The 72,089-nt window shown below is 34.8% G+C and overlaps 1 protein-coding gene, 3 long non-coding RNA genes and 1 pseudogene across 4 annotated transcripts; 2 read left to right on the top strand and 3 right to left on the bottom strand.

Moving 5' to 3' along the window:
- Nucleotides 1-22,649: 22,649 nt before the first annotated feature.
- On the bottom strand, nt 22,650-24,264 carry LOC145736745 (uncharacterized; annotated as a pseudogene).
- An 8,302-nt stretch (nt 24,265-32,566) lies between these two features.
- On the top strand, nt 32,567-42,429 carry LOC145736396 (uncharacterized). The gene is made up of 3 exons (XR_014179921.1): nt 32,567-32,732; nt 32,851-33,039; nt 42,332-42,429. It is a non-coding gene; the product is annotated as an uncharacterized LOC145736396 (long non-coding RNA).
- A 1,176-nt stretch (nt 42,430-43,605) lies between these two features.
- Nucleotides 43,606-45,855, top strand: LOC145736499 (uncharacterized). Its single transcript, XR_014179983.1, has 3 exons — nt 43,606-45,446; nt 45,513-45,721; nt 45,798-45,855. It is a non-coding gene; the product is annotated as an uncharacterized LOC145736499 (long non-coding RNA).
- A 22,221-nt stretch (nt 45,856-68,076) lies between these two features.
- Nucleotides 68,077-68,951, bottom strand: LOC145736744 (uncharacterized). Its single transcript, XM_081991156.1, is given in 3 exon segments — nt 68,077-68,698; nt 68,700-68,817; nt 68,942-68,951. Coding segments are annotated over 3 exon segments (750 nt in total).
- An 11-nt stretch (nt 68,952-68,962) lies between these two features.
- Nucleotides 68,963-71,240, bottom strand: LOC145736526 (uncharacterized). Its single transcript, XR_014179991.1, has 2 exons — nt 69,309-71,240; nt 68,963-69,250 (listed from the first exon to the last, which is right to left on the bottom strand). It is a non-coding gene; the product is annotated as an uncharacterized LOC145736526 (long non-coding RNA).
- Nucleotides 71,241-72,089: the final 849 nt, after the last annotated feature.

Genomic DNA, 72,089 nt, shown 5'->3' with positions numbered 1-72,089 from the left:
CTTCAAAACCAATAATTGTATCTTTTGAAATGTCATAAAATAGGTTACATTTTAACGATATTTCATCTAAGCATACAATACAATTTTTAGCATTACTGTCAAAGTGTTCAACTCGTAATTGCATTAGTTTGAAAACAAAGTCGTTAAATCCAGGATTAATTTGCCACGGTCGTGTAAAACGATTTAGAGTTCTTACAGTTGGTAAACGGTATACTTTCGAAAATTGTTTATAAGCTGTAGGCCCCAGGAAATACACGCTCAAAGAAAATTGCTTGAAGTTGTCTGTGTATCTAGAACCTTTAGAAGTTTTATTTAAAAGAGAAAATTGACTTTTTAGAAACTTTGATGATTCCTCAGAATAATTTCATCTATAAATGTTTCTACATCACTCATAGTAATTTTCTCGTCTAATCGCCTAATATTCTCATCTGCAAGTTTTGTAATTCCTGGATGGACTTTCTTAGCTTCATTTTTCTGGGAGTTGAAGCCGATATAAAATCAGCCGTTTGACTAGCCATATCTAAAAAAAATTTTGAATGCCAAAAAATATTTTTGGTTTTATTTTTCGAGATACAGGGTGGTCAAATAAAAATTGATTTTTTAAAAATGTAATGTATTTTTTGTAACCTATTACTTTCAAATCTACTACCCAAGGGTTTTTAAGATGCGAAAGAGACCCCTGTATAGTTCGGCGATAACCTATTCTATTTGAAAAAAATTAAAAGCTAAATAAATTTCATATAAAACGTTGTTCATTACCTAATTTTGTCGTGATTTGTGTTTGGGTAGATTGATCTTCATAGAACACTATGTTGGTTTGAATTCCCAAGTCGCACATATTGTTATGTGCCCTTTGTTCACTACTTATGTTGGGAAGTAAATTAGCATCTATTGCTGCAGATTGTCCGGAAACTAATAAAGTTGGAATCGCTCTATTAAGTAAGCGATTATGTAGTGAATTCGTGAAACTTTTTGTCGAAAAATGTAAAGAACACACAATTAACCTTGTGTGACATTGTTGGTGTAAGTTTTGAAAACGGGTGATTTCCGGTAAACCCCAGTTTTATTTTCCACTGTTCGCATCTATAAAAATACATAATGTGTTACACCATTTTCAAAATATGACATTATTAATATTACCTCAATTCATCTTTGGGAAACCGGAAAAACGAAATGTTTTCCTTTCCACGATGGGAATGACAAATTGGTACTGAACAGTAGTCACCAGGCATTATTATTTATAATAAAAATCTTAGTATTAGTGGTATTTGTTAAAAGTTATGACAAACACAAAACCAAGCCACCCGATATCAATAGGTTAAATACGCTACGAAACGCAGCGGCACGTCGCCGATTCACCGTGTACTTGGCTCAGCCTGAAACTGGCCTGACATGGGCGCGGGCAAGGAATGGTCACGTTTCGATGCCGACGCAAGTGTCCCTACTCTATACTGGCTATACTGTGTCTATATTAACCGAATTACTGAGATATATACGCTTGCTCTTAAGGCTATGAACGACTCCTCTTATACAACAATTTACTGTTAGGTTTGAAGATATAGAGCAAGTTTACGATACTTTTCAAAAATTCATAATGACATTATCGGTCTTTTGTCTGAAGACTCCGAATTTGAAGTTCAGGAAAAGATTAGGCAAGACACAGATAAATTTTACTATGACTCCAAATTCATAAACAATTCAATTTGTAAGCCGTCTATCTCATCTCATAGCCAACCTAGTTGTGTCAAAGTCGAACCTAATGTGAAGCTTCCAAAGATTACCATACCTATTTTCAAGGGAGATCAGCAACTATGGCCTACATTTTATGATTTGTTCAAAAAACTAATACATGAAAATGAAGAGCTTTCGAATGTTGAAAAGCATCAATATTTACTTTATTACCTTGAGGAAGAGCCATTGAAGCTGCTCAGTGGAATTACTATTACTAATGACAACTACGACATTGCCTTTGATAAATTAGTTAGTAGATATCAAAATAAACGCCTACTTGCAGCAAATGCTTTAAATGCCATTTTGTCAGCGACATTAAAAAGTATTAATGCAAAAGATCTAAGGTCATTGCTGAATACCTTTTCTGAATCATTGGCAATGTTAAATGCACTTCAATTTCAAACAGATCATTGGGATTTCATACTTTTTCACCTACTTCTAGTAAAACTTGACATAGAAACTCGAACTAATTTTGAGATTAAGTTCAGTAACGTACAAATTCCACGTTATAGTAATTTATTTGAATTTCTCGAAAATAAATGTAAGGCTCTGGAATCAGTTCAACATTTGACTACCAACATTAAAGCAAATAAATCTGCATTTTCTAATTTAAATTTGTCAGGTCAATCAAAGGCACAAAACAAAAGTCCCTCATTTGCGTTCCATCAAAAGGTGCATTATCACTCTACCCATTCCACAGTTAAATGCTATCTATGCGGCCAGCCTCATACACTTTCAAAATGCACAAAGTTTTTGGAAAAGTCTCCAAATGATCGACTAACTTACGTCAAACAAGCTAAACTGTGTCTCAATTGCTTACATCACTCCCATACCGTTCAATCTTGTAAGTCCGCTTTCAGTTGCCGAATTTGCCACCATCGACATCATTCTGTTCTGCATATTACAAAAATTCATTCACTTCAAGTTCCGAATTTCAAAATAATTCAGAGGGTATTTCCAATCGAGGCACGTTTGATGATACTTTGAATACTGCTCCCAGTTCATCTTCCACTACTGTTGCAAATATCTTTAGTGTCCATAGTACCGTGTTGTTAGGCACAGCAGTGGTAGACATTTTCGATGGCAAAGGAAATTGCCAACCTATTCGTATTCTTATAGACTCCGGTAGTCAGTCAAACTTCATAAGCGAGCGCTGTATTCGTCGTTTGGGTTTGCCAAGACGTAGTTTTTCTAGCTCTATTTTCGGCCTTAATGAAATGACATCAGTCGCTACGAAAGGTTTGACTCATTGTACAATAAAGGCCAAACATCTCTCAGAACCTAAGTATTCTTTTGACGCAATTGTTGTTCAAAAACTTTGTTCAAACATGCCATCTTTCGATTTACAAAATCATACTTGGAACCATCTAGAGGGTTTGAAATTAGCAGACGAACGTTTTTACCTTTCCAGTTCTATCGATTTGCTAATTGGAGCCGACCTATTTACTCAAATTCTGTGTTCTGGTAAAATAGTAGGTCAACCTGGTCAACCAACGGCCCTAGAAACAACTTTTGGTTGGGTTTTGATTGGTAAGGTATCAGGTACAGTTAATAATTCAACTTCAAATACATTTTTTGCTTCTTCAGAAATCAATCTTGACTTGTTTCTTCCAAAATTCTGGGAAATAGAACATATACCTTCAAAAGGGTTTTCCTCACCTGATGAAATAAAATGCGAAAACATTTATCGCAGCACGGTTAGTCGTGATTCTACAGGAGATTCATAGTTTCTCTTCCATTCAAGAATTTGGAACCAGATCTTGGTGATACTTATTCTCAGGCACTTCGTAGATTTATGTCACTTGAATCAAGACTTATAAAAAATTCTACTTTGTATGCTTCCTATTGTGATTTTATGAAGGACTACGTTGATAGTGGTCACATGTCTCTGGTTACACCTTCAACTTCGAGGCCATCTCTTTGTGCTTACTTACCGCATCATTGCGTTTTAAAACCTGATAGTGTTAGCACTAAATTGCGTGTCGTTTGGGATGGGTCAGCCAAGAGTCCAAAAGGATTGAGTTTAAATGATACACTACTTTCAGGTCCAAAATTACAACAGGATATCTTTTCCCTGCTTCTAAATTTTCGCGTTCATCCTATTGTATTCATTGCCGACGTCAAACAAATGTTTCGCCAGATTCTTATTACTCCATCTCATAGAGATTTTCTCCGAATACTGTGGCGATTTTCTCCTGATGAGCCACTTTCTGAGTGGACATTGAATACAGTTACGTTCGGTTTGAGTTGCAGCCCTTATTTAGCTATACGCACTCTAAATGAGCTTGCTGATGTAGAAGGCCTCGTTTCCCAAACGCCAGTAAACTTCTTAAGACTCAGACTTACGTGGATGACATATTGGGTACAAGCCCTTCGGTATCTGGAGCGCTTCAGCTACAATCTGAATTAATTCAACTTCTAAGGCTAGGAGGCTTCGAGTTACGTAAATGGGCCAGCAATGCTCCTGAACTGCTCTCCACTGTTTCAGAATCCGACAGACAAATGCCCCTATCTTTCGATATAGAAGAACCCCAGTTTCTTAAAGTATTAGGTCTTCAGTGGCAACCTAAATCAGATTCATTTTCTTACCGATGCCAATTAAGTGAACGACCGTGTACTAAGCGAAATATATTATCTGACATAGGTAGAATTTTTGATCCTCTAGGATTTCTTTGCCCTGTGGTTCTACTAGCAAAATATATTATGCAATGCTTGTGGAGTTCTCAAATCGATTGGGACGAAACCCCTTCAGATAGGATAGTCTCTGCTTGGTCACGATTGAAAAAAGAAATTCCTGCAATTTCTAGTTTAAAAATTCCACGTCACATTTTTTCTAATAAATTTCGAAGATGCGAATTGCATGCTTTCTGCGACGCTTCCTCTATCGGATACGGAGGGGTTGTTTATGTTCGTGTAGAAACGGGAAATTCTATTTCGGTGTCCCTTTTATGTGCAAAAAGCAGAGTTGCACCCTTGAAATCCCTAACTATTCCTAAGTTGGAATTAGTAGCAGCGAAACTACTAGCCGACTTAATTTATTCTGTGAAAAGTACTTATCATGATCAAATTAATTTCGATTTGTGTACCGCCTGGACTGACTCTCAAGTTGTTCTTTCTTGGTTAAACGCATCGCCTAGTCGGTGGAAAACTTTCGTATCAAACCGAGTCAGTCATATTCAAGATATAGTACCACCTTCTTCATGGAGGTATATTCCCTCTGCACTTAACCCTGCAGATTACGCTTCACGAGGCATGAACCCGTCGGAATTAATTTGTAACGATGTCTGGTGGAGAGGACCATCGTTTCTTTCTGAGCCTCGTGACGAATGGCTGGAGGAGTGGTTTAAACGACCTGAGTTGAATACCTCCGAAGTTTCCAGTGAGGAGAAATCAATTTCCTTAAATGTGGTGACCGTAACTCATGCTTTCGATGATTTTTTGAAAAATATTCCTCACTGGCCAAAATTCAAAGAATACTAGCTTATTGTTTTCGTATATACTCTAATTGAAATTTCCTGAATCAAAGCGTTTTGGCATTCCTACGGAAGTTGAACTTCAACAAGTTTTAATGCGGTTGATAAAATATGTTCAGGAAACTGAATTTTCTGACCTTATCATGAAGATAAATAATAATCAACCCCTACCTAAACCCTTTCGAAAACTTTCATTATTTCTTGACTCAGATAAATTTCTTCGAACCGGGGGACGTTTGAAATACTCCGACTTAGAATATTCTGCAAAATATCCTTTGCTATTGCCGAGCTCGCATCGTTTAACGTTTTTGATTGTTGAGCAAACGCATGTAAAATTCTTACATCCAGGCTTAAGAACGTTGCATAACTTACTTCTTCAAAAATATTGGATTGTTTCAGCCCGAAAGGTTATTCAAAAAACTCTATCAAATTGCATTCGTTGTTTCAGAGCTAATCCTAAGTGTTGCTCGCCACCTCCGATGGGAAATCTACCTTATTATCGAATTTGTCAAATTAAGCCGTTTTCCCACGTGGCTATTGATTTATGTGGTCCGTTTTCCTTAACCGTTTTCCGTCATCGAGGAGCAAAGGTATTCAAATCTTACGTCTGTGTTTTCGTCTGTACCGCTACAAAAGCGATTCACTTAGAAATAACGCAAGAACTTTCCGCTGACAGTTTTCTTGCTGCCTTTAAACGTTTCATAGCTAGACGGGGAATGATAATAGCGTGTCATAGTGACAATGGCACTAATTTTACTGGTGCAAACAACAAAATCAAAGAGTTAGCAAAAACTACGTCGGAAAAGTTGTCATTTCAGTGGTATTTCAGTCCACCTTCCGGTCCCCATTTTAATGGTCTTGCCGAAGCCGGAGTGAAAAGCGTCAAATCACATATACTTCGAGTTGTGGGTGAGCAGCGTTTAAGCTTCGAGGAATTTTCGACCCTATTGTGCCAAATAGAATCAGTTCTAAATTCAAGACCATTATGTTCACAAAGTTCAGATCCCAATGACTTGATTCCTTTGACCCCAGGCCATTTTCTAACATTGGAGCCATTAAACTCGGTAATTCCCGAATCTGATTTCACTCATACTAAACTCAATCATTTATCTCGCTGGCAATTTATTCAAAGGTTACATTTTGATTTTTGGAAAAGGTACTCTACAGAATATTTGAATACTTTACAGCAAAGGCATAAGTGGTATGGTGATTCTGGAAAAATTGAATTAAACGATTTAGTTCTTCTTAAGCGCGAGAAAACTTCTCCTTTCACATGGCCACTTGGTCGCGTGGTACAATTGCACCCGGGTGAGGATGGTTACTGCCGAGTAGTAACTGTTCGAACAGCCAGCGGAATGTTTAAAAGACCGGTTGTAAAATTGTGCCCTTTACCAAAGGGTAATTAATTCGCATATTCATTACTATTGTTTCGTTCTTTTTTGTTTTATTTTGGGATTTCTTATTTAAGGGGTTGGAATTAAGATATAAATTTTTTGTCTTTATCTAAATATTATTTTAGTTATATTTCACTACTAATATTATTTTTTCGTATCAGGGTTTTTTTAGAAAACTAAGGTTTTGGTGGCCGGTTAATGTTAATGCATAACATTGGTGATATAAATTTTCCTCGAGTTTTTCATTCTATATATATTTTAATACTACCATTATCTGCACAAGGGTATTTCAATTCAAAAGGGCGCGCAGGCGCAATGAAGAATCAGTACTGCTTGAAAAGCGGTTGAACATTAGAACGAGAAGACGCGACACAAACAGACACTAATCCGGATTTACCGTTTTAATTACAATAATTTTACTTATCCTAAGAAAGCTCGTGGTTTACGTGTATGTGTGTGGGGATCCCCAGAAGAGCGGCCAGAGCAGACAACTGGTGAGTGCCCTTTTCCTTTTGGTACTTTTGTGCATTTCTCGGTGTTAGCGTCTAGATTACTTTTCATACAGTCCACTACTTTCAATTTCTATTTTCATTCACCTATGCGTTAACAACTAATGACATGCTTTTGTGTTTTTATTGAACATGTTTGTCTGCACCTCTATTCTTAGAGTTTAGTTGATTTCTTACGATTATGATAAAATACATAGTTAATATTTTACATAGCAAATAGGTGTTATCAAATAATAATATGGTCTAGGGGTTTTACCTTTAGGCATATTTTGGTCAAAGTATTAACTTGAGTTTTAAGCTGTAGGAGTAACATAGCGTATCTCATTATATCAGAACAAGTTAAAATAAAGTAATCAAGATAGACAATGTACACAAATGCCAACATTTTTTTTGTTATAACCTACTTAAAAATTAAATTTGTTCCATCGAGAATATTTTTGACCTTCTAATGAATGGAAACATACACTTCTATTTTGTTTAAAAACATGCTGTTTAGTATACTAAAGGAACTTGTGTTGACAATCTACAGTATAATGTAAAACCCACCATGTTTATAACATAGAAGAGGAGAATCAAAGGGCAGTTTTATAAAAATAAATGTTACTTAATATTTTTCTTAATTTCCTTCTATTGATGTTACTGATGTAAGAAAGTTATGGAATGCTACTAAATATTTAATTTAACATTATTGAACTGTCTTTAAGTAAAAATCTGTTCTTTTAAATAGTATGTATGTAAATAAATGTATTAAAATTGTTTGTAAAAGTGTTGGTTTTTTAAAAAAAGTCACAAAATTTTAAATTTTATTTTGTAGCAGGATTCTCTCAAAATTTCAAAAATCTAGACTAGGCTAGTTTGGTACAATTAATTGAATTATTAATACATTATCATTTAGACCACTTATCTTAATAGTATTCTATTAGTTCTTTAGTACGCAAACTCGAAATCCTAGTCATTATAAAACAATTACGGATAATCAAAATTCTGAACGCAGCCTGCCAAAAGTATTCGGCCCAACTCAAAAATCAACGCGGGCTTATTTTCAAATGACATGTCGGTTATCCTTTGTTTTTCAATAAACATTTTGTATTTGCTAATTGAAGTTTTCTTGTTCTGTTTTATTACGTCCTTATACACTACCTATTACACTATTATTATACATATTACATTACTGAATATTTATTAATTAGATAAGTGAAATAAATTACCTAATTAACGGTTTGCGCCCCAGATAAAGGTAAGGCTTAAAATGCTTTTAAAATAACATTTTTGGCAACATTTTTTGTTTCAAGATGTTTTCCGTCGAATAAAGAGTACAAATTATTAAATGGTACTATTCTGGTTGTACAGTGGAGGAAATTATCGGAAGATTCATATTTATGTTTGAAAATCGACCTCTGCCAGCGAGTACGACAATTAAAGATATGGTCCATAGATTTGAAAATACTGGGTGTACGCAAACTGTACCAAATGTAGCGATCACGATTTTCCGCAGCCTCCCGAGGGTATCCGTCATCCTCGAAATGAAAATCAAGAGCAGCGCGAAACGGCAGTTTGCAGTTTGGCAGAAGTCAACTTCCCATGTAATAGTACTGCTATTGCTGCGGAGGTTGACATTGCACCAACTACTGTGCGAAATATTTTAAAACGGAACAAGTACCGGTGCTATAAGTTACGCACAACACAAGAAATATTTCCGGAAGACTGCGAAAAACGAATGTTGTTTTGCGAAGACATGATTGAAAGGTCTAACCAAGACAATACTTTCATAGCTAATATTTTATTTACCGATGAGTCTTCTTTTTCCTTGCATGGTCGTCACAATCCGTCCGTTACTGTGGCTTATTCAGGGAAATAGGCATATAAGCGTACCTATTCGGACTCAATATCCGCAAAAGGTCAATGTTTGGGCTGGCATTTTAAACAATCATATTATAGGACCTTTTTTTATTGATGGAAACTTAAATGACAATAAGTATTTAAACCTTTTAAGAGAGAACGTGCTACCAGCTGTACATAATCTGAACATTAATGCAGGAAATCTGGTTCCACCAAGACGGTTGTCCAGCGCATAATGCCAGAGACGTACAAGCATTTTTGCACCAAACATTTCCAAATCGTCTGATTTGCAGAAATGGTACTGTCAATTGGCCTCCTCGATCGCCCCAAATGACTTCTTTCTTTGGGGGCATGTAACCCAAAAATTTTACGGTCATCGTCACATGAGGGCTGAAGATTTAGGCCAATTGCGACTGAAAATAGTTGAAATACTAGGTTCTATTTCTAATCAAACTTTCATTACGTGCGTCAGGAATTTTATGACAGGTTAGGCTACTGCTTGGCTAAAGCAGGAGATTTATTTGAGAACGAAATCAAATAAATGTTACGTTATTATTATTCTCTTAATTATCATTTCTTTCGAGTTTTCTGCTGTTCTTGTCACTTCTGCATAAACATTTGTTTATAAGCGTCCCTAAAGAAAGAAATCTGGTGGTCAAATCTGGCATACTGGCCAGTTAACAGTACCATCACGCCAATCCACCGTAAGAAAAAAAGAATGAGCTGGACAGCCGGCATGTTAATACCAACACATGGTCATTCATCGATTTAAATTTATTTCTTTATTTTCTTCGTTCTCTCTTAAGAAGTAGCGTATTTTGTCGCGTTAATATTTCCATCAATAAAAAAAGACCAATATTATCGCCCACAATGTCACACCAAACATTAACCATTCAAGGTAGGGACCTTTCTTTTTCAAAAAAGAAAAAAAAATAAAATGTTCTTGCGTAGCGAAGCAACAACAATTTAAGTTTTTTTTTGAAAAACGTACATTTATCATACACACACAGGACATTCGTCATTTTAAACTAAAACTTGAATGTAACTACTTTAATATTTTTGTACTACTACAACAGCTGACATTTTCGCTCACTTTTGACAACATAAAGTACGCACACCTTTTCGCGGATAAAGTAGATTTCAATAAGTTGTTACACTATTATTGAATTGATGTTTCTCTACAGATATTACCAGTAACATTTGAGACAGGCATCAATTGAAGAACAAATTGGGCACTATATTGACACCATCAAACTCTTGAACCAATGCTCTTGGTCAGTTACTACAATCACAATGCCCTCTGTGTTCAATTGTTGATTATACAGGGTGTTTTATTAAAAATCAGTCATTCCAAATCATTGGCATCTATTTGGTTCATCCCTTACAATTCAAATAAGCTGTGGTCAAGTTGTGAGGGAAGTTATAGTTTATAAACGGCTACCTAATAATATACGAGTAGTTACAGTACAGATACAATTTTTTTTAAGAATTTAGGCTAAGTGCGTAGGGATTAAGTAAGTAAGTATAATGATTTTGAAGTGTTTTCCAAACTTTGAAGCTGTGATCTAGAAAGATTACTTTCTGATGTTTTTTCCACATCTGAGACAGACATCACAATGGCTAAGATGCAAACAAAATACCAGAAAGTAATTTCATTAGATTAAACAAGAGTTTACACATGCATAGATTTATTTGCGCCAATAAAACAAGTAAACTAAAATTTTCACGTGTAACAAAGATTTGATGCAAGTTGTATCTTTGCATACATACAACTTGCATGTAAGTCGATGTTTATACGTGCAAATTTAATTTACTTGGACACAAGTTTTTATTGGCGCAAGTAAATCTATGCATGTGTAAACTCTCCTTTAAGCAAAAATAGGATAACTAAAAACTAAACTTAAATTAAAAACAATTATAAGTAGGTACCTACATTTACATACACATAAGAAGAATTTTGGTGTGTTTAGAGTGTCTATCTCATTTTACCCGAGATTTGACCTCATTCTGACAAAACAAGATAGTTTAGATAGTCTATGTTAATACAGTTCAAAACTCAGATCAATACTATCGCCAAACCAAAACCACCAAAATATGCTATTTGTTAAGTGTAAACTATAATACTATGTAACTATTTATTATTATACATAATCAAAAAAAAAAAACTGTCTCAAATAGTATGTAATTAACTTAAAATTTGTTACTATCCAGTTATTAGTGTTCCTATTATTGATTAACAACATTGTTGTTTTATTGGCTATAATAAAGCACATTATAAAAATTACATCATTTATACCTATGTTATGTTGCTTTACCCTAGAGGTATAATAATGTACCGTCGTACTCCTTAATGACACACTTTTTGTACAACACTGTATATTGTTTACCAACAATAAACTGACACTGACACTTAACCTCGTAATCTGACAACTTCGACTTCACTACAACCATCAACTCAACAACTCCCTAACCAGGCCTGGTTCAGCTGCTTATATAGGCTTCCATGGTTTCTAGAAAGTTCCCAAATATTCATGAAATAGACTTTCTCTCTCACACTCATTAAGCTATAACATAAATCTCTCTCTATATAAGCAACGGAGCCAGGATTTTCTAGAACACAGACAAAATAATGTAGAACGTAAACAAAGCAACATAACATACAGGGGTAACAACAAATAACTAAAGAAATCCTAACTAATAATCAAAAGTTCGCTTCGCAACACTGCCCCCCTCCTAGAGTTGATCGTCCCGATCATCAACTCCACCAGCTTTAGGTGGTCGGTAAGGTGCAAGTCGATCCAGGTGAACTATTTTCATTTTCGCCCGATGTCCTCGCTGTATTCTGTAGACGACGTCGTTCAGACGCTTTATAACGTCGTAGGGTCCCTCCCATGACCTCTGTAGCTTCGGTGACTTTCCTTTCTTTCGAGCAGGATTGTATAACCAGACCTGATCACCGGCTTGGAATCCGCTGCTGTTGGCCCTTTTGTCATATCTTGTCTTTAGTCGGTCGCTTGCAAATTTCAACTTCTGCCGGACTTCCTCATGGATCACATGCAAGCGTTGCGCCAATTTTTCTGAATAGCTATCACAAGAGGCTGGGGGTTCTTCCGGTCGTCCAAAAAGAAGATCCATTGGCAAACGAAGCTCCCTTCCAAAGACAACACTAGCTGGTGTTTTGCCAGTGGAATCATGTACTGCCGATCGATAAGCCATCAGGAACAACGGAATGTGCTGATCCCAATCTGTCTGATTGTTATCGACGACTGTCCTTAGGTAGTTGTCTAGTGTCCGGTTGAAACGTTCCACCATTCCGTCTGACTGTGGGTGTAATGGAGTAGTTCTGGTTTTCTTAATTCCCAATCGGTCACACACTTCCGTGAATACTGCCGATTCGAAATTACGCCCTTGATCCGAATGCAGCTCCCTCGGTACTCCAAATCTGCAGAAGAAGTTGTCAACCAGAACTTCTGCTACAGTAGCGGCTTCCTGGTTTGGTATTGCGTACACTTCTGGCCATTTACTGAAGTAGTCCATTGCGACCAAGACATAGCGATTTCCGGAATTAGTTTTGGGAAAAGGTCCAGCTACATCAACGGCAATCCTCTCAAACGGAGCTCCGACATATATGCTGCTTCATACATCCTCGGCTCCGAGTTTTGGGACCCTTGCTACTGAAACAGTCTGCGCAACGCCGACACCAATCTTCTACATCTGAGCGGCTTTGTAGCCAATAGAACCTTTCCCTAACTTTATTTAACGTTTTGTTGATGCCAAAGTGCCCTCCACCAATTCCACTATGGGCTTCTTTCAGTACCTCACTAACTCGGTTTCTTGGCAGAACTACCTGTAGTCGTTCTTCTTTCCCATCCGGAGTTTCCCATTTTCTTTTTAGTAAATCTCCATCAATAATAAGGGACTCCCATAATGCCCAATATCCCTTAATGTTGGAGACTTAGCGGAAATCTCCTCCCAATTTGGTCTTTCTCCACGCTCTTTCCAGTTAATTATCTGTCCTAAATCGGGGTCTTCTCGTTGATCGGCAGCCAAGTTTTCCCGATCCCATGCGATGTCATTTTTCAGAGCGATCCTTCGACAAGGCTTTCGAAATTCAGCTATCTCCAGGCGTTTACAGTGATTGCAACCTTCCACACGAGGTCTTCGTGACACTGCGTCCGCGTTTCCGTGCAAACGTCCCTTTCTGTGTTCAATCTGGAAGTCATATTCTTGAAGTCTTTGCATTCTTCTAGGTTTGCGGCACTGCGATTGAATGTGCCCCTTTTCTCCACAGTTCCAGCATTCCAATGACCGAGTAAACGTGGTGGTTTGAGCGTTTCGGTTGTTCTGACTTCTTCTATTTAACGCTCCCATTAGTTCTTTTCGAAATGTCTCCAGCTGACGATTCAAGTCTGACTGAGTGATTGTGTGATCTGAATTGGAATATCGGTTTCTCGGTTCCGGTGTAAGGCTTCTGACTTGACGCACTCGAGTATGTCCTCGTGATACTTGCTTGACCGCCTCAAACTCCAAAGCGTAGGCAAGAGCATCATGCAATGTTTGGCATCTCGCTAATCGTATTGCTTGCTCTGTGTCACAATCTTTAAGACCTCGTACAAAAGCCCGTACTGCCATTCGCTCTCTAATGTCGTGAGAGGCCGTTGGATAGGCCAGACAAACTAATCGAGCAATGTCGGCTTCATACTGTTGAAGTGTTTCCGTGCTTCTTTGGGTCCTACTAGACAACTGAGCTTCGTATACTTGTTCTAGGTGCTTATTTCCAAATCTCATCTCTAAATGTTGGATTAAGTCGTCGTAGTTTTTGTACTGGCTCTCGTCCAAAGTCTGCAAAACCTCCAGTGCTTCTTCTCGAAGTGACAAAACCAAGGCAGTGGCTTTGTCACTTGATGTCCAATTGTTGGCCTCTGCGGCAGCCTCAAACTGTTTTTTGTAAACCTGCCAAGAGGTCTTACCGTCGAAAACTGGTGGCTTAATATTTGAGCAGACACTAGAACTGGCGACTACGGTTGGCTTTGAAGACTTTTCCTGTAGTTTGTCAAATTCCTCTCGCAAGGTCTGAACGGTCTTCTTCATACCGCTTATCCTCTCATTTACCTTTTCTTCCAACAGTTCCATCCTGTTGTCCATTTCACTTTTTATTTCATTTATTACTCGGTCTAATTTTTCATCTTGTCGTTGAAACTGGTCTTTAATTTGGTCTTGGCTTGCTTTGAACTGCTCTTGACTTATTTGGCTTGCTTTTAACTCCTCGAACTGCTCTTGACTTATTTGGCTTGCTTTCATTTCTTCGAACTTTTGGTCTTGGCTCGCTTTCATTTCTTCGAACTTTTGGTCTTGGCTTGCTTTCATTGTTTGAATCATCTCCATAAGTTGTTTCATTCCTCATCCATTTTGGCGCTTTGTTGTCGTGTACTCACAGGCATTCAACACACCTTCTGCTTTTGTCGGTTTATTCTGTCTTCCTCTGGATCTCTTCTTTGATTCTCCAATCCCACTTCTGACACCAAATGTACCGTCGTACTCCTTAATGACACACTTCTTGTACAACACTGTATATTGTTTACCAACAATAAACTGACACTGACACTTAACCTCGTAATCTGACAACTTCGACTTCACTACAACCATCAACTCAACAACTCCCTAACCAGGCCTGGTTCAGCTGCTTATATAGGCTTCCATGGTTTCTAGAAAGTTCCCAAATATTCATGAAATAGACTTTCTCTCTCACACTCATTAAGCTATAACATAAATCTCTCTCTATATAAGCAACGGAGCCAGGATTTTCTAGAACACAGACAAAATAATGTAGAACGTAAACAAAGCAACATAACATACAGGGGTAACAACAAATAACTAAAGAAATCCTAACTAATAATCAAAAGTTCGCTTCGCAACAATAATTACCAGCTACAAATGCAGTTGCATTCCAAAACAGTACAACCATGCTGATTTTTTGCATTCTGAAATTAGATCAGTAAATTAGGTTTCTCATACTTTGCTATTCAAACATTCAACTAAGTACCAACCTTATTATCATCAAGGAAGTTCCTTATGAGCTGGTTTGTTAAATCTTCACTTTGGTTGCTGGAAACAAAAGTTATGGTGTTGTTTGCTTTTAACAGGATATTACTTTTGGTCTTCAATTCAGTTTAACTTCATCAATGTGGATGTGATGTGAGCCTTACAAGTTAGGTTTGGCACTTCTGGTCACTTTTATTATGGCGTAAAAAGGGTCATTCTTTGTTGTTTTGCCAAAATCTTACAATATAGGGGTATATAACTTGGTGTCGCAACGCAATAGCAGTTCGTGAGTTCGAATAGTAACAGTTTTGCTAAAAAAAAAATAAAAAATAGCAGTATTCCTGGTCGGCCGTTTCAAATCATTCGACTACGGTTTACCAACCAAATCGCCATCGGTTTTTAAATGTTCTAATTTGTGTGTGCTCTAAATGTTAGATGTTTTATTTAAGTATAATATCCCCGTGTATGCCTTCAAATGAGTGCAAAAAAAAAGCAATGACATGGAATCACAAGAACAGCGTGCCCTGATGATGCAAAAATAAATTTGCGAAACGTCGGCTAAACTGTTGTAGTTTGATTCTATGTGAATCCAACTCCCAAAAAAGATCCAACTCCCAAAAAATAAAAAGCCACTACTTAATATTATTTTAAGCTAGAGAGCAAGCCAACTGTAATCAGTAAGCCAACAGACCCACATAACTTTATTTAGTTAAAACTTAACCAAAACACTGCTTGATTTGGTGTTTTTCAAAATTCAATATTAAATTATTTAAACTTGCACAACATTACAAAAAAATCAATTTGGCCAAAATAAAGTTCCTAAAATGATAATCTTTCTCTTGGAAACATAAATGACCGGTTTAAGTTAGAGATAATGCTAACAAATCTCTTCTGATTAACCTAAATTCTGCAGCAATCCTTGTATAATAATAACATTTTGTGCGCCTGTTTCTTTTCTACATACATTTTTAACTTGACTTATACATACATGACTTCTATATACTAATAATTATCGTGTTCGACAAGTACTGTCAAATAATGACATTTCAGAAACTTCTCATTAACTCAAAACCAACTAAAGTAGAATTAGTTTATATTGAATTATTTTGTCATTTATGAAGCAACTCATAAGTTATTAGACATCACTAAAATCAGAATAAAACGTACTATTTGGTGGGCTAAAAATCCAATATGGCGCCCATAAGAAAAAAGAAAATTCATGATGACTGCCAAAAAACGAAACGTCGTGTGGCAAATTTGAATCCATCATCGAAGAGCTACGAAAAAAGTGGCAATAAAAAGATGCTTTTAGTTTTGGGATATCTCTTCAAATAAGGTAAGAAATAAATAAAAACAAAAAATCTAATTTTAAGATTTTTTCGGATATCTTCGGAAGCACTGGGAAAATTAAAATTTTTAAAACGGCATTTGGTTGAGATTTAAGTTGCGCAACTTTAACCCAATTTAAACTATCTCGTATCTCTTATGGTTTCTGAGATCCCAATGGTGAGGGTCGAATTAGAATTACCCTGTATAGAACATATTTCAAAAATGCTTTGTTAAAGAAATACAGGGTGTTTGGAAGAAAATAATTTATTTCTTCAGTATCGGTAACTGATTACAAGCAAATTATATTTTTATTTTCAGAAAAAACATCTCAATTTCATAATGCACATTGATAGAGAAATTGGTATGTTTTTTCTAATAAATCAGTAAAATGTGAATTTGTTATTCTCTCGAAAACTGTGACAGGTACAGAAAAAAACTAAAGAGGCTTCGAAACATATGAATTATAAATGCATTAAAAAAAAACAAGTACCTAAGTACACTAGGTATAATTTTTTGACAAGTGTGGCACATCATTAGTTTTGGGAAGTCTGTAGCTCCTAAAAAATGAAATAAAAAGTTCAGGTCCGTATTTGAAAAATCGAAGTTGATGATGGTATCTAAAAAACGAAACGTCGGAGCTGAAAACTAAAGCTGTTTTCTTGAAGAGCATAAAAAAGTGCCTCCAGAAAGTGCCATTGATTTTCCAAATAATCTTAGTGTCAGATTAGTACAAGGGGCAATGTTTATTTTTTGTAGATGTATTGAAAAAGATGCATGGTAACCTAGTGCTAACCATAGTGGCCGATTCATATACCAGGTGTCCAAGAGCACCCTGGACATAGGAGATTAACATGGGAAACGGTTTTGATTTTTTTTCGCCTGTACGGTTCATTTAATGGAAAAACGCTTTAGATAAAAGTTGTAGTGCACATTTTCGGCTATCAACTTTTTAACCAATTTTTTCAATACCGTAGATTTGACCATTAAGACGAAAAAACGGGTCTAAAATTCGAAAATTTTAAATCTCCCGCCAAGCGGTCGTTAAGGAAAGTTTATATCCGGTCGTGCTACCAACCTTTCAAAATCATAACAAATCGTTGTCAGTCATTCTGTAATCAAAACATTCAAAATAAGTTTATTTAGTAATAATTTTGAGTTACTACCCACATACTGCGAAGAAAGTACAAATAAATCGTGATAAAAACACTTTATCAGTAGCCACAGCCCAAAAATCTGGTAAGTTGCGTTTATAACCTCATTCAATATCTCTACTCAACTTATTTACTTTGTAGCAAAATTCTTAAAGAAAACACTGGTTTGCTTGCAATATTTAATGAGGATGACCGAATCACCTATCTCAAGCCTCTTCATAACACTACCAAACGATTTAAAGTGATGAAAACAGTGGACAATGAAGATCTTTGAAGATAAGTTTCCTACTGTACAGGGACAACAACAAAGGGGCCAAATACTTCCTTCAAAAGTGGTGTGATTTAGTTTCAATGTGCTTAACTTCATGGACTATCATCAGCGAGGGTCTTCATCAGTGTTGCAACTAAAACAAAATGATTCAGTGTTGATATCTGACTTAAATCTCAAATTTGATGTGCCTGTGAAATGTGAATAATCTTAAACTGGCTATAAAACCTCTCAGAAACCCCTTCTAAGAAGAGAATATGGACTTACACAGTCTAATTATCAGTCAGGTGACAAAACTTTTTGTATATGGGTAGGTATTGTCGAAAAACCAACTTTTCAATTGAGCTATCTACATGAGCTGTTCTATTCTAGGTTTAGGTATTAACATTATAATTGTGTTCTTTTTTCCACACACTCAATTGTTCCAAATAAAACTTTGTACACTGAACGTTTGTATTAATTATTTATTCACAGTTCAAAGTACAGTATACATTTTCTTCAAGTGAAAAGCTTAGGTACAATAGGTGGCAAAGAAAACTGGTCTTACCACATAAACAGTGATTGTTCCACAGATTGAGTGTGAGTGGGTGAACCTGTCACCATACAAGCTATGCTAAAAACAACTTTGTCTTATGTAGGATGGCTTGTCTGGATGACTGAATAAAGGCACACTTTTAGATAACTCTATTTATTATCAAAATGCAAAGGCAAAATTGAAAAAAAAACGTGACCGCTCCCTGGCCCCGACTTAACCTCACTCCGTCTCTCTCTCTCTCCGCTTAAACTTCACTTGTCATGTCACACCCGTCACTTGATAATGGCGCGAATTTTAAATTGTAACAAGTAGTTTACTACCGTTCGGCCTTCCTGACCACCGTTCGTCCTCGATCGGTCTAGCATACATAATTTTAATATCAATAAGGCGCTTTAACAATTCATAATCATTGACATAATGATTGTCTTAACATAAGCAACAAAACCATAAGCAAATCTTAACCATATGACGTATAGGTAAACATAATCCGTCCTAACATAAGTCTTCATAACAATAAACTACAAACATAATCAAATTCAAAGTTTCAGGGAAAATCAGGCTACATAGTAGGGATTTATTGTGAGTCATTGTCAGGGTCATCATAAGTCGAGTTAAAGTTAGTGAATGGTCGTAAATTGGAAGAATCTAGAATACTTTTGTAAGGTCTTTGTGTGACTTGAAAACCTGGAATGTCTTCTACAACGTACCTGTCATTGGGCAAAACCCTAGTGACAATGTAAGGGCCTTTATACAAGGGTAAATTTTTTTTATTTAAGCCAGGTGTTACGTCAATATTTACACGCACGACGTAGTCGCCTTCTTTATAAACATGAGGTGTCTTATGTTTCTGATCGAAATACTGTTTATTATACTCCTGCAACTGGAGGATTTTATGTGAGGCGTTATTACGAACTTCGTCCAAGTCTCGTACACAGTCATTCTGGGATCTAAGGTATTCACTTAAAGGGTCTAAAACCTTACCCTTTTGGTGAATGCCAAAAAGGAGTACAGCAGGAGAATTTCCAATAGATCTAGAAAAACTGTTATTAAAGCGAATTCAAACATCTGCAAGGACACGATCCCATTTATTCAATTCAGGAGATAATTTTGACAACATCGGTCGTAAGTCTCTATTAATCCTCTCGATTTGCCCGTAGGCTCTAGGTGTTCCGGCTGCTACTAAAATAAGTTGAACATTGTTCTCATCAAGAAAAGTCTTAAATTCCTCTGATCGAAAATTGGAACCACGATCAGCTATAATCCTATTTGGTCGACTATAGCTATTGAAGTAACTAATTAAATGTCGAATAGTTTCAGCGGCGTTAGTTGTACGACAAGGAAAAAATTTAACAAACTTGGAAAATCCATCAATCACTGCAAAAATATATTTAAACTGTTTACCTGTTTTTTTCCAGGGGACCATAATGATCACAGTGTATAGTGTCGAAAGGAACATAACCCTTAGGGATTGGGAGTAAAACTGCTTCACCTTTTCCACTTCGTGAATTATAAAATATACATTTCAGACAATTTATTATGTGATTTTTAACACGGTCCTTTAAGTTTGGAAACCAGTAGGTTCTTGAAATAACCTCACAGGTTTTGTCAACTCCAATGTGTCCAATATCATCATGACACGTTCGAATAACATTTGACTCAAGACATCTTGGAACATAAAATAACAGTTTAGAATTGTACTTTCGGTACACCAATCCATCTCTTAATTCATAAGAAGGATGTTCAGTAGTAATCAACAAGTCACGAATCTTTACAATATTTTCATCTTTTTCCTGAGCAACACATAAATTCCGTTCCAAGCTATTTTCAACAAAATAAACATTAAAAACTGGAAAACAACGACTAAGAGCGTCCACATGTTTCATACGCTCTGCTTTTCTATGTTCAAGTGTATAATCAAATTCTTGGAACACTAATGTCCATCTCAAAATCCGGGGGTTAATATCTTTTTCAAAAAAAAACCCTTTCCTTTCCCTTTATTCCTGAACAAGGACTACCACAAGGATCGCCTTTATCACCCTTCCTCTACAATATCTACTGTCATGACATATACAACCACAATCTACTTGACAAAAACTACATAAGCAAACATGACTACATTCTACAATATGCTGACGATACAGCACTCATAGTTCATGCCAAAACTACGGCAAAAGCTGTAGAGGAGCTTCAGACATTAACAAACCACACGACGGCATGGTTCTACAAATGGAGATTAACACCAAACCCCACGAAAAACCAACTACTCTTACCAAATCACAAAATAAAAGACAACTCTCCTACAATAACAACAGACGGTAATGTAACTACACCAAGCCCAGAAATAAAATACTTAGGGATAACACTTGACCAAAAACTCAAATTTACAAAACATGCACAAAATGTGAGAACTGAAATTATTAAACGAACTAAACATTCAGAGCCCTGACGTACAAGAACAGAGGTATAAGCACAAAAACTGCAACTAAAATATACAAATCTATTTGCAGACCTCTACTCGACTACGGACACATACTAAGAGTTAATGCGACCAGCAAAACAAAAAAACACATACAACTACAGAACAAATTGCACTTAGACTAGTAACCAAGATTAGACATCCTCAAAACCCGCTACATAACCCAACCAACGAATTACTCTACGAACGGACACAAAAATAACAGAACGATTAACGAAACTAGAGGCCAAATGGAAAGGCAACCCCCACAACTGGACAATTATAAACCCCATCTCCCTCACAAGACCAAATAGACAATCTCGCTACGCCTTTCCTCAATATACTCTGTTGGAACATTTTACCTAAAAAACGAACTATTAATTTTAAACTTTTCATTGTAAAACGTTATAATTTTTTTTTTTTTTTTAACAAATATTTAGTACATAAGTTTTGTTTCTGTAACATTGGCAGAAAGACCGGTAGGTCGATAGCCTTTTTCCTCGGAAATAAAGATGGTTTATATGTAAATATATATCTTTTTTCTCTAAAGTCAATTTCAGGCTGTTACAATCAGTGATAATTTTAAACTGGATCCCTTTTAAATAAATTCTGAATCTCTGTAAGGAATAAACTATACAAAGTGCTTCCAATTCAAAGCTATGATATTTCGACTCATCAGTAGTAGTTCTTTTGCTGAAATAGAAAACTGGATGGAAGTGTCCATCATTTTGCTTTAGCATAAGAATTGATGCAAAACCTATAGAACTAGCGTCACAATGAAGCTGAGTTTCAAGATGTGGGGAATAAATGGCCAAAACTGGAGCAGATGTTAATCTTGCTTAATCTTTTCAAAACACTCAAAACAACTTTGGTTGAACAAAAACTCTTTCTTAGATTTCTCAAATTTTAACAAGTCATACAATGGTTTGGCTAAATAGCAAAATCCTTGACGAAACGGCGGAAGTAGGAAACAAAGTCCCAAAAATCCATGTAACATTCTAAAATTTTGAGGTAAAGGGAATGAAGAACTGAATCTACATTGTCCGGACTCGGTCGAATTCCGGATCGGTTAATGAATAGCCCAAAAACACAATTTCACTCATCACAAAAGTACATTTGTCAAATCGTAAGCTAAGTAAATTGTCAACTAAAACTTTATATACCTCGTTCAATATGGATAAGTTGTCATCAATTGTCTCTGTGGCTATCAGTATATCGTCAATATAAATAATAATTTTACCTTGTTCAATCATATTCTGAAAAGCTGTATTCACAAAACGCATAAAAACTGCTGGACTATTTTTAAGTCCGAAAGGCATTTTCAGATATTCAAACTGGCCAGAAGGTGTAACAAAGCTGGTGTATTTGATTGACTCAGGGTCTATAGTAACATGATGAAATGCGTCTTTGAGATCTAGTCGTGAAAGTATTGTTTGTCTCGTAGCTGCTCTATTTGGTCATCAATTAGAGGCATGGGAAAATTGTCTCTAGCAGTCAACTTATTCAATTCCCGAAAGTCAACACATAGCCTCAACTACCTGACTTTTTCTTTACCAAAACAATGGGAGAACTGTATTGGGATGAACTCTTCCTAATAATTTTCCTGTCCAGTAAGTCCTTAGTAATCTTGTCCACCTCTAATTTGTCTGAATATGAAAGTCTACGAGGGTGAAAGTAAAAAGGTACATGTTTAGGGTCAATCAGAAGTTTCATTTGTAAGTCAGTAATGGGAAATTCAGGCCTAGGTGCTGTTACATAATTTCAAATAAATTTTGTTCTATAGTAGCCCTTACTTCATTGCTTAACTGTGGATTAATATTCAAATTTAGATTAATACGAGTTTCCTCAAATTGATCCACTTGGATATTCAAAACTTCATTTTCAACATAATGCACATCATTATCAAGAAATTTTAAATATACTTTACCCTGATTAATAGTAAAATTAACAGTAGGGTTACACAACACATCTCTACCTAATAAGCAAGAATCTGACATTGCACTTGTAGGTATGACATAAAATTTAGTTAATAAAGAAGTAATTTGGTCAACATCAATTTCCGCTTCATAACAACCTAAAATCTGTAACCCACTACCATTCATGCCGGTAAAACTATCATTTGTTTCAGCTAAAGTAACATAACATGGTAATGAATAACGTAACATGATCATTTCTTTAACGTTCTCCATAAACTCTTTATTGTAAAGAATACAGGTTACTTCAGCTTTTGATTTCTTAACAGTTGGATCAGCAGCAATTTGTTTAAGTACATGAATGTTTTTTAATAGAGATACACAAGAGTCTCTTTGAGTGCACCAGCGGCTTTCAGCAGGTAAGACTAATTTTATGCCTCCTCTCTGTAAAATCTGAATTTCTAGTGAACTATGCCTAAATTCTTTAATAATCATATTAACTTTTGATAATGTATCGCCATCAACTCAATCTTTAACTAGTAGATTTCCTATGTTACAAGGACTGTGCCACAAGTTGGTCAGGCGTCCATTTTTAACATATTTGCAGCATTATCTGACACTACTGCATAAATATCACAATCATATGCTTGTTTGGCGGCTTCAATAGAATTTAAGCACACTTCAACAAGAGCTTCACCTGTTTCTTTGACAGCAGAAAAAGTCATATGATTCTAGGAAATATACTTTCACCATGTACACTCTGTAACATTGTAACTACATTGTTTGTATTATTTGATGAATTTTTCCATCCATCAATAAGTAATGATGCATAGGGAGAGGAGATGCATTATTTTTATTATTTACTAATATTTCTTCATGTACTTTATCTAATAGCACAGTGGACATTGTTTTCCTACATGACAAACCTGTACGAAAGGCGAATTGTCTGAATACAATTTTAAAATGGACACTCTCAATTACAGAAAATGGAATATTACATCGATCGTGGGACAGGTGAACTTCATGCCAAGGATGAGGAACAACTGAAAGAAGTTGCCTCAAAAGTTACTGAGGACAGTGACAGTATACTGTTAACAGATGCAGATAAAGATGCTTTAAAAGCTTTGAAATTTCAGCTTCGTCCTTCTAGACTTTCCTAAAAAAAAAACATAATTTAAAATACCTAAGATTAAACTTATCTCTGTTTACTATGATTGGAATATTTGGATCATTAAAGACTATAATTTCAGTTGTTCCAACTTCCATATCATCCATAAAAACATCATTGTTGTTGGCAAAATTTTCTTGGATTTCCTGATTCAGAGGTAGGCGGTAGGAGAGTATTTGGTGTTGGGCTTGAGTGAAAACTTTCATCATCACTATCAGTATCTTCTGACACAGCTTGGGGTCTAGAACATCTGTTTCTGAAGGCAAACACAAATATAGACTCAAAAGTTTGCAGTTATAGATGGGCAGAACCAAGTAAAACCTTGCAACTGATATAGTACTAATAGTACCTACATTACTACCTATGAATTTTCAGTCTTCTTAAAGCTGTATTTTTTAATAATAGAATTGCAAAATTCTGCATATGGCAGCTTGCCTTTTATTGTCAAGGTGGACATATTTATAATGTAATTTTTCATAAACTGAAGTGGTTTCCTTCCGCGTGTTCCATTACACTTTTTACCTCCTAACGTCAATATTAAGAAAAAAGTGTACTTTAAGGACGGACGAATGGCTAAAGCTTTAGGGCGGACGGCGGTATATGGGGGTGCGATAACTGCGAATGCAAAGTCATTGTCATGATGCACACTTAATTAGCATTCGGCATTTAGCTGTCTAATATTATTAGCAGTTTAAGCATATAGTATTAGCAGTTTAATACTCACTACTGTCTGTAGTGTCAATGCTAGTGCCTGTCATAATTGTCAAAATATTTCGCGACATTTTTTACGACGTTGCAATGTAAAAATGCCGCAACTGTAGTAAGTTAGCTTTATGATAAAGTTTACCAACCCTGGCTTCTATTGCAGTTGACAGCATTGTTGGAGTTTACCGCTGTTTTGGCGCTATTGACATATGACGTTTCTGCGTTTCTTTGTTTTGTTCACAAAACACTCCTTTACTAGAATGAAACGTGTGAACATTTTAAATAGACATTAACATCAGCGCGCCTCTTTACGTAGGAAGGAAAAGCTTTAGGCTTCTTGACAATGGCGGATAAAACATTGACTATTCATTTCCTACCAATAATTTTTCATTTGGCATCATAACCAGTTAAGGGGAATGCCCTGTGTTAGTTAAACCCAACTTTTACTATAACAATTGCTAAAAATACGTTACAGCTAACACTTGGTTTAAACTAACACAGAGATTACCCACTAATACTGGTTTAAAACGCAAAACCATACTCATTAAACTGAAAATTAATAAATAAGCCAAGTAGCATGTACTTGGAAAGATTATATTAAAAAAGTAAAAGAATTACAAACTAAACAACGCATTTAATGAAATAATTAAAACTCCAGTAATTTTGACAATCACTACAGGAACGCAACAAACTGTTTAGTGTGCGCTGATACATTATATGTTTCATTCATAATTTATAAAATGCACCGAAAGGTCTACTAAAGTGTTTTTTGGAAAAAAATCTTGATTTTAGATGTAGAAGATTTAGGAGTTCTAAAAGTCATAACTTCTAACTTCCAAAAAATCAGATTTTGGAGCTTTTTGATAATAAGCTGCCGTAATGTATTGAAATCCAATATCTATTTAACACATTGTATAAAAGCTTCGAACAAAAGGGATATACTCACATGGGATATACACACTCATATTATACACATATTACGATACGAGTATTATATCTAACGTTTACATCGCATTTTCTTAGCGAAGTAAAATCGTTTATTTTTCTAACAAGTGCGAAAAGTGATACTTTCCCGCACTCTGGCTGAAGTTGGTACGACAACGACACATCAGTACATAATTTTTCTACGAGCGTTTTCAATAATTGGAATATACAATAATTGAAACTAATTATAATTGAAATTGAAATATTGAAAAAAAAACTTTTATAATTAAAAATTAACAATATTGTTCTTTGTGGTGTCTTACAGCTAAAACTTCAGAAGGATAAAAAAATAATAAATAATTGTACCACGAATTTATTAAACACAACTCTACCTATAGTCTTTTCAGACCTTTTAATTTGGCCTCATATTTTTGAAATTACTTTAAAGCAATAAGGTCAAGTACACTTTCGTTTTTGAACAATTTACCTTTTTTTCTAAATCTGGCATCTTTTCCTTTAGATATTTTATTTTATTTTTTTTTCACCAGAAAAATAAGCAGCATTTAACTATGGTTTTTATTACTGTATTGTGAAAATTTTGGTTAATTGCACAATTTATTAACGAAAATTGCAATTGTTTTCTCTAAACCTTCTGTAAATAAGTATGGATATTGACCAAGTGACATACTCGGGGAATTACATAAAATAATAGCTCTATCGGCTTATAAGGAACTTAAAATAAGTGCCCGGGGTTGTTTAATTGGTTTCCATAGGTTCTTGCACTATAAAATCTAGATTTATGTTCGACTATGAATCTGTGAATATATCTTCTTTACAATTGTTGCAATTAACTTGCCTTTTTTTATTTTTTTTGCAATAAATCCGGAAATATACCCAGTTGTCCAAGAGCACCCTGGACATAGGAGATTAACATGGGAAAACGGTTTTTGATTTTTTTGCTCCTGTACGGTTGATTTGATTGAAAATCGTAATAATGAAAGTTGTAGTACCTATCACGGACTAGTTTTCTGTATTTTTTTTCGGATCTCTAACTTGAGCCCTTTCGTCGTAAAACACGAACAAAATGAGACAATTTAAACTTTTGGCCTGCACTGTATAGGCGGTTGTTGGGCAACGGGTAAACAGGTCATTGTTGCTGGCAATAACAATAAATTATTACAAATATATACATCAACAGCAAATAAAAAACAACCAAAAATAATACAAATGTGTTTATATCACTAATAGAGTGATATAAACTTATTCTATTGGGCCGGGTTCAACTTTTTAGTAATAGTAAGTTGTAATCATCATAGTTTTAAGACGTTTACTACATGTTGTTATCGACAAAAATTAAGTTCATGATTGTGGACTATGACTAAGAAGTTGGGTAATCCCGGCCTTAGTTTGATGTGCTACATGTATTCAAAAATATGCAATTAGTATCTATATGTATTTACCACTATTGAGGAATAACTGCGGAACAGCATCCTTTGCGTCCTCTTGACGTCCTCCTTAAGAAAGTTTATTGGTGTCATACAAAGTCTGGATTGATCCAATCCTATCCAAGATTATTTTATTATTCCCATTCTCAACTTTAATTAATATCATAGTGATATTAATTAATTAAGAAGTAAATTTAAATAAATTACAAATTGATTAAAGTTTGACTAGTCCTTCATAATTAGTCAACTTAATTAATTAAGTAATTAGTAAAATTTAATTAATCTAATATTCAGTCGCCCAAGGAGGCTTAAAGGCTGTTTATTTTTTGGCAGGAGCCTAGAAAACTCCCAGCAGCTTAAGAAAGCATCCCTATCCAGATTTTTCCAGTCTATCCTTGGAAAAGCGTCCTTTTGTTAGTCCTGGAGTGACTAGCTGGCATCCCATTTCAGTAAATTTACTTTTAAAATTTTTTTAAACGCTTTTCACTGGGTGAGTTACCCATCACAAACCCAGGAGGTTAGAACGGATTAATTTTCCGATTGGCGCGTGTTAGCGTGCACGGTCCGAGGTGTTTGTAGCAGTGACTCGTGACTTTTGGCGGAGTGACCGTCGGACTCGCCCTTTACATCAGAGTAAACGAAGCACGATGAGCGTCCCTCGGCGTAACACGCACCAGTACAATACGCGACAAAACCCCACGACAAACCTACAGAGGACACCCCTAGCTATTATACCCAAAACCGCATTCAGGAGTTGAGATACCCTGAGGAAGACGACATGTCCTCTCATCAAGAGGAGGTGCCACGCCCTTGGCTACGTCACCACAGTCGTCGACGCCGCGTCATGGAAGTCCTCTTCTACACCCTTCACCTTTTAATTTTCTGGACGGATATGACGCCCACACACTCTATATTTGGCTACATTTCCTCAGGGCTCAAGTGGGTTAGTAACGGCGCCGGATTTCTAATTTTTGACATCCATATTTTAAATAAATTTTCGTCCTCTAATAAATTGGGGAAACGAAACGACTACGGAACCTATCATCACAACCAGGAACACAGCACAGTCCATTATTATAGGTAACTGTAATAATTGACACAGAGCCCAGCGCCTTCACAATATGCGATTGGAAGGCGAACTATTCCTTCCGAAAACATGCCTCCGTAAATCTTTCTTCTCTAGTAAGGTAATTCTTTGTGGTTTTGTTTGGGTTTGATCTTTGATCAATCTAAAACCATTCTGAAACCTAAAAAAAAACCTTAATTTTTACAACTTTATTTCTTTTTCATTAATTAAAATTATTAGTATAATTATGTAATCGCATTTTTAGTTCTTTTACAATGCCAGAACATGGCTCTTGTTAATATTGTAAAATATTAATGGCAGCAAAAATTAGAGGCAAGGTGATGTAAAAAAAATTCTTCAATGACTATTTAAACCAGACTACAGTCTTAAAATTACTACTATAATTTACTGGAATCCTAGCTTGCTGCGTTCAGACATTAGTCATAAGGGATACTATGGCTGATGCTGCCCCAGGTACGATTACAAAATTGCATAGATAGCCCTACTGATGCATCTGCATCATTACTACAAGTTTTTGTAGTCTGAAATTTTTTAAGGGTGGTCAAGTGCGTATTTTACAGAACTTGTCGTCTGGTATATGCTGCATAAATCACTACTTTTTCATGTGGATGAAAAATAAGGATATAAACATGAGAAAGTGTTCGTTCTAATTGAGGACCAAACTACCTACTATGAAGACTGTAACATTATGTCACGAATGGAACAATCCATTAATTTAAAAGATGGACTTATTATTTAAAAGCATAACTTCATTAAATTGAAGCAGATCTTCGGAGATGGCAAAATAATAAAATGCGCGAGCCAAAGTTACAGTCAGAATGCACATAGTCCATCATCGCTATTTTTTAGCCATGACAAATCCCCGCTACTGTTGCGCTGCGGGAGACGAGGAATAACAAACTGCTCAGCCAGTCAATCGGGTATAAATTAAGCTCGACATGCGTGGAGCGAGAGACGATCAGAGATAGTCGAAGACTCTGCCTCAGACGATAGAGCCCAGCCAGGGATACTCGGCTCGCATCACAAAATGTAGCCGTCCCGAACTCTGCAACCCGCGCCGGGTTCGTAATTAATTAAAGAGTAAACCATTTTCTAAATTATAATAAATCGCGAGTGTAAAACCCTTCATAAAGCTGCCCTCATCATTGTGTAACAAATGTAAGTATGATTTAATTATTGTAATATTTTGTGCATGTAAAAGGTACTGTTTGAAGTGTTACTTTCGGGAATTATGATCGAAGGTTTTATTCCGATTCACTAAGTTGATAAACCAACCATTTTGTCAATTAGATTTAACTGTTATTTAGTTATTAAATTATGTTTTTTCTACCAAGTGGTTTGATTCTACCTCTGAAACAAGATCTCGGTAAAGGCGTTTATTAAAGTAATATAACGCACGTCTCGTTTAATTGGTTGGGTCAAAAGGGCTTTACAAGATGTGAAACCTTGTGCAATGTTTTCAACAAGCAACAAGGTACGTTAACTGATTTTGCTGAAATTAACCTTATTATGATAATTTCCATTCTAACATTGAATGAGTAAGTCAAAGTATTGCAGTTTTCATTATGTTTTATGTTTAACATAATAATCACCATCAGATAGTGTAGTAAACTCGATTGCTAAACCTCAAGCATAATATGTATTATACCTAGTCTTATCTACAAGCAGCGTTAAAGTAATAGCAGCAATAAGGTAGTTTGCTGTGAGTTTAATAATAGGTCTAGAAGAACTACTCATATGAGAGACAATATTTACCTATCTAGTAGTATGGTTGTAAAGCAAACATCTTTGTGAAGCTGCAATGTTTTTTGTTCCAAGAAATAAGCCAAACTTAATAAAGCCTGAATGTTTAGATATTTTGATTATTCAAGCACCCCACTTTATATACAATCCGTTTATCGAAGGAAAGTATCCTCCACTCGGTGGAGGTAGTTTAAAAATAACCTAAGTATTAAATGTAAATAGGGACTAAATTCAGCGTATTGGGAGAAAACAGAGATGTTAGTAATATCAATGTGGACAACCATATACAGTGAAATGAAGGAAGTAGGAATAAAGTATGAAAAGAACATAAAGTATTTTGGAGGAATTTTCCGATCCAAATCTAAAATTTCCGAGTACATGCGGATATGTTATGCAAAAAAATATGCAAGAAAATTTTTTTTTTCAAGCACAGAATTTTGTCTGTTTATACTAGGTTTGATTGATGTTGTATATAGGTATTAGCGGTCACCGCATCTGCAGTCTCGCTCGAACATTCTCTATAGCCTAACACGCCTACAAAGTACTTGAGTTTCCATGGTTCAAAACAGGGCGCAAATGTAGAACAGTTTTGAAATGCAATAGGTACACTTCCATACACGCAATGCAGGAAACCCTCAACATACTCCATGTAGAACAAAAAATATGGTTTGATACCAATGTATTTGTGTACAAACTAAAGAATGAATTATTGCCTGATTACATTTATACAAAGGTAGACATTTTTCTGACGTACATAATTATAATACAAGACATTGTAAAGATTTCATAATTAGTAGAAAATGTGAATCAAATTTAGGTTTCAATTCATTACTGTATAGGGGACTTCTTCGATTTAATTGGTTGTCAGTCAATATAAAGGAATCGCCTAATGTACCGGGTGACCCAATAAGACTGTTCCTCGACCATATCTCGGGAACCGTTCGTCGTATGACTTTGGGATAAAACATTTTAAATCGTCCATGAAGAATCGCTGGAACATATTTTAAAGTTCTAAAAATGGCCACCAGAGGCCGTAACTGCAAGCTTAAATTTTTAAATTGCATTTTTATAAATTTTGCACAATAAACTAGAATTTTTTTCCACATTTTTAAAGCGAACCAATTTATCTATAATTTTTGTAAAATACAATTTTCTGTTATTTCAAAAACAAAGATGGCGTGGGGTGTTCAATTGTTTTTGCAATAACCTGCTTTAACTTCTTAACGGTTTGACCAATTTCACCAAATTTGGTATTGTCGAAAAAAGCATTTTTTGGGCAATAAGAATCAACCAAAATATAGTTAATTTAGTTGAATATTTCTCCGCCAGGGGGCTAGCTTTGACACCATAACTCAAATTCCAAAAAAGATAAAAAAACAAATGGTATGATATGACTTTTTCTTTATGAAAAAGTAGCCAAAGAACATCCAAATAGGCCAGTGAAAACCGTTTTTCAAATTCTCGTTCCTAACCTGAAATATTGAGAAAATGAGATTAATGGATCTTTGAAGGCCAAGGATCGTGCGGTAAATTTCATAAAACTATCAAAAATTTAGCTACATAATGAATAAAATGTTATAGAAGCAATTGTAAGTCTAAATAGAATTGATTTAGGCATTATTTAAAAAATACCATATATCATCAGAACATTCATGTGGCTCCAAAGGGACTAAACCTTATACCTTAAGTTAAACCTTTTTTTAAGTTATCCTTATACTTTTTAATTTTCAAACGTATTATATATTTTTGGCAGAAATTGACTCCAAAAATCACACAAAAACAGGAGGACACTACAATGCAATAGACAAATTCCGAGTGTAACATTAAAGTGACTTAATAAGTTCAGGATGCATTTAGTCGCTTTGGAGCAAGATGAATGTTCTGACGATATGTGGTTTTTTAAATAATGCCTAAATGAATTTTATTTAGACTTACAATTTTATTCACTTTTATTCATATGTAGTTAAATTTTTAATAGTTTTATGAAATTTACCACACAGATCCATTAATCTCATTTTCTCAATATTTCAGGTTAAGAACGAGAATTTAAAAAACGGTTTTCACTGGCCTATTTGGATGTTATTTGGCTACTTTTTCATAAAGAAAAAGTCATATCATTCCGTTTGTTTTTTTTATCTTTTTTGGAATTTAAAGTCATGGTGTCAAAACTAGCCCCCTGGCGGAGAAATATTCAACTAAATTAACTATATTTTGGTTGATTCAATACCGAATTTGTTAACATTGGTCAAACCGTTAAGAAGTTAAAGCAGGTTATTGCAAAAACAATTGAACACCTCACGCCATCTTTGTTTGAAATAACAGAAATTTGTTTTTTACGATAATCATTGATAAATTGGTTCGCTTTAAAAATGTGGAAAAAATAATTCTAGTTTATTGTGCAAAATTTATAGAAAATGCAATTTAAAAATTTAAGATGGCAGTTACGGCCTCTGGTGGTCATTTTTAGAACTCGAAAATATTTTCCAACGATTCTTCATGGCCGATTTACCTAAAGAAATGTTTACCCCAAAATCATACGACGAACGGTTCCCGAGATATGGTCGAGGAACAGTCTTATTGGGTCACCCGGTACAAATATTTAAAATAGAACTGGGAAAACAGATTCGAGAAAAAATGTATATGCAATTTGCTAGTGATTTGCTTGTTGGTTAATTTTTGGGACATGTGTGCATTGTATTGTTTTGTTTTTCATGTAACATTATCGCTAAATAAATACTATTATATTAATACTGTGCACCCGAGCACCCACTGTGACGTCACGCCAGGTAGCGTTTCGAGGGAGAGGTTTTGCTGATAGGGCCGCCCTCTTGGATCTGTTGTGTTGTCAAGTAAAATTCCCACTTGTCACTTCGCTTTTGTTTATTTGTTTTAGCATGCTGCTAAAATTAATTATATTTTTATGACAAAATCTAACAATTTAATTGGTGAAGATTATACACTAAAATCAAGTAAATGTGTATTTTTTGATTGACATAATGGATACAACAGCTGCTGGCCCAGGTAAGATTACAATGACAATTTCATACCTAACCTATGTAAAAACCATGCTAATGCTGATGCATCATTACTACACATTTTTTAAGGGTGGTTCTAGTAACTAATTCGGCTAGTCTTACAGATCTGCAACTGGTATATGCTGCATACATCACTACTTTTCCATGTGGATGAAAAAGAAAATACTTTTATGAAGAAAGTGACTACATTTCCCAGGGACTGCAATCAAGTCAAGTTGAAGAAGAAAAATTGTGTGCAATATATCAAACTATCTACATTAGGTAGAACCGTGGATTAAAAAGCAAGTTTTAAGGTGAGTTAACTGATTTTAAAGCTAGATTTGTAGTTCTAATTCTGCAAGAAGTAAGCAGCAAGCAGTAGTAGCCATGTCAATTCATGGTTCCACTTTAGTAAGAAGGAAATAACATAACCCCAAAGTCTTATAAACCATCAAAATTTTATTTATTATTTTTGGGTTGTCATTTTTTGGCAAAAGCAAAAGAAAATTTGTCAAATGATATTCCAAAAATCTATGAATGGGGGTAAAGACCAGTAGTCTATGATGGAAGCAGTAAGGAGCAAGGTAAGAAATGAAAATTATTCATTTCTTGCTGCTTACTGCTTGCGGTTAATGTGGCTTGCACTTATTTGTCAAACTATGAATCAGAGTGTTACAAGTATTATTTATTTTTACTGCAGCTTACTGATTACTTCTTCTTGCGGAACTAGAACTATGAATCCAGCTTAATGATAGTAACATTAACAAAAATAAAAAGCAATGCAGTTTTCATTATCATTTTACCTTTAACACAATAAATCATCATTGTACACTAAAACTTTGTAGACTGCATTGTTCAACTTTGAGTTAATATGTATTATATGTAGTATATGAGGCAGGGTTTACCCAAGTTTCTAGTTGTAGTATTAATCATAAATTTATTTCTTGTTCATAACAACCCAGAGTAAACAAGTAACCTGGACTACTTGTTTACTATGTGTTGTTATGAACAAAAATTAAGTTAATAATTATGTCTATGTATACCTGCTAATTAAAATTAAACTGACTTTTCACTAAAGTCAATCAAAAGTTTTCTCAAAGGTAAAGCTACACATTTGTATATGACATGCTATACTTAAAAATTACACTAAAATAAAATTAATTTTACCTAACTTAAAAGTAGACCAACTTTCAACATTAGGTGAATTTCAGGCTAATTTGTGAACCCTTTGTCACTTTGTGTTGTTATAAAATGTGAAACTTTATTTATATTTTTTCTCGTTTTTTTTTGGTCTTACTCCATATCTTCAATTTCTTTTCCGTTGTTTTATCAAGGATACACCAATTCCAACTAGAGCAGTACTCACAAACTATGTCACAGCCAAAGAAATCTTAATCCATTGTTAATTATTTTTAATTTTACAAATGATTATTTTATAGCTGAACTTTTTTATGAATGAAATCATGAATCTTTCACCTTCTTTAGGTTAGAATATGTCCAAAGTTAAAACACATCTATGCTATCTAATTTAACATGTTTAGTATTTTGCCCGGTTTATACTTTTAAATTAAAAAATTTAATTTGATTTTAATTACATGTAATGCCCGGTTTATACCTCCAAATTAAAAAATTAAATTAAACTTAAATTAACATAAATTACCTACATGTAAAATTAAATGAAAATTCATGTGGTTAATACCTGGTTTATACCTCCAAATTAAAAAAATAAATTAAATTTTAATTACATGTAAAATTGAATGAAAATTATTATGGTTTATACTTTTCAAGATATGTTGAATTAAATGACATAGATGTGTTTTTGGCTTTGACGTATTTTAGACATATTCTAACCTAAAGAGGGTGAAAGATTCATGAAAAAGTTCAGCTATAAAATAATCATTTGTAAAATTTAAAATATAACTACTGGATGAAGTTTTCTTTGGCTGTGGTTACCACACTAGTTGGAATCGGTGTATCCTTGACAAAACGATGGAAATGAAATTGGAGATATGGAGTAAGACCGATAAACAGGGAATGAAGGAAAAAACATATCAAGTTTCACATTTTATCACAACGAAAAGTGACGAAGGTTTCAAGAATTTGCCCGAATTTTACCCCTAGCTTAAAGTTGGCAAACATGTGGCTTTAACTATTTAAATTTAAGTTAAAACTAACTTTTTAGTTTAATTCGTTAATTTGAAGGTATAAACCGGGCATTAGTTTTTTTTAAATAGAACCTTATTTTTTAATACATTTGTAGATACTAGGTAGAATTTGAAAAGTTTTATGTTGTCTATACTTCAACCTGATAGTTTTCCTCAAGGTTTTACTAATATTTAATTTTTAAGATATTAGCTTTTACTCTGATATAAAATTGGTTGTATTACCAATTACCATTGTTTGCACAGGGACCACAAATTAGATTTACGCAAATAAATTTGCGTTAGATGCTACAGGGCGTTCAATTTTTTACAGTGTTTCACGATAAATGCGTCATATTTTATGGTTTGATTAAATATAACAAAATAACACTACTTTGCTTTATAAACCACGATCCAAAGATGTTTTGCTATGGAGATACATGGTGTCAAAGTTTGCATAAAAAGATCTAAAATTATTTATTTCTTCAAAAGGGCTGCAGATACCTATGTTCATAAAACTTTGTAGGTTCAACAACAGCACGCTTTGCAATAAAAAAATATTTTTCAATTTTGCCAGTGGTATCCAATTGAACGAGTTGGTGAAGATTTTTGTTTTATCAAATATAAAGTTTTATGAAAATAGCTGCAGCCGATTTGAGAATTATAAATAATTTAGATTTTATAATATTTTTATAAATTTAGAAATATCAAAACTTTAAGACCCTGTACCTCCATAACGAAACATTTTTGGATCATGGTTTATATAAACTAAGTTTTCTTTTGACGTTTAATCGAACCCTAAAATACAGGGTGTTTCACGATAAATGCGTCATATTTTATGGTTTGATTAGAAATAAAAAATACAGTAGTTTGCTAAATAAACCATGGGCCAAAGATGTTCCATTATGGATATACAGAGTGTTAAAGTTTGAATAAAAAAACTAAATTTATTTATTTCTTCAAACCGGTTTTAGATATTTTTATACAACTTTGTAGGTGTCAACTGTCCACGATAAGGCACGTTTTGCAATAAAAAACATAATTTTTAATTTTGCCAGTAGTTCAATCAAACACGTTCCTGAATGTTTTTGCAAAAAAAATATGTATACACCACTCTTTTTCCATTAAACGCAAACCAATTTCGAATTCCCCATTCAATTTAGAACAGAAAAGCTATCTAGTAACTTTTCGGTACACCTTTCTGTTTCCCAATAAAAAATTGAAAATCATAAAAATGTACCCATAAAATCAATATTAAATCGTCGACTGTTTATTTTATTAATCAATATCTAAATTTTTATTAATTTAGTTTTTTTAAAAAAAATTTTATTCGATAGGAACAAGCAGTATCTTCCTATTTTTTCATTAAAAAACTGAATAAATCAAAATTTTCAAATTGAATAGAAGCAAAATTCGAAGATTTTATATTAATTGTAAGGGTACTTTTGCAGGATTTTTTATTCGAAAACGAGATGACGTACCAAAAAGTTACTAGATACCTTTTCTGTGTTAAATTGAATAAGAAATTCAGAACTGATTTGCATTTTTTGGAAAAATTTTTGATTGGACGCCACTGGCAAATATAAAATAGTAGTTTTCCTATTCAGTGCAAAGTTATGTTTTCCCACACGCGAAAGCAGTTAGACTATAAGCTTCAAGTGCGGGAAAACTACTTTGTACACGTGTTAGGAAGAATATTTTTTCTACGAATGAAATATCTATACATTTTGTTTTTAATTTTTATTGATATTAAAAACAACAACTTATAACTATTTATTGTTATTAACAACATTAATGTTAAATGTACAGTTGGTCGCGTTTTTTAAATTGATCGCAGATTGAGCAACTGAAGGTAAAATACTGGTACTTGGAACTGCTTCACTTTCTTTAGGATTGAAGGTCAGAATTTTGTTACTTAATCCTTTTTTATAACTTGTGGATTCATCAATGTATTCTTCAGCTACCGTAGTCGATTTCCAACCCCCCAAGCGTTTTATGTCAGTGATTCCTTCTCCAGAATCGGCCAGGAACGTTGCCGATGATCGACGATAACTGTGCCCTGTGTAGAGTTCTGGATTTGGCAACTTCAAAAAAATAGCTATTTCAGAAGGCATTTTTCCAAAACTGTTTACTCCAACACTTTGCGAAAAACATTTACCCTTTCTGTAAACTAGGAAAAAACGATTGTTTGACTTTTTTGGACGTAGGCCGGTGTATCTTCTGTACAGTTGCAGGTAGGTTCCGTTATGAACTTCTTCTGATATTATAAAGTTTCTTGCTGTATGATTTTTGGAATCCCTAATTTTAACAATTATGAGGTTTCCTTTGTCTTCAATATCTGTAGTGGTTAAATTGGCTAGCTCTTCCCTTCGACATGCACCAGCAAGTCCGAATATAGTGGCAACTTTAATTAACAGGTAAATTTCATCTGGTGCGGAGTTCATAAAACTGAATATTTCTTCTTTTGTAAAAATTTTGGCCTTTTTAGGTTTAAAACCAACATTCTGCTTTTTCAGAAATGCAGTGAGCTTATAAAATTCACCGATATCGATGTTTCTTTTTATTTTTATTACATTTTTGAGCATTGAATACTTTGACCACATTGTGGTTTCTTTGCTTAAAGTAACAAAATACGCTAAAAGTACCTCTTCCTTTAAGGTTTTTATCCCTTTTGTTCGCACCATTGGGTAAACAACTCGTACTGTTTCTCGTATTTTTCTCGCGATTTGAGAGGCAGCAATTGCAAACTAGCCATGTTGGCGGCTTTTAGAACATCTTCCGGAAGTTCATCTTCAGTGATATCCATTATTAAAATAGTTTTTTTAACTTAAATAAGTAAGAATAACACTGTTGTAGACTTTAAATTGCATATAAATGCGTTGTTTGACAATGAGCTTTGGTTTCTAAGGAAACAAGCCTCATTTTCAAAGACAGAGACAAGGTGGTTTATTTACCTAAACTGTACGGAAGAATAATGAAAAAAGTCGTGTTTTTTATATGAAACCCCTGAATATTATTACATTTTTGAATTCTACGCAAAATTCTAAGCAGATTTTATGTATAATAGTCTATATAAAAACACTGTTGCAAGGTATAATCAGCATTTTAAAAAGTGTGCGGGAAAAAAATTTTCCCGCATAGTGTGCGGGAAAGTGCCACTTTGCACACACTTTTACGTATGCAAAGTAGCTTATTTGCAAACATTCGTAAAAAAATATATTTTTTAATGGCAAAACGAACTTTATCGTTGACACCTAAAAAGTTTTACGAAAATATGTTTTGATGAAATAAGTAAATTTTGATTTTTTTACCCAAACTTTAACACCCTGTATCTACATAACGAAACATCTTTGGACCATGGTTTAGCAAACTAGAGTTTTTTTTGACCTTTAATCACACTTTAAAATATGACGCATTTATCGTGAAACATCCTGTATAACGCATTTACCATGAAACACCGTGTTGACTAATTCAGCTTAAGTAATTTCGACTTTTTTAAATGGAACAGCCTGTGTATTACTTATTTTTCTGATATCTTTTACAATTCAACTTTTGTGAAGTATGTCATATACCTACCTAATTTAAATGTCTGCGATTTATTTATATGTTTTAACTTTTACCTGCATTTTTTGTTATCTTAACTAAACTATAATCTGAAAATTGTTTTTAACAATTCAATTGACCAATAAACATTTTAAATTGTTGTTAATGACATACAAAATTAAAACATTTGTTTTTTTATCAATTATACAGGGTTATTCACGTTATTCGACACGGAAAATTGTGACTAAAGTATTCACCTTCAACAAACTTTTGATTCTGGGATGGATATAGACCTATTTTAGGTATCTTTTAAAAGTATTTTCAAGATGTACCGGTTGTCCCAAATGCAGAAAAAGTATCAAAGTTATATTTTTTCGAATGGAATACCTAGTATTTTATTTAATTTTCAGAATCTACGTTGAAAATAAAAGGTAATGAATGACATTGAGGTTTGGTACGTCTAAACTTTACAGTTTCTCAGATATTCGTTATTTTGTAAAAATGTAGAACAAATATTAACATTCAACCTTCCTTTGAGATTAATTGACCAAAATTGGTTTGGGCGATGATAACAGATTAAGTTTTATGATCCAAAAGTGATAAATTAGTTTAGACCTATCAAACATCAATAAAATTAATTTTTATTTTCAACGTAGATTCTGAAAATAAAGTAATATACCAGGTGTTACATTTGAAAAAACATGACTTTGATACTTTTTCGGCATTTGGGACAACCGGTAAATCTTGAAAATATTTTTAAAAGATACCTTCAATAGGTCTATAACTTTTTTGAAAGTGAATAGTTTAGTCACAATCTTCCGTGTCAAATAAGGTGAATAACCCTGTATAGGGTGGACCATAAGTAATGGGACATAGAGCTACAGCATTACTACTACTATTTTGCAGTAGCTGATAGGAGGCGCTATCTGCAACTATTTCAGCTGCTTAAAAGTACCTAAAATTTTTTTTACGCAGCTGAAACGGACATACGACTTCAAAATATTATTTAAATATGTTTTCTATTTAAAAAAATACTAGTTTTAGATCTTAAATGTTGACCGTTTTCGAGATATTTAATGTTTTAATATTGCATTGCTAATACGGTTAAATGGTTAAAGGGTAAAGTACATTTACGTAATTTATACACACCTTAAAAAAACTAATTGGAATATCTTTTAGCTAAATCACACAACAAAAAGACTGATGAAAAATCCTTACGTATTTTCAGTGAATTTGGTGAAACAACTTACACAAACACCACAAACCACTGGAAATTAAAGTATTAACATTAAAAAAAGGTTTCTTTTGGACAAGTATTTTACAAAGGCAAAATAAAAACTTACTTTTATAAAATAAATATTTACTAATTTGAAAGTTGCTACCTGCAATATCAAAATAGTGTATATCTCAAAAACGGTCAACTTTTAAGCCTTAAAACAAGTATACCTTTTTCACGTAGAAAACATATTAGAATCATATTTTGAAGTCGTGTGTCTGTTTCAGTGGCGTAGAAAAAAGTATTAGTCCTTTTAAGCAGATGAAAAAGCTGCAGGTAGCGCCCCCTATCAGCTACTGCAAATAGATGAAACCATCATATTTACCGGCTGTCAAAACCCCCTTATACACATTTTCAGTAATTTATATCAAAATACCTAGATAATATGATAAAAAAACAAGAACAAAATTTCAACTTTCACACCCTGTATCTTTCGTAATATTAACTTTCGGTATAGGACAATTTAGCTAAATCGTATTACTTTGATGTCTGGAATATGTTGTAACTCTACCAACTTGTCGTAAGCTAGTTATAAACTTAAATTAAAACTTAAATTAACTAAACTTAAACTTAAATCGAAGGTAAAAATTAAAAACCATAAATAAATTGCAATCTACTCAAATTAGGTACATGACATACGTAAAACCTATCAGACAAAATAAATAATGTACAGGGTGTTCCATTTATAAAAGTCGAAATTTCTTAAACTGAATTAATCAAAATATATTTTAAAAAATTGAACGTCCTGTAGCATCTAATGCAATTATTATACGATATATTTGCATAAATCATTTTTGTCGTTCCTGTAGAACGTTCGTACCAAATATGAGTATTCTACTTTTAGAAACAATGGCAATACAGTCAATTTTACATCATAGTAAAAAGTAATATTTGTATAGAAAAATTAAATAATCTGACATTATTAACAAAAAAGTTTTAGTTTGAAGTAGAAGTCCATTGTCTCGCAGTGGAGGGTAAGAATACAGGGTGCGGAATAACACACAGTCTTCTCCACTATAAATTTATTAAAGCTGCTTAACACATTAGACGCTGTCTTTCTGTACAGGGATGGACAGCGAGACCCATTAGTAGCAAAGAGTTAACTTATCATTAATGGAAGGCAACTAAACTGTAAAATGGTTGAAAAAGAATTTGGAATATAAAATCAAAGTATAAAAAAGTTTCATTACCTTATCATGGAGAAAAAACACTTAACTACACTTAGTAACTATTAACATTCTAAATATTAATTGTAAAAATTACAAAAGTAAAAACCGCGTGGCGGGGGACCCCATCCCGTAGGTGCGGGAGCCCCAATCGTACAGGGGAGTGCAAAAACTTTCAGATGTATGTTGCTGAGGGCAGAACAAGGGATTTGAGTGCGGGAAAAGTACTCTTTCCCGCACTCAAATAAGTGTGTAAAAGTGCATTTACCGCACCTGAGTAGGAAAGGTTTTTTTCATTATTCTTACTAGTCTGAAAACTATCTATTTTTTGGTGGATTCGTTTAAAAAATGTACCTTTTCCGTGAGGACGCTGGAAAGTGCCAATTTCCCGTGCCCTGTTTTTAACTGGTGGGTTTTCTCGTGCGCTGACAAATACGTGTTTTGCATAAAATTTTTTTTTTAAAGTCAGTGAATTTCTGACATAATACGTTAAGTTGTGTGCTAGATTACCATTAAATGTATTGTCACGTTTAAGTTGTAAAGCCCTTTTGGCCCAACAAGTTAAACGAGACGTGCGTTTATTACTTTAATAAACGCCTTTACCGAGATCTTGTTTCAGAGGTAGAATCAAACCACTTGGTAGAAAAATATAATTTAATAACTAAATAACAGTTAAAACTAATTGACAAAATGGTTGGTTTATCAACTTAGTGAATCGGAATAAAACCTTCAACATAATTCCCAAAAGTAGCACTTTAAACAATACCTTTTACATGAACAAAATATTACAATAATAAATCTATACTTACATTTGTTAAACAATAATGAGGGCAGCTTTCTGGAGGGTTTGGCACTCGCGATTTATTATAGTTTAAGATATGGTTGACTATTTAATTAATTTGTAAACCCGGTGCGGGTTGCAGAATTCAGGACGACTACATTCTGTGGCGTGAGCGGAGTCTTCTGGCTAGGTACTGCCTTCTCCGACGTGGTGCACAGCAAAACTGGACTGACTGGAATGAACCCCTCTCTAGGGTACAACTTCCTTCTTATAGCATTCCAAACACTGGTTCCACCAATCAAAAACTCCCAGACCAGGTCTGCTCTAGCCGACAACTCGTGACGACCTTTCGACCCTCGGTACCTGGAAATATTTCGCATATTTCGCAACTCTTTCGCGTCCGGTCACACTCCGGTGCATAGTCTAGCTATTGCATCATAGGTGCAGTTGCACTCTGACCGCATTCCACAATTTTAATGTTTCCGCTCAAATAATATAAATTCCACATTTTTTAATGTTTCCGATTAAGTGAAATAAATTTGATTTATTTCCTTTGTGACAGTATAATGAATTTTTATACTGATTTTATGCTACAATATAAAATCAAGCTTCAGCTAACATTGGTTAAAACCGAGTTCAAACTTAAAACACATTGACATTTCTTATATTCTCGTGGTAATATTATTTTTTTTGTTTCAGATATTCTCCCGGTGAAGCGAGAAGCAAAAAAAAAGTCATCCAGGTCAATCTTGGATTTTTTTTTTAATTTAATAATAAACTAAAAATTGGGGCGCGGGTGGTGTGTAGTTTTATTTGCGATTTCGATTTGCTGTTATGCCATATGCAGCATTGTTCTATCCACAATATCTGGCCGAATAATTTTCCTCTAATTTCCAACTAAATGCTGATGTATTAGAAATATTGTCATTCCTTTAAATGTCAATCTATGCATGGCGAACTGAGTAACTGTGCAGAAGTTGACATTGGGAGTGAACAAGGACCAGCAATCAGTCATTCATATCTATCTAACGTACAATTTATTTTCCAACTGATTAACATCCTACAGCAAATTTAACTTTTTGTGTCTGCTCAGCTCCTATTTATATCGAAGAATTAATGCTAATCACGTGTGTTTTCTAAGAACTATCCATAATGCCCAAACGGCATTTGGACGTCGAGCCAACGTTCGATTACCCGACGCAACGTCAGGTACCGACGTTGGGGCGACGGCATTTCTACTCGTATTTGCACTATTTTGGGGAATGCAAATTTGAGTCAATTGCACGTCGGGTCACCACTAATACGGTATATTAACCCTTTCAGTCATGACCCTTCTGAAAACATTTTGAAAAAATTTGTCGTTTTGAGGTAAAATATTATTTTTTTTATGATTTTTCGTAAATTAGTCTAATTAGTTTCCTACGGCCGTGACGTCATGTCGTCGACGGACAATATGTCTAAGTGGAAAATTCATATACATATACGTTGAGGACATTTTATTTATTAAAACTCTTATTTGTTATGAAACTTATATTATATAAAAACTAGAGTTGCAAAACTATCGATAGTGCAAAAATTCGATGTATCGATAGCACAAAATAAAACTATCGATTTTATCGATAGTGCTATCGATAGTGACAGTGACAAAGACAAGAGAAAATCACATAAAAAATAAAACATTTTATTCTAAAATCATCAACAAAATAATAATAAAAATGTCAAAATAAAACAAATTGTTTAAAAATTAAATGTAAACTAAAAATCAAAAACTTTATCACAATAAAAACTAAATCAGTCGTTAAAAATCACAAAAATTCAACAAAATAATAAATAAAATGTCAAATATAACAAATTGTTTAAAAATTAAAAAATTAAATGTAAAGTCGTCAAAAAATCACAAAATTCAACAGGATAAACCAATAAAATCATTCCAATGACTCATTTTGCATCCATTTATTTTGGCCCACAAAATTAGTATATTGACATTTTTTGGTTTTAAATTTGACCGTCGCTCGCTAATGACTTGGCCTGTTTTGGAAAAAATTCTTTCCGAAGGCACACTTGTTGCTGGAATGCAAAGAATTTTTTTTGCAAAATCAGCAAAAGCTGAGGGAAATTGCGATTGTGATGACCAATATTCAATGGGGTCTGTCATATCCATTGGCAAGACTTTTGACTCGATATATTGACGCATCAAAATTATTGAATCACTTGAAGCAGTACTAATTTGATCAGCCTGTGTAATACGTTGAGCCAAGAAACCAAACAGGTCCACCTCCACACAGGTGCTGGAATTGGTTGCTTTTGATGTAGAGGGAGTAGAATCTGGCTCATTTTCCACACCTTTATCATCGAGGCCTGCATTGCTCAGTAATTTTGTTTTTTGCATAAAATTTGCGAGTTCTTTTTGAGTATATATGTGAGCTTGAGAAGCATTTTCTGAATTCCTAAATGCATGTTTTTTGAAGCGGGGATCCAGAAGGGTGGCGACTCGTGGTACGGTTCTTGTCTCATTAGAAAACAATCGTTTTATTACTGACGCAATTAATTTTGAATGAAGATATTTTGCAATATTACAGGTTAAACCTGTACACACATTCTGCAAGTTCGTTTGGATACCTACTACAATTGGGATAATTATTGACACTGTAACATATTTGTCCCCGGAGACCTGCTTTGTGGCTTCTTCAAATGGCTTCAAAACTGCAACTATTATTACCCTTTTTGTCTTAACCCCTCCAGTCCCCCGGCTTGTCCATTCCAGCACACCAATTCATTTGGTTTGTTTTCAACGACTGTTCCTCTGACTGTCATGAGATCTGGTCTACCATTATAATAGACGAAGCTCTTCTGGAAGAATTCATGCGTCCTAAAGATTAGATTAGGATATCCCAAGAATTGACCCATATCTTTGAACACCGGACCATTGGCTTCATGTCTTTGGTGATTATTCCATTTTTCATAGTCTATGTGATTGGCAATACATATATTGTCATAGTGTCCAAACCTTGGCCATTAGAATTGTCCATCAATTTTTTGACTACGGTGTTCAAGTCGTCGGCCATGGTTAATCCCTTAAACAATGGGACAAAATGGGTCTTAATAAGGTATTCAGTAACTACGAAGTATTCTCTTAACCTCCATGACATTAGTGAAAAGAACCGTCCCTTAATTTTCAATTCTCGTTCCTTTGCCTTTAAGCCTATAACTAAATCTTCGGATGATAGCCCTTTATCATTTACCTCTGTGAAAAACTCTTTCCAATTGGTAGCTGGGGAGTTAATAAACGTCTGGAGAACTTTTTGAGGGAATTGGAGTATTAGGGTGAGCCTTGATATGATTTAAGATTTCTGTTTTATTCATAGAATGGCTTTTGTCCGCGTAAATAATTGATGGATCTAAAACATCTGGAATCTCATAACAACGTATTAAGGGCAGACTGTGCCACTCGTCTCCGAAATCCTGGACTTGTTTAGGAGTAAGCCATGTCCCTGTCGTGCTATAGGTGTAGAAAGGGTGATCTGGATGGACTTTGGTTTGATCCACATACCATTGTTTTGTTTTTTGTTATGTTCATATTTCTGTGTGAACTGTTAAGATAATTATGGAGTGATCAGAAGATAGGTCAAAAGAACTTTCTACATTACATTTTTGGGCGTCGACTCGCTCGATACGAGCAGGGTGCCCCTATGTCCGACACGCCCAAAGGATTTACTTAAGGCACTGCAAGCCCTCCTGAAGTATCGCCAGCGAAACCCGCTCGATACGAGCAGGGAGCCCCTATGACCGACACGCCCAAAGGACTTACTTTAAGGTACTGATAGGGTCAACAGTTTGGACGGTCACATCTTAGTATGCGTAAGAACTCTTGTCTTTTCAGCCTGGGCTTCCAAGAAGGTATCGAGCCGTCCGGGCACTAGAAAGTTCGGACTGTTGCTCGAAGACCGACCTAGAGACCAGTGGTGAGGCAGGATCTACAAACCATCCTATCGCTGATCTAAGCCTTGTTGCACGACGGATCAAAGGTACCTTTGTCTCCTTCTCCCATGGTTGAAGAAGACTCGTTGATTCAGACGTTCTTGAACCAAGGTAAGCTTTGTAAGGTCCGCGTTTCAATTTGGAAGTACTTAAGCCTGAGGAACCAATGTGGATATGTAATAACTAGATGGAGGTCCTAGCATACACCCCGAGCAGGGCAGATTCTGATTAACCGTGAGGTGAAGGGAGTTCAATCGGATGAGGCACTGTAGCTCCAATACCCTTGCCCCCCATGAATTGTGACGGAGTTGGTCCGCATGAGAGGATGAACATTTCATAGAGGTACACTAGTCAAAGGAGAATGAAATGATCCTAAGGTTTCTAAAGTTCTAAGTTCACTCTTCAGAATGATAATTTTTATTTTTCTGTCTAATCGTCTGGAGAAAATATTTCTGATCGTTTTCGAATTCTGAAACAAGCCCACTAGATTTCTCACTATTCCAATGTAAGTCCCTGAAATCCCCCAGTTTTGGTATTATAAACCTCAACCGAAAGTCGACCGACGATTGAACCGAGGGTTTCGTCAACCCCAGCTCTATCCTCGGTTTGAATGTCCAACCGAAGGTTGGCAGTCTATCCTAACCTATATTCGTGGACCTTTGAAATTGTTCATTTTTCGAAATTTGCATTTTGAAATTTTGTTTCACGTGCAAAACGAGTTCATTAGTGAAAATTAGAATTATTCATTAACAAGATGTCGAACGTCTTCCTCTCTGAAATTGTAAGAAACAGATTACTCTGGGAAGACAGCAGTGACGATTCATCAGATTCTGAAAACGAAAATCATCAGAGAGTGCGGCAGAGGGTACCTCGAACTTTCGATTAAGATTAGACCACTTTACACGTTGGAGTGACGAAGAGTTTAGAATAAGGTTTCGTCTCAGCAGAAGAACAGTCGCTGGGGTGTTGGCACAACGCTTGCACAATCAAATAGCACCAAAAACTGAAAGGTAAGCAAAGCATAGGTAGCTAAATTGAAAATATTAAAATAAAATAATAACATATTATTTCCAGAAATCATGCAATAACAGCAATGCAGCAAGTCCTTCTAGTACTTCGCTTCTGTGCTACAGGTGTATGTTACAAACTGTTGCGGATTTTGCTGGAATCATAAATCTACAGCTTCGCAAATTGTAAAAAAGGTTATTTTAAAATTGCATCATTAGCACCAGAATACATAGGCATGCCAAATACACAACAGGAAATAGACGAAGTGAAAAGAAAATTTTATGCCACTGCAAAATTTCCTCGTGTAATTGGAGCCATTGATTGTACCCATGTTAAAATTATTTCACCAGGTAAATGCATAATATAAAACAGTGTCTTGCAAGTTTTGATTGATTTTGTCAATTTTTTTAGGCGGACCTAATGCTGAATATTTTAGGAACAGAAAATGTTACTTTTCACTAAATGTGCAAGTAGTAGGTGATGCGGATTTACGCATCCGGAATATTGTTGCTCGTTGGTCAGGTTCAACTCATGATCAAACAATATTCAATAATAGCTCAATAAAAGCACAGTTTGAGGGTAATGAGTTTGGAAATTCGATAATGCTTGGGGACTCAGGATATGCCTTTAAAAAAATATTTAATAACACCAATTCTAATCCAACAATTGAGGTTGAACAAGTTTTCAATGAATCCCAAATTAGAACTCGAAATCCAATTGAAACGATTATTTGGTGTTTTAAAAAGACAGTTTTCCAGTTCTTTCTCTTGGTATAGGTTATCATGTGACACTGCCAAAGTCGTTATTATAGGGTGTGCAGTGCTTCATAACTATTGCAATTATTATGAATGAACCAGATCCTGTTAATGACTCCAAACATAGTGATTGAACCACTTGAAAATAATGATATACAGAATAATAATAGAGAACAGCACAATTTCAGAGAAGAGTTTCTCTTATATTTTCTGAATTTGTTAAATGAAAATATTAATTGATACTTTTTGTTATGACGAACAATATATTTTTAGCTTTATATGGTATTTTTATATTTTGTTCTAGATGATAGAATTTTTAGTACATAATCAATTTTATGTAAGGTGTACAATATCAATAAACACATATATTTATATATTTTCTGTTTATTTATCCAGACATTTTAATTATGAAGAACCTAATTGATTTTTTTAAAGTTCAATCTCCAGTTCTAATTTTTCGTTTTGCAATTCAAGGTTTCTAGACTTTAGTCTATGAATTTCCTCTTCTCTTTCCAATCTTCTTTCATGAAACTCTTGTTTCTTGCAGCTTCTTCTGCTAATAATTTATTTTTTAAAATTATTTGCTCTTCCTTAACGGTTATAGAGTCATTTCTTTTTTCTTTTTTTTTGTTTGCAGTACAGCATGCTTTCTTGACTGGAGCTTTTTTGGAGTATAGTCGGACCAATCTAAAAGCAAACAAACAGCATTGACTAATAACCTACTGAAAATAATTTTATCATAAGTACCATTTTTTTCTCCCGCGCCTTCAAAGCCTTCAGTAGTCACAGTCAAGTGACTGAGGTTGCTGAATTAGTCGGTATTATATCAGCTTCAAATAATACTTCCATGTTATCCATGTCGGTCTTCGTATAATCGAAATCTGAAGAATTATAATAATATATATTATAAATTATGATAATAAATAGTTTTTTTTAATACCTCTACTAGTAGGAAGCACATCCACTGTCCCCTACGCTTGGCTCCAAACCAGTCACCGATAAAACCCAATGACAATTATTAATTTTTTCATATAAAAGCTTTATTGCTTCCTTGATTTCCATCTCATCTATTCCACCACCAGTCTTTAGCAGGTTTTGTCTTTTTTTAGCTTCGTACTTACGACATCTTTTTTTAAGTTATCAAATTTGCATTTTTAATTGATCTGCTGTGTTTCGGATCAGTGGTTGTGAATATACCACTTCCGCAATTTTTTCCAACCAGCAGCCTAACATATATGATAGGTAAATAGATTTTTGTTTTGTAGACTTGATATAACTATTTTTAACTTTTGTTTCCAAGTCACAGCATCAGTTTTCTTACATTCAACGATATGTTTATAGTTTATATCAACTAGGGTATGACAGTCTGAGTCCGTGAAAAGAACATCTTTTGGTTTTCTTGGGATTGACAGTCATTAGGTTCATATAATTTTAGAGGAAAAACTCGAAATGAAAATAGAATATACGTCCATAACACGAGGAAAAACAACACAAAATACCTACCCACACTTCGAACGCATTTTAAATTTTTAAGAAAATTGACAGATGTCAGATAGAGGATGGTTGTTATTGGTTCAAATTTGATCGGTAGGGTAGCCAACATACAGAAAATAAGTTTCAACCTCTGGTTCGCTAACCTTGGGACGATTTACGTTTATAATACCAAACTGTTTTTAACCCTCCGGTGAATTTCAACCGGCGGTTCGTCGACCGAAGGTCGAAAGGCATTTTTTATAATACTGGCCATAAGTAATTAACGTATTAGTAGTAGTTACTATTAAATAATTAACGAAAATCTACATTGTGAAACATACCCCCGGCCGACAAAAGGTAGTCCTAGCTTTTCACAATATTAATTATATTGACAAAAAGTTTCACTAGGCAAATCTCTAAAACAAAATAACATTAAATTAATATGGACTACTACTACAAATTAAATTAATGATACTTTTAAGTTTTAATCATGGTGGCAATGTAACAGAAATTTGACACCACAAATTCTAATCTCTTTCTTCAAATCTTAATATAGAACAAAGATGGTAATATAAAAATATCCTTAACGGATTTTTCCCCCTTATTACAACACAAACAAAATTTATCATAGTTATATGTAAACACTAACCAACAAAGTATAGCCCCTAGTTTTCACAGAATTAAAATTAAAAATAAAATCAAAATGTAGTATCTATGGAATAAGTTCCGATAGGTTGATTAAAAAAAATATATTCTGTATTTTTCGCTAGTATCCCGTTCATACCCCAAAAGAAAAATTATAAAAGAAAACATATAACAATTAGAATAAAAATAAATGTTTTTGTTATTTTCTTACCTCTAGAGTTTGTAAAAAAAAACTTAATGTCTCTATGCTTTAACACTGAGGCGGGAGACTTTTCACTCGCGATTCACTAATATTCCGCGCACTATTGTCGTTCGGGGATTCTATCTTCTTTTCGCGGCACTTCACTGCACTAAACACGGCTTCTGAAGACAATTGGACGGTGTCTGGAGTCTGGCACTACATATCTGTTTACTGCTCTGGACGTGCAAGTGGAACAATTCCCAGAACTGTATTTTCACGATTGCCATGGTGTGTGGTTCGTGATCGAATTAGTGACGAGCCGGAACGGGACTGAATTATATCGGGGTGAACACAAGGGTACACCGCGGGTATCCATTTGTTAGTTATATGGGGCTGAGGTGACCGCATGGATACACCTCAGGAATTATAATTCGTATTAGGAAGAAGAGGGTATGGGGCCTGGAACCGATGATGGTACGATGGTACTGGCCGAGGACAAAGATATCACTAGAGCAACATATTTTCTGCCTTTCTGCTCTGCTTCTCGGCCTTTTGGCTAAGATCAAAGTGTAGGCCTTTTGGCTAAGATCAAAGTGTAGTATATATTTCTATTTTATGGATACCACCAATAGACACATTGGGGTAAAGGTCACTGGTGAGAACGTACCTCAACCAAATTTCAACGTTCGAATCTTCGGGACTGCGTTGAATCTCAAGAGCCTCCGGTCCGAGATGGAAATACGTGTCAACCCAATGTTGTGGTGGACAGCCCTTTCAGGCAGTTAGCACAAGGGAGTTAGCGTCAGGAATTCCAGCAGCGTCTTATTGGTTGTATTGTCATGACCGGTTACAACAACAAAACTTATCGTATTGATGACAAAACTTGACGGGAGCCGATTTGGGATCATCCCCCGCGGCAGGTCACCACGTCTTAGTGTGTCTATTCCTACCGCGGCCACGATCACAAACCGACTCAACTGTGGTCGCGGTCTGACGTCCCGTGGCTGGTTTTTCATCGTCAGCGTTTCCAGTCTCCTTAGAGAAATGCCCGGACCTTTAACTTTGCTGATTCTAGTTTCCATTTCCAGTGGCGTGTATTAGTTTTTAGCGAGTCTGATCCAAAGCCTTGTTCGCCCTTGATTTGGTAGTGGCTTCTTCGCGTAGCTACTCCCGTCAGTGTTAAATGCAATAAAAAACGTATTACTACCTACTGCTATTTTAATCTTAATGTCTAACATTCCCCGTTATAATCATAAATCCCTCGTAAATATATAGGCGTATGATAATAGCCTTAGTAAGTTATGCACTAAAAAAAATAAATCCCTTTGTTTTTCTTAAATATAATATAAACCTATATTATAAATTGTCCATTTGCCTGTCACTGGTTTTGTTTTAATACATTGTAAAGCTTACTGCGATTCTTCGAAAACTTGTAATATGCTTATCAAGCGCTGCTTGCCCATATTATATCATGTGAAAACAGTTAACGTATATTGAAACTTTTGTAATCTTTCTCTTACGTGCCCCGTTTGACTTTTATAAAGTCTTCAAGTTACATTTTGCAACCGTTTATTTATTACATTTAGCAACTCATATAACTTTTGAAATTGTAAACCCGTGGAATTTAACGCCCCATATTTTGACTACGGTACTTAATTAACCGCATATGTTCGTAGTGTACCTACTTTTTTTCGCCCCCAATATACTTTTTCTTTCATTTGCCCCTTATTTTTATATTTATTTTGTTTTTTACATACCATTATGTAATTATTAATCTTCGCGCGCGCTTTTTATAAATTATTCTCGTATGCTGGATTGTGCAAGTTAGAAATGAAATAACGATTATATTTATTCATCAGCAGTTTATATGATCATACCGCGATGACTTAAATAACAAAGTGATTGTCACCCGCTTGTAGCATAAGAAAAGAATTAATTGTGATACATGTATCATTTTTTCCTTTTTCCCTTACTAAGGAAAATCACTTGCGTACTTTAGTACACTCTATTTGGGCTAAGTACTATTAAAGAATATATCATGTAGATATTCAGAGGATGCTTCCCCTTTTTTGTCTGCTCTTGCGGCAGCTACTAAGTTTGACGCTACTACTACCTTATTTTACCTTGGTGGCTGATCGTTTTGCCTCGTGTTACACGTACCCCTCGACGTACCCTCGTCCGAGCCGAACTTAGTCTGACAGTTTATTTAAGATAAAAATAATTTAGTTATACTAATACTGCTTTGAGGAAACGTAAAAATACAAGAAATAATCGATTTCAAGTGAGTAATAAATTCATCAATTTTTCAATCAATAAGAAAACTTCCAAAGTAACGTATAACCGGTTGCTGTCAGTGTTAGGAATCTTCGAAACATGAAAGTTTAGACAAATGTAGTTGTTTTATACACCTTTTTCACAATCGCGTAATAATTTTCATCTGATTAAAAGAGACAAGAAACGAGCTTTTTGTAAACATGTTTATATTAGTCTTTCTTTTTCTTGTTTTCAACTTTAACATTGGGTTTGTTCTTATAAAATTCTTTCTACGGCCCTTATTTACACATAAAGCAAACAGAATTGCTATGTGCCATTTAAAATAAATGTACTTCTACCAACTTACCCGGCGCCTCCACCAAGTTGTCACGATCTAATTTTTAGTCGTAACGCGGGGACGTGTAGGCTGGGGTCGTAGTCCAGTTAAACTCAAAGATTGGATAACAAAAACAACAACGTTTATTCGTAGAGAGAAACTAGTAAAGTTATACACATTGTCAGACTCAAGTTGGCTTATTTATAAATTACAAGTTCGTACTTACATGATAATTAGTTCACAAACCATTTTGGACGAGGGTAAGTGTCAGGGTAGAGTTCCCTTAACTTTCGCGACCGAACCGTTTAGTTTCGCGGATAATTTCTAACTAACCCTTCTTTCCAAATTTCTCGGCTATTTATTGTAAGGTATTGCGATCCCTTAGTCAGTTCAATTTCTTAATTGCTTGTCTAAGCACTTGGATCATTGTCCAAACAATTGATGACTTATTGCTGACTGGCGATTGCAACACCTTAGCTAGCTTCCGTTCTAAAGGTTCGATTGCTTATTTTGCAACTCAAGTGGTCGACGACTTGTTTCGGTCAGTGGCCGATTATTTGCTGACTAAGTAATTAACGAAAAATCTACTTGTGACACATTAGATCGTGACAATAGGACAAAATATCGTGTTTCTCGACGGCGGTTTTGGGTGGTACAGAAACGACAGGCCCTAGTTGGTCGCTGTTTTTTTTTCAGTTGGTGGAATAGCTTCTAAATAGTGAAAATTATTTTGCTGGCTTTTGGACTTTTGGTCATTTACTGGCATTTTATTGCCAATAAGTGACGCAACAAATAATTCTCGAAATTTTAATGATTTCATTTGGTTTCCATTGGACTTGCGATGCAGCAAATATGCATTATGTATATATATTTCGAAAATGTGTAAAACTATCTTCTTCGGCCACCTTACCGTTTTTCTTAGAGCACTGTAATAGCTGAGCATCTGGTCTGATTGGTCGACTCCTGACATTCCAGCGTTGTAATCCTTGATAATATTTGGTTTTTAGGGACACCTTTCTATTTCTATTTTGAACCTCGACTATTCCCACTTTGTGCTTGTTCGATATTGTTAAGACTTCCCGTTTGTCTTTCCACTTACACACAACAACGGATTTATTTCTCTGCCACACAAATTCATCCTATTTTAGTTTTTTAGAAGTCACATATTTAGGATTTTTTTTTTTCGGTTAGCTCGTAGAGTACCGCAGATGTACGTTTTTCTGGATGTCATCATGTGAGTGAGAGACACTGAATTATAAAAATTGTCTGTGAACAGAACATTCCGCAGTATACTTTTATTTTTCAACACCATTCCATTGGATTCACACAGTTCATACAGTTTCACTCCGTATTTGTGTTTTTTATTTTTTATATATTGGCGGAAAAATAGTCTGCCGCGCCAAAGGACCATGCTTTCATCGATGCATAGGTGTTTATTTGGAACATATTGCTCCTGCATAAGTTTATTGAAATGGTTCAAAACCGGTCGAATTTTGAACAGTCGATCTTCGGTGGTGGCATTCAACGAGTTATCGGCAAAGTGCAAAAAGCGCAATAATAATTGAAATCGGTTTCTGCTAATTACTTGTCCCCAAAATGGCATCTTGTACATAATGTTTTGCGACCAATAATGCTCAATTGTAGGAAAAGTACAAGGTCCCATGTGCAATAAAGTACCAAGAAATACTCGCATTTCAGTGGCATTTGTTTCAACCCACCTTTTTTTCCTAGACGATCTTGTGACAGGTGTTTTTTGGATTTCCTGATTTGCATACAAGTTTGTTTGTTGGGCCACAATGTTCAAAAAATTTTCAGAAAAAACAAATTTACTAAATATTCTACAGTAAGTTCACCCTGAATATTTAGTCCAACTTTTTGGGGCAAAAAATCAAACATAGGAGGCTCCTCTTCTATATCACACCACTGTCTGCGCCTGGTCCTGTATTTGAATCCATACTGGTTCCGGCCTCCTCTATGTGAACGGTTTGCGGACTGGTGTGAAGGCAGCAAGCGGATTCCAGCAAGCCGGAGCCGAAGATGCCCGATTGGTCAGTGGCGGCGATTTATTTTTTTCTATTGGCAAATACATTCAAAAATTTGTATATTTCTAATTACTTACATGTTATAGTACTTATAATCATCTGAAACAATACACATTAAAGCAATACAATTATGTTTTATTAAGTTACCACCTTTAAACTCAATTTCTATTAAAAGTGCACAAACACACACTGATAAATAGTAAACAAATCTACGAATATAAAATACTCGAATACTCCAAGAAAGAAAATGACAGCAAATACAACGTTGCCACATTTACTTATAGGCGCTTTCTGAAAATTTGTAGTAGGTACTTTGAAAATTGAACATAATGAATACAAATACTAAGCATATATTGTTGGTTTTTCGTGGTTTCTGGACAAACTGTCCCGCCTCCCACATTGTGTTTCTGGCCGATAATAGTGACTATTAGTAGGTACATTTTGGTACCAATCACTTGTCCTTGCATGCCGTAGGGACTTTGAAAATTGAACATAATGAATACGAATACTAAGCATATATTGTTGGTTTTTCGTGGTTTCTGGACAAACTGTCCTGCCTCCCACATTGTCTTTCTGGCCGATACTAGTGACTATTAGTAGGTACATTTTGGTACCAATCACTTGTCCTTGCATGCCGTAGGGACTTTGAAAATTGAATATAATGAATACGAATACTAAGCATATATTGTTGGTTTTTCGTAGTTTCTGGACAAACTGTCCCGCCTCCCACATTGTCTTTCTGGCCGATAATAGTGACTATTAGTAGGTACATTTTGGTACCAATCACTTGTCCTTGCATGCCGTAGGGACTTTGAAAATTGAACATAATGAATACGAATACTAAGCGTATATTTTGTTGGTTTTTCTTGGTTTCTGGACAAACTGTCCCGCCTCCCACATTGTCTTTCTGGCCTTTAATAGTGACTATTAGTAGGTACATTTAGGTACCAACCACTTGTCCTTGCATGCCGTAGGGACTTTGAAAATTGAACTTAATGAATACGAATACTAAGCGTATAATTTGTTGGTTTTTTCTTGGTTTCTGGACAAACTGTCCCGCCTCCCACATTGTCTTTCTGGCCGATAATAGTGACTATTAGTAGGTACATTTTGGTACCAATCACTTGTCCTTGCATGCCGTAGGGACTTTGAAAATTGAATATAATGAATACGAATACTAAGCATATTTTGTTGGTTTTTCTTGTTTCTGGACAAACTGTCCCGCCTCCCACATTGTCTTTTTTGGCCGATAATAGTGACTATTAGTAGGTACATTTTGGTACCAATCACTTGTCCTTGCATGCCGTAGGGACTTTGAAAATTGAATATAATTAATACGAATACTAAGCATATCTTGTTGGTTTTTGGGATAGAAACTTCCAGTTATTGTTACATTACCCATAGTAGAGCCATGTTTAAGAATAATTAGATTTTTTGCAAGTATAGCGTCTAATCGCAAATGTATTTTGTAAATGTATGTGGTTTAACAAGTTCAAACTGAAAATCTCCACTCTGGCGCCATATAACAGACGTGTACGTGCCTAGAACAAGGAGCGGTAAATCGGCGGATGTCAAAACAGTTTTTTTTAGTGGCGATTTTGGGTAATTCGGAGAGTGATCGGATCACCCTTCTGTCATTCCTCCGCGATCTCATTATGATCTCATCATTTTGTGTTAGTGCGTTGTAAAAAGCGTATGTATACACGATTTCGATCCGCAATTTATACAGTCCATATATTTTTATATTTTTTTTGGTTGTTTATTATTTCTGATGTGCAATTAGTACTATTTGTTAATTGCTTTACTTATTAATTGCATTTTTATATAAATAAAGTAATAAACGTGAAAAATACCAAGTTTAATATACTTAAGAGGGTAAGTACCTATATTATTTTAATTTTATCCAAAATGAGTAATGTAATATTGACAAAATTGTATTTAGCGTACTGGCAATTTGCCTTAATATGTCAAGCACAGATTTGTTAAAATTAACAGAAAAAAGTGCTATTTTGAAACAAATTCTAAAAGAAATAAATATTTAAAATTTAAGTATCCAAGTGTGATCGTTCGATATCTGCAACGAAATAAGGAATATGTAATAGGAAATTTGAGAAACTGAAAAAAAGTTTTTTGCTAGACAAAGTTTCCCATTATGGATGAAAAAAACCGTATTTCTAAAAGTTGTTTGGTAATTAAAGAGGTACAAAGTAGAGGTATATCTAACGAAAATCTTTTAAAAGAGTTAAAATCTGATTCCTTTATTCAAATGTTATGTTCCAAACTAGGTTGGAAGTGTAACAAAAATAATAAAAGGCTTATTTTCTATGCCTGTTTCACTTATTTGCAAACACCAATAGCGCCACCAGAAAATAAAATTGTCAATTATTGCATGGTGATAATGTAGACGTTGCTCTAGAAACGATGCTGAAATCAATTTATCTTTATTGCCGTTAAATTATCATAAAGATGTTCAAAGTAAATTAGAATTGTCGCCGGCTGTCATTACTAGTGAACAATTATTACAGTCGCCTAAAAGCTACAGCACTTCTAATAGTAATAGTATGAGTTTAACTCCATTTAATGTAGTAAACCGTAGTTCCGTAAAAGAAATATTTTTAATAACATAACACCTGAAATACAGTGCAGGCTAAAAGTTTAAATTTTCGCATTTTTGTTCGTGTTTAACGACAAAGGGCTCAAGCTAGAGATCTGAAAAAAATACAGAAAACTAGTTCGTGATAGGTACTACAACTTTCATTATTACGATTTTTCAATCAAATCAACCGTACAGACGCAAAAAAATCAAAACCGTTTTCCTATGTTAATCTCCTATGTCCAGGGTGCTTTTGGACACCTGGTATATCCATTTAAAAAAAATGGACTTTTTGCAGTTTTTTTTATCTGTCCGACTAAAAGGTTAATATTAACCACACTGTAGGTTTTTCTCATTTTTTGTGTCTGGGCTTTTCAACCATGTAGTATTGTCTAACTGAAGACAAAAGGTCACATCAGCAAAACTGTCTGGACTTGAGAAATAATTAAAGTTTAGACCACCGTTTTGCTGACAAGTTCACCATTTTTATAAAATATCTAAGGAACGGTGCGATAGGTATAGGGAAGTATTAACAATTAATTACTAGCCTTCTTGCGAGGAATTCAAAAATGAGATTAAAAACAGGGTGTTCCGTTTGAAAATCAAAAGTTGGTGTTTATTCTGGAAACACCGCAAAGTTCAAAAATATTTTAAATAGAGAGTTTGGACCAACCTAGGCTACACTCGAAATTTCAACAAAAAATATTTAGTTGATCTCTAGATACTTCTAATTAACCATCACCGTGAATCACCCTATATAGTATATTATTAAACATTCCTAGAAAAAATAAGTTTCAAAATTGTTGCTGTTCTGGTGGCTGTAACGAGTTGGCAGTAAATAAGCAAAATGGTATTTTCAAACAATTTTATTCTTAACTTAATATTTTTCTTAGGAGGGCTACAACTAATTGGTCTGCAAAAAGAAGAAAATAGTTATTATTTAAAAAATATATGCTTTATTACTGAAAGCTTACTATTGGTAAGTCGAAGGCCACGGCCTCGCCCACCTCCACGGCCTCCTCGCCCACCTCCACGGCCTCCTCGCCCACCTCCACGGCCTCGCCCACGCCCCACGGCCACTGCTCCGGCCCCAATCTCTCCAGCCTGGATTGCCAGCTGCACCTGCAGGGCCGCTAACAGCCGCAACTAGCACCTGCAAGTGCAGGGGGGCACGCTGGCCTGTTGACCAGGCTCGGGCCGCTGCGGGTGCGATAAATTTGTTGTAAATGTTAATTCTACATACCATCGGACAACAAAAGGTCCTCCTCCTCTTCAGGGATGGATGCCAAACTAAATTCTGGCATCTCACCCCCATTCCCATTATTATTTTCGCTCCTGAAACAATTTGGTAATGTAATTGAAAAGCGGGTAATTTGAACAACCAACAATGGAGTCTAGTCTAGTGATCGACCGATATGAAATTTTGGACCCATACTGTTTTTCCTTCCCAAAATTGGTAGCTTTTAATTCTTTATAAAAATTGTCGGCCCCGCGAGGCAGATATTTTATACATATATCGGCCGCTATATCGGTATCGGTATCGGTCGATCACTACTAGTCTAATTTTACTAAATTAAACGCTGGGCAATTAAACATATCGCTTAAACTTCAATATATATATATATCAAAATATATATAAATATATATATATATATATATATATACAATCTTTATTCTACAAAAGAAAAGGCTATCGGCCCTAGTGGCCTTTCTGCCCATTGTAATAACAGCATTATAGATTAATAATATACACTATTTATAAGCTATCTCTATGTATGTACAATCTCAATAATACAATACTTATATCTAGAATTAATGTAGGTCTTGGTAGTGTTCTGTCAAAGTTGTGTTTGGCGTCAGGTATCGTGAGGTTTGGGTCTGTCGGGTGAGGCATAACTTATTAATTATTGTCCAGTTGTCTTTTTTGTTTTTTCCATTTTGTTTGTATTTTTTGATGTCGGTCCGTTATTTTAATTAAGTTAGTCCGTTCATACAGTAGATCATTAGATGGGTTGAAAAGAGGATTTTCTGGGTGCCGAATTTTTGTAATTAGTCTCAAGGTGATTTGTTCTGTCGTTTGAATGTATTTTTTGGTTTTGTCGTTTGCGTTTGCTAGTATTATGTTACCATAGTCCAGTAAAGGTCTGCAGATGGACTTATAAATTTTTGTAGCTGTATGTGTACTAATTCCGGCTTGTTTGTAAGTAAGTCCTCTGAAGTATTTTGCTCTTTTAGTAATGTTAACCCTAATATTTCGTAAGTGTTTAGTAAATTTCATTTTTGAGTCCAATGTCATACCTAAGTACTTAACGAAGTAACTTGGTCTAGTCGTGTATCCGTCAGCCGTAATTGTAGGTGAGTTTGGTCCTACTACAAAATATTTCAACTGAAATTTCTTTGAAAGAAATCTAGCGGTTTCTTTCAATTTGCCAGCAATTTAGTTACTTAACACCAGATATCATGGATGCTAGACCAGTATTTAATTACTTACATTTTTCCAGCAACCAACCGCTCACTCCACCAAACCAAATAGAAATGAATGCACTATCCAGCAAAATAACTGACGCCGGACAAAATTGGAATGGTCGAAACTTTAAAATAAACAAAGACAAAAGACAAAAATTATAAGAAAGACGAAGAACGAACATTTTTGACCGTTACACAAAGCGTGCCGACTTTTTTGTCGGCAAATTAATCCGTGCTTTCCGCGAATTTTTTAAATCTGAATATCGTATGCGCTGGCTTGCTAGAGTAGTGAATTCAAAATTGCCGCCCTCTGACGGGGTGTAAGGAGTTGTCACTACCCTCTAAAGATACGTCATTATGAGTCCTATAAATGTACCAAAGGGAATTTTGTCATATTATTATTATTATTATTAGGAATAGTATTATTGAACGCGCTTATATGTAGATCGTAGATGTGGCAACGCTGCAAAACCTGATATACACCATACAGGGTAGGTAAGAAGCCTGTTTGTTGGTTTTGTTGTTGATTGTGCAGATGTTAAGCGTTAAGTAGATATATGTGGAATTATAAATATAAAAGGAGAATGCTGGAAATAAAGGTATGCAAATATGTTGTTCTAGAATGTCCTGTGGATAGTGAAAGAACGAAGTAACTGCTCACAATGTTTATTTAAGACATTTTAAGTGAAGAAAAAATAAGTGCGGCGCCACTGACCGATCGGACATCTTCGGCTCCGGCTTGCTCGAATCCGGCTTGCTGCCTTCACACCAGTATAAAGAATTTGTGTTTTATTTTTATGATTATCGATATATTCGGTATAAACATGAGACGGTATGAGATTCATTGGATCTCTTGAGTTTGTGTGTCCTAGTATCAATTCAAATGGAGTAAAGTTAGTACTAGAGTGAATTGTACTATTATAGGCAATGATAGCATAAGGCATTAATTTAGTAATGTCAGAGTTAGGATCTGTTTGTTTCAAAATTCGTAAGTGTTCTATAAGAGTGGAATGTAATCGTTCTACTGGAGAATTTGATTCATGATGATAGGGTGTAGTAAAATGAATTTTTATATTATGTGCATTTAGCAATCCTTTTACTACTTCATTTTGAAATTCGGATCCGTTGTCTGAAATTATTTGTTCTGGTATGCCAAAAAATTGAAAAAAATGTACAAGTTGATCCGCACGTGATGTGGCGTTTCCTGTGTAAGGCAATGCTTGTGCTACTTTGGAGAATTTATCAAGAAAAGTTAGAAATTTTTGTTTTTCTGCCATAAAGGTGTCTACATGTATGATTTCGAATGGCCTTGTTGGGGTTTCAGTAAGAATCAAAGGTTGATCAGGTGGTTTTCGGTCATATTTCGTTCTCTGGCAGATTTCACAGTTATTAATGTAATTGATTACGTCATTCTTTAATGATTTCCAATAGTAATTTGCTTTTAAATAATTATACGTTTCCTGAATGCCTCTATGATTAGTTTTACCCTCATGACGATGTTTGATCATTAACTCTCGTTCATCGATTTCTACATTATTGATTAATTTCGAGCACTCTACTAGTTTTACATTCTTGAAATAATTGTTCATGCAAGAATGAAAGTATGCCCTTAACTCTTTAGAATACAAATATACGTAGGTAGTTTTCGCATGTAAATACTCTCTCAGAAAGTTCTTGATAGTTTCACTATTGTCTGATGATGAAGTGATATTGGGTGAATGCTTGCTTGTATCGACATTGTAATTTTTTTAGCTGTGCTAAAGATAATTTTAATTCATCTTGGAAGACGAAGGCTAAGTGTTTCCACTGCTCGACAGCATCTGAAATCGTTGCATTTTTTCTCTGCAGGGTGTCAAGAGCCACTGCGATGGGTTTCAAAATGCTCAAATATTCTTGAGCTGCATGTTTGAGCCCAATTTTTGAAACTTTTTGGTAGATAGTTGCATCAATCTCCTTCTTAGTCCCCTCGCAGATTTTTAGAATTAAGTCCCACTGAGTGACATACATTTCCAAACAATCGGCAACACTATTCCATCGAACATCACTTGGTAGTACTAAAGCTTTGCCTCCAGCTTGACTGAATTATGCTCTAGCCAGATGATTATTGCGAAAGTACTTGACAATCTGCACCACATGTTCTTTAACATCTTGTACTTGAAAGTCCTTGCACAGTAAATTCAACAGATGTGAAAAGCAGCCATACGTTATAACTTCTGAGTTTGTTCTTTCTTCTAAAGTTTTCCTCATGAGGTTCATGTTTGCAGCATTGTCTGTCACGAAAGACTTAACTTTGCACTGATATTTTGATTGACAGGATGAAACTAAATCACACACTAAATCAGTCAAGTACTCGGAAGTATGAGGATTTCCCGAGGTGTCAATACTATCGTATAGAAATACTTGTCCCTCTACCGTTGTTAACGTTGCGCATATTACTGGCTCGTTGTGAACATTTGACCATCCATCAATGGACATATTCACACATTGTCCGGACAGAGATGAAAAACATACCTCTTTTTCTTCCTCGTAGATCTTATCCAGAAGGGTTGTTGCTACCGTCTTCCGAGAAGGAGGCGTATATCCGGGTCTTAATAAGTGAATGGCTTTTTTTACTTGTGAGTTTTCGATGCATCTGAAGCTTGAATTAGTAGCAAAAATTGCCTAGCCATAGCTATTTGTTTGTCAATCTTTTTTTTTCATTTGAACCGACTCAACAGTAAGACAAGTAGTTGTTGAGGGAGAGGGTAATGTCAGTATTGAAACAGAACTTCCAGAAGATACTGGGTCGAGCCAGGCGACCGCCTTTTATAGATCGCGCCGATCTCGCGATGATGCCAAATTGAAAGCACGCGGCGACAAGAATTTTCTTGCAAGAAGTGCGTTTCAACGAGTCGAGTACCTATAAGAACTTTATCTTGCACCAATCACAGATATGGGAAAAACATGATCAAAGCGAGAGCAAAATATGTTCAACACTGGAAAAATGAGCAGAAAAATAAAATTTCCTGATTTTACGCAATAAACCACCGATTTTTATACAACATTTTTTGATTTTTACCGATTTGGACCCAGACATTCGGCAATCCTAGTATTTTTAATCACTTAAAATAATTGAGTGTTTTAAATGAAAAGCGAATACGTGTTTGTTTTATTTAGTATGATATTTAAATTTGTAACTACATGTAAAAAACCTACATTGGCATTGTATCCTGTACTCTGTACTTTCTTTTTAGAATGCTACTAGATTGTCAGATAATTTGCAATGTTAGAAACAAAAGTTATGTAAGGGTTATTCACATTATTCCACACAGAAGATTGTGGCCAAAATATGAGCCTTTTAAAAAGTTTTACTTTTTTTGCTGAATGGGAAAATATTATTGCCACTTTTAAAATAATTTTTATTTTATACAGGGAGTTATAAAATCTCTGAAAGTATAAAAGTTATGATTTTTAAATTAAACACCTTGTATATTATTGCATTTTTAGATTTTCCTTTTGATTATAAGAAAGTGTGGTTAAATGCATAGCACATCTATCGTACATTGTTTTCGCGTAAATGACAACCATACGTCAAAAATTTTCACTTAAAATTCCTTATAAAGTATTAAACTTATAAAACAAGGAAAATGACTTACACATTCCTATTTTAGTTTTTTCAGTAAGCTATTTGGCAATGTCATTCTTTGGTTTGAATTAGATAATTTTTTGTTATTTCATTCAGTTTTAAATGTTATCTCTAAATAAAAAAACTTAAAAAAATATGTTGCAGCAACAAAACCATGTTCACAGTGATTTTAATTCTTCAGAAATTCGGTAAATATACGTGAAAGTAGATTTTAGAAAGTAGAAAATGAAGAATTAAAAAAAAATCAAAAAAATCAGTGATTTTTGATTTTTTTAATAAAAATCTGACGCTGAGCGAATAGTTATCAGAAATCAATTTTATAAATGGGCAAAAATGCTTAATGTTGTTGGGGCTGTAGATGGGACCTACATACCAATCAAAGCACCCGAGAAAAATCCTGAAGCATACATTAACAGAAAATGTTTTTATGCGATTACCCTTCAAGGAATTTGTGATAATAAACGGGCTTTTAGAGATGTTTTTGTCGGTTATCCAAGTTCAGTAGGAGATCAAAGAATTTTTAAAAATTCAGATATGGTATATAAAAACATTACAGAGGAGCATCATCATTTCTTTTCAGAAAATGAATTCATTATAGATGACAAGGCATATCCTTGCTTAAGCTGGTGCATTCCTCCTTATAGTATAGACAGAGGAAATTTAAGAGAGAAAGAAGTGTTTTTTAACACACAGCATGCTAGAACTAGACAGGTAATTGAGAGAACGTTTGCGTTGTTGTTTGGTCAGTTTCGACGTCTTAAATACTTAGACATGTCAAAAACAGAATTTGTACCATCAGTCGTACTAGCAGCATGTGTTCTACACAATATTTGTTTGATGTTTCCTGATGAGCTTACAGAGCAGTTTAGTTCTGAAGGGAAAGAGCTAATACTACATGATTCTGGCAGGAGTCAAAGCAATTCAGCAAAAATTCAGCTGCACCAGAGAAGAAAGGAATTGATTTAAGAAACCATATTGCTACACATTTGCTTCAAAATAAATAATAATGTAATTCATAACACATATAATAATTTACATAAATACGGATAAAATAAAAGTTTTTTCTCACAGTTTGTTAACACATTTTAAGCGGAGAACACACATACGCGATCGCAATCGCGATCACGATCACGATAGCAATGGCGATAGCGATCGCGTTGGAAAGCAAACACATATAAGCGATAGCGACCTACAATCAACGCATTTTATAATGTGTGACTTGGAAGAAGAAGCACTGCTTCTTGCAATATTATTGGATGAAGATGATAATAATACCCAAAAGTAAGCAAAAATTGGTTAAATATTATGTAGGCTATTATCAACTAATAAAGGGTGTTCAATAATTGTTATGGTCAGGTCACCTATGGATGGCAATTGTCACAAAAAACGTATGTCTTAGATAAGGTTGTAGACAATTATTATTGACAGCAATCAGAATCAGCTGTTAATCTAACCATTATCTCCGCCCTACGTTCATGCTAGAAAGAGAACCACAGCCAACTACGACCATAACAATTATTGAACACCCGTTATTTAATGTATATTTTAGAAGGAAAAGGCGAAATGTTTGGGTGCACGAAATTAACAAAAAACGTAAAGAAGAAGGCGAATTTCATAGATTATACCCTGAACTCCGGAAAGATGCAAATCGATTTTACACATATTTTAGAATGGACTGTGAAAGTTTTGATGAAATATTGAATCTTATTAGGAACGACATTACAAAGGAGCAAACTACATTTAGAGAACCGATCGGGGCAACAGAACGGCTAGCAGTCACATTGAGGTAATATAATTATTATTTCGTAGTACTTTACTTTTTTATTCAGTTCAAAAGTATAATGTGATATAAAAAATATTTATGGATTTAACACGTTGGTATTGTCACGAAGGATAATAAATCAAATTTATTACTTGAGCGGAAACATTAAAATTGTGGAATGCGGTCGGAGTGCAACTGCAATTATGATGCATTTGCTGAATTGCGAAATATGTGGAATGTTTTCCAAGTACCGAGGGTCGAGAGGTCGTCACGAGTTGTCGGCTAGACGAGGCCAGGTCTGGGAATTTTGATTGGTGGAACCAGTGTCTGGAATGCTATAAAAAGGAGGTTGTACCCTAGAGAGGGGTTCGGTTCAGTTCAGTCCAGTTCATTCCAATCAATCCAGTTTCGCTGTGCACCACGTCAGAGAAGGCAGTACCTATCCAGAAGACTCCGCTTACGCCACATAATGTAGTCGTCCTGAATTCTGCAACCCGCACCGGGTTTACAAATTAATTAAATAGTAAACCACATCTTAAACTATAATAAATCGCGAGTGCCAAACCCTCCAGGAAGCTGCCCTCATAATTGTTTAACAAATGTAAATGTACAGATTTGTTATTGAAATATTTTGTGCATGTAAAAGGTATTGTTTAAAGTGTTACTTTGGGAATTATGTTGAAGGTTTTATTCCGATTCACTAAGTTGATAAGGCAACCATTTTGTCAATTACTTTTAACTGTTATTTAGTTATTAAATTATATTTTTCTACCAAGTGGTTTGATTCTACCTCTGAAACAAGATCTCGGTAAAGGCGTTTATTAAAGTAATAAACGCACGTCTCGTTTAACTTGTTGGGCCAAAAGGGCTTTACAATTTAAACGTGACATTTGGTGGATGCGCCGGGTACTCCAATTAAAAAATCCCCAATTTAGTCTTAAGTACTTGATAAGATGTAATGATACCACCTGCATTACACCCTAAAGAAAGATTCCCGAACGAAACACTTGTATCAGGTGGTTCAGTGGAGATAGAAGAGGGTGGGGAAGATGACTTGGGAGTCAGAGTGGAATCCAGTTTCTGCTTTTCAATCCGATTCAAGGTGTCCATGGTTTGACGCAAAACATGGATGCAGTTTTTCTCGTTATCCCCTGACTGTCTTAGTTTGTCCAAAGCTAGGGTTAGAAAATTCTCCTGTTCTGTTATAAATTTTTGCATAGCATGCTCTGTGTCCCGTGAGCTTTGTGCCTGTGCTCTCTGCCTCTCCATTCTCACTCCTTTGAGCATTCCCAATGCTTGAGCCTCTGATATTTCATTTGATAGGTATTCGTAGAGGGTTATGTTGAACAAACCACGATCGATGAAGTTAGTATTTTTTGAGTACTCCTTTATGATTTTCCCACCCAAGTTATTATTCTTAGCGTATAAAATCAGTGTCTTGTATGAAGCTTCCACCTCTTCAAGATCAATCTCAGGAAGAGAAGTTGAAGATTCCTCCTCTTTTGATAAGGTGGTCCAAAGGGGTTGAGTTAATCCCTGGGTTGATGTGGAAGGTAACCCAACTAATGTGGGGACTCCATCTGTCAAACTTGGAATCATCGACAAGGCAATCTCTTGTTCTGGGCTGAGAGATGCTACAATCCCTTAAAAAGTGAATCAAGTTTTTTTTTTAATACAAATGGAAAATCATACATTTGCCCCTCCTCCATGAAACTGGCCCCACACCAAAAATAGTTCAACTGCATGTAAGTTGAAACTTTAGTACTTATAAAACTCATTACAATGGGTCGGTTAAAGAAACAAACTCTATGTGCCACTTACATAATAAGGTATTACGCTCACCTAGCGTTCTTCACCTCAATTAAATAGCAGGTTAAAATTATTTAACAGGTTGAAATTGAGCAGAAATAAAGTAAAAATAAAATCACATTATTATGATGTGTGGGTCCTATCGTCTCATTCGAGTTGTATGTGTGTTGAATGTGTTAAATATCACTTCAGAAATACTTTATTACAAATGTATCATTTTCTATTCGTAGTCAAAACAAACTGTGGGTATTCAAAAAGATCTTGGGACACTTTTTAAATCAGTTGTCATTTTTTCCATAGTAAAATCAAATTTAATTATTCTTAGCCAATACAACATTTCGACTTAGATAAAACAAGCCTAGAATAATTTTGCTTTTCTTGTGACACATTTCGATAGTAAAAATCATTTTTGTTTAACTTGGTCCCTTTGTAATTATTATTTACACAATAATTGTTGGACTGAAATTTCACAATTTTTACAATACTTATTTGGCCAAGTACGATTAGTACCCTATTTGTCAAATTTGTTTTTCAACCGATCATTACGAGACCGAAAATTCATTCCGTCCGAAATGTAAAATTTACTTTGCCGATTCATTTGATTAAATAATACACGCTCTTTAATATCACTTATTTTCAAGACCAGTTGGTTTAAATCACTCAAATTTTTATTATTAGAGCTTAGCAAATAATACATTTCAAAACACGACGGATTTAAACCGTTTTCAAAATAATCTCTAAAAGTTTCAAAAGACATGTCCGGGTTAATTTCATTTGCCAAAGTACGTAAGTCATAATAATAAGTTTTAATGTCTTCATTGTCCCGATGTTTACGCGTGTTTAATCTAAATTTTAGTTTACGAAATGGCTGGTCACCTGCGAATTCTTTTAGAAAATCTGTTCGAATTATTGCCCAAGTATTCAAAACATTTTTTGGATCATTTACATATTTTTGATACCAAACTTGTGCTGGTCCGTCCAAATAATTATTAAAATATGAAATCTTTACAGAATAAGTCCAGTTGTTTAATCTTGCGAACTTTTCATATTTATTTAAAGATGTAATGGGGCAATCACTTGATGGATTAAACGTAGGTGGACACGTAAATTTAGGGATGGCCGGGGCTTTTTGTTCGGCCAGTGCTGTACGTAAAGTTATATATTAGCCATTAATTTCTTGACTGTTTTAACATAAGACACGATCGTTTCAGTAATACTTCCTTGCTTTTAACAATTTAGCAAACAAATATTCAAAATGACAATGTAGGACAAAATTAATTATGCAAAAAGAAAAATATATTTTTGTTTTAAAGAGGTAATTTTCATTCACGATAAGAAAAATCAAAAATATTTTTTCTGGTTTAAAAATTTACTTTTTTTAACAGTGTTTTTCATCTACCTGAAACAACTCTACCAAATGGCGTTCTGAAATACGGCAACTTCTACCAAATGTCATTCTGACACAAAATCGGCACCTCCACCAAATGTCTCGTTTAACTTGTTGGGCCAAAAGGGCTTTACAATTTAAACGTGACAGTATGGTAATAATTTTCATACCACGTTGCAGCAGAAGAATTGTCTTCAGCCTCACGTATATTGGACGAGTTTAACGATGAGTTGTCATATGGCATAATATTCGATGTATAAGATGAAGCAGTGGAATTGTTTGAAAAACTTGTACCCGGTCGACTTTCCATCTGAGTTTCCGCTTCTTGAGCCAGTTCTTCTTCCATTATGATTTTGGCGATTTTATATTTCACCATAGTCTGGCGTCGATTAGACAGTTTTTTAACGCTTGAAGCATATCCTTGAAAAGTTAAATCTATGCTGTCGCAGTTATTTTTAACATCCGAGGGCCTTTTATTCAAAAAGTGAATAACTTTGTCAACATTAGATGAATTATTCGATGACGAATTTTCTACCGGTTTTCTTTTCTGGCGTGAATTACGAATATATGAGATTTGTGTCGATCTTTCTTGTACAGTAGTAGTAGTAGTACTGGCTTCGTTAACGTTTTCTGAACTCTCTGCTTCAATTCCATCATCTACTACTTCAGGACTTTCTGCTATGTCATCAGTAGTAGGAATATTGGACTCTGTTTGCGCAAATTGTAAAAAAGGTCTAAAAGCATCCATGTGCTGGCCAGGATTTATAGCGACAAATAGATTTAGCTCCTTGCTCAGTTCGAGTTTTCTCGGAACGTAAGTGCTTTGAGAAACAATCTCTTAAGTTTTTCCAGCGTTTTTTTAAGTCATCGCCTGCAAATAAAACATTTTCCAATCAACATGTGCCTGTTTGCATAATCAAACTAAATTTAAAATAAACATACTGCTATTGTAATCAAAGAAAACCAAATACTAAAACCTACTACTTTTTTTTAACTCGAATACATGAACACAAGAGAGAGTTTGAAAAATTTATTAACAACCCAAATTTGAACACTAGCTACATGAAATCACTATTTTCACGCCACCTTCGCCTTAATAACCATACTTTCAACGTTGATGAGGGCTTTAAGCCCCTCCATTTCTGTGGAAAAGGCAATCTGCTGGACCTTCTGGAGGTCCTTGAAATCCACAAGGCTTCATCCAACGATAAGGTGGTCTGCCTTAATGACCAGCTTAGACATAGCTCCACTCCTTTCTTCAGATCCCTCAATTTCTAGTTCCCCAGACACTTTTCCCGGTCCCCCTACATTAGATTTCAACCCCCATTTACCCTTAATCAATTCCCACTGTTTGATACTTACGTTTGCTTTTGCCTGTGCCCAAGAACTGTGTTTAATCTGTGCTTTTGTGTCCCCAGGTTGAAGGTTGCTCATTACTTAACGTTAATCTAATTTTAATTTTGTTTTTTATTTATTTATTTATTTATTTATTTATTTGATTACAAACCCCACAGAAATACATCCAATTATAGGGTAGGTTGGTTAAAGACAATTATTAATGTACATAGCAAATATACAAAGTAACAAGCAATAAGTTTACAGCATTTCTTGAATCATCTTTCTAAATCGATTCAAATCTACACTAAAAATATCACATTGGTCCCTAACTTGATTATATAACTTACACATACTTATAATGGGAGAATTAAAATAAAAATTAGTTCGTGCATTATCAACATACATGCTTGTTGGATTCCTGATTCGATAATTTGGCACATGAAAACTTATTAAAGCTAACAAATTAGGGTCTTCAATATTATTATTAATAAGTTTGTGTAAAAACACCAAATATGCTACAGATCTTCGACTTTCTAAGGTGTGCAAATTATATCTCTTCAGGATGTCTACTTTAGGTATATGAAGTTGATATATACCGGTTTCCTTGTATTTTATATATCTTAGCATTTTATTTTGGACTTTCTCTAAGCTATACTTATGGATATTATAATGAGGACTCCAAATAACCGAGCAATATTCTAGGATTGATCTTATATATGACACATATAGTGTCCTTATGCATGTCATATTATTAAAGTCCTTGCAGTTTCGAACTATAAATCCATACATATTATAGGCTTTATTAACAATATTACCTATATGTGTCTTAAAATTAAGTTGAGAGTTAAAAGTGACTCCTAGATCCACCATTTCAGTAACACGAGGCAACACTGCTCCATTAATTGTATAGCTAAAATAGGATAGACTTTTTTTTCGTGTATAGCTAAGGACATAACATTTATTGACATTAAGTTCCAAACCGTTTTCAACCGACCAACTATGAACTTTGTTCATATCCTCTTGAAGTGATTGACAGTCTTCCATGTTTTTTATTCTAAGGTACAATTTTAAGTCATCAGCAAATAGTAACGTTTTGGACTTATTAACGGTATCAATTAAATTGTTTATAAATAAAAGGAACAGTAGTGGTCCGAGATTAGATCCCTGTGGGACACCTGAAGTTGGTATAAAATAATTAGAGCTAAACCCCCTGAGTAGGACTTTCTGCTGCCTATTACTAAGGTAAGATTGAAAAAAATTAACCAGGCCGTCATCAAACCCAAACTCTGTATCTAGTTTTTTTAGAAGAATGTTGTGTGGGATGCAGTCAAAAGCCTTTGCAAAATCTGTGTAAATAACATCTACCTGACAACTCTTGTCTAACTTTTCTGCTATGTATTGAGTTAAATTGCATAAATTCGTGGCAGTTGATTTATTCTTCATAAATCCATGTTGCATGGGTGATATTTTATTTCGTACGTAATTATAAATCTGTTTATATATTATTGATTCAAATATTTTTGCAGGACATGACAAAATAGCGATCGGTCTATAATTCTTAATGTCTGACGTATTTCCTTTCTTAAAAACTGGACATATCTTAACTTCTTTCCACATTGTCGGAAAGTTTCTAGTACTTATTGACATGTTAAACAAAATTCTCAATGGTTCAGCAACAAATCCTACCAAACCTTTTATTACATATGATGGCAAATTATCAGGTCCTACAGACTTATTGATCTTAAGTCTTCCGACTGCCTCACACACATCATCGTGGGTAATGCCATTGATTGAAAATGACTCATTTATATAGTGCTGGGTGTGCTCTGAGTAGGGCAGCTCTTTCTCAATATATACAGAATGAAAGTAGGAAGCGAATGCGTTTGCCATATCCGTCCCGTCAGTATACTCGTCACCATCAAGAAACATTTTACATGGAATGTTTGGCGCACTTTTGTTATTTCCAATGTGTTGCCAGAATGACCTCGAATTTTCATTAATATCCATCTGAATCTTATTTAAGTATTGTTGATATGCAGCTTTCACGTCCCTCTTGATTTTAGTTCTAAGTTGTATAAAACGGTTATGGTTATCTAAGTTAAAATAATTTTTACTTTTAATCCTTAATTTATCTTTGGTTTGTATATCTTTTATTATTGTTTTGTTGAACCATACAGGATACTTTTTATGTGGTCTCACTTTTGGTACACATATTTCAAATATTGAGTTAATTTTCCTATAAAAATATTCAACTGCCAAATTAACATCATTAAAAGATTCCAGGTCACTCCAACTGACATTTTGAAAGAGCTGATACATTGCAAGAAAATCCGCTTTTTTAAAATTAAAATTTGATGTCGTATTATTACTGGGTAAAGATTTTTGCTTTGGATTTTTTAAAGAAATTTCAATTGTCAATGGTGGATGATGAGCATCGCTGCCGACAAAGCCACAGCCATCACTAAACACACTACTTCCAAGATTAGTCAAAACTAAGTCCAATATGCGACCGTTGGCATTTAGAACTCTGTCTTGTTGTGTACATTCATAGAAACCTTGAAAGTTCAATAGCAGCTCAATTTGTTGATCCTTAAAGTTATTGACGTAATACTGATTTAGGTGCGTAATATTAAAATCTCCTAAAATAATAAACTTCTTTTGATAGAGATATTGCAAGCTTTCCATATATGAAAAAAGGTCTTCCCGATCTGAAATTGTACTACTGGGCGCAACATATACTAATAACACATATATAAAGCTAATTTCATCAACTTGTATCTTGACAGCTACTAAATCAATCTGTGG

This window comes from Ips typographus, linkage group LG12 (genome assembly GCF_016097725.1).
Source record: "Ips typographus isolate SLU linkage group LG12, UJ_Ityp_2.0, whole genome shotgun sequence".
In the NCBI taxonomy this organism is placed as follows: domain Eukaryota; kingdom Metazoa; phylum Arthropoda; class Insecta; order Coleoptera; family Curculionidae; genus Ips; species Ips typographus.
Note: the sequence above shows the minus strand (reverse complement) of the source record. Positions and strands in the feature narration are given on the sequence as shown.